Source organism: Genypterus blacodes, unplaced genomic scaffold, assembly GCF_046128005.1.
Source record: "Genypterus blacodes isolate CSIRO-AG114 ecotype Tasmania unplaced genomic scaffold, CSIRO-AGI_Gbla_v1 ptg000055l_1, whole genome shotgun sequence".
In the NCBI taxonomy this organism is placed as follows: Eukaryota; Metazoa; Chordata; class Actinopteri; order Ophidiiformes; family Ophidiidae; genus Genypterus; species Genypterus blacodes.
The window spans coordinates 2,667,797-2,739,885 of NW_027466867.1; the positions used below are offsets into that span (position 1 = coordinate 2,667,797).

At 48.3% G+C, this 72,089-nt stretch overlaps 1 protein-coding gene across 2 annotated transcripts; it reads right to left on the reverse strand.

Annotated features, from left to right (window-relative positions):
• Positions 1–3,947: 3,947 nt before the first annotated feature.
• Positions 3,948–52,402, reverse strand: bahcc1b (BAH domain and coiled-coil containing 1b). 2 transcript variants are annotated; one of them, XM_076151596.1, is made up of 28 exons: positions 52,137–52,402; positions 48,197–48,529; positions 31,854–32,012; positions 27,500–27,610; positions 25,315–27,324; positions 24,866–24,977; positions 24,029–24,222; positions 23,798–23,938; positions 22,686–22,873; positions 21,972–22,209; positions 19,739–20,650; positions 16,560–16,726; positions 16,122–16,258; positions 15,800–15,904; positions 14,030–14,108; positions 13,738–13,927; positions 13,492–13,635; positions 12,359–12,508; positions 11,974–12,215; positions 9,821–10,007; positions 9,571–9,688; positions 9,362–9,437; positions 9,163–9,271; positions 8,894–9,010; positions 8,654–8,794; positions 6,612–8,023; positions 6,055–6,291; positions 3,948–5,965 (listed from the first exon to the last, which is right to left on the reverse strand). In XM_076151596.1, the coding sequence occupies exons 2-28, from the start codon at positions 48,366–48,368 to the stop codon at positions 5,756–5,758; spliced, it is 8,058 nt and encodes a 2,685-aa protein (XP_076007711.1). In that variant the 5' UTR covers positions 48,369–48,529; positions 52,137–52,402; the 3' UTR covers positions 3,948–5,755. The 2 variants fall into 2 exon arrangements, with proteins under 2 accessions (XP_076007711.1, XP_076007710.1); XM_076151595.1 differs by having other exon boundaries at positions 21,972–22,347.
• Positions 52,403–72,089: the final 19,687 nt, after the last annotated feature.

The following is a 72,089-nucleotide window of genomic DNA, read 5'->3' on the forward strand; positions in this document are numbered from 1 at the left end:
TTTGGTTTTAGTCCGACAGCGACACAGCAAGCGGAAGTTAAAGGAGGAATCCACCTGTCTCAAGCTCAGAGTTACCAGGAATCAGAATCAGCTATTAGACACACACACACACACACACACACACACACACACACACACACACACAAAAACTCTAGCAGCAGCATCCAGATCGTATTCTAATCACACACATGCACACACACAATATAGGCTGTGTGGGAACGTGCGTGTGTGTGATTAGAATACGATCTGGATGGTGTGTGTGAGCGTGAGAGTGTGTGTGTGTCCACTAAGACTTTACAGGATGTCTGACCTATTCTGGCCGTCAGAGCAAATCCCAGCATCAGTGATAACCACCGGCTTTGTGTAATGTGTCTGTGCGCGTGTGTGTGTGTGTGTGTGCGTGTGTGTGTGGAGTCTGACCCGTCTGCATTAAAGCAGATGACATCATTGCTGTGGTTTTGTGGCGGTCTCATGTTAAACTCCTGTGGATTAGGGGGTTAGGAAAGGCAGGTTTGACCTCCAATGACCCCGTATCAGTGTGTGCTCTTTATTTCACTCCTCATCCTCCTCTTCCTCTATGCCCTGGTCCTCTTCATCCTCCTCTTCTCCTCCATCTTCTTCTTCCTCTTTCTAAGCACATTCACAGAGCACAAAGAGGTTAAACACATTTTGAATTCTAACATTAAAATATCCTATGATTGAATCTCCTGTAAAAGCTAAAACAGGAATAAAAATAAATGTTATTATTAATAAATAAATGTTATTAATTTATAGCTTTGAATTGGTGTATATGACACAATTAAAATGGAAAAGTTTGAATAAAAGTAGCAAATATTTAACCCTTCTGAATGCAAAATGCTCAGAGGTGAGAGTAGAAACAGCTGAAGCTCCGGTTACCTGAACACACCACGCATGTTAGAGAGACACAGCTCAAAAATGTCCCCTTTAATATTCTGTGTAATGGGCCAGAGAGAGAGAGAGAGAGAGAGAGAGAGAGAGAGAGAGAGAGAGAGAGAGAGAGAGAGAGAGAGAGAGAGAGAGAGAGAGAGAGAGAGAGAGAGGTTTGTTTCTATTGTAATGGAGGAGAACATGGACAGGACTTCCACTCTGCCAAAAATCCATGATTTATGTAGGCCTGCCATCTGTTGCCACAGAATACGTTGCACAACTACCAATGAGTCAGACGGACTGTACGGACATCTACAGTGTCACACACACGCACACACACGCACACACACACACGTAGGGATAGCGGGATGGATTTTGGAGGCGAGCTCATATGAACGATGGATGAGGTGATGCAGAGAGGCCCACTGATCTCCTTACTCCCACTCTGTGTGACCTGAATGCACCCCAACACACACACACACACACACACCCACACACACACACACACACACACACACACACACACACAGAGCTGTACACCCTACACACAGACCAAATGCACATACAGTATATATAGTTTATGCACACACACACAGATGCTCACACACACACACACACAGAAACACACACAGCATCCCCCTGCAGCTGACAGCCATTCATTCACTTCAGTGACATGCACAGGCTATATCTAAATGGAGAGCTTTCTCTGGATTGGAACCCAGCCACCCCCACCCCCACCCTCTTAACACACACACACACACACACACACTCCTTTTCAATCTACCAAACCACACCAGTTTCTCTGCTCGCCATCTCTCTTCTTTCCCCCTCTCTCTTCCATATCCATGAGATAAAGTAGAACAAAGACACACACACACACACACACACACACACACACACACACACGCCACCGTCCTCACCGTGATGGATCGCCTCTGGACTCCTCTGGGCTGGTGACATGCTTTAGATGTGGTCTCTTTGCTCCCTCCCTCCCCAAAAACACAGCCACACCTTCCTGTGAGACCCTGACCCTTCACACACACACACACACATTAGCTTGCGGCGTGTTTGCTCGTACGGCGTAAAAAGCCCTCTCTCATTAACCCAGAGGGCACCCCCAGCCTCCCCTATTGTACCTCTATCTCCTGCGGCATTCTGGGTAAAGTAGTTTAACAATGTCAAGCAGATAAGCTCAATGCAAACGCACTGATAAGGAGTCAAAGACTGCACTTAATGTCTGTGTGTTTTCAAGGCGTTGGTTGATTGAGGAGCCGACGACGAGGATGTAAAAGACCGGGCAGTGTGTGTGTGTGTTCGTGTGTGCGTGTGTGTGTATGCGGTCAGACTGGCGGGGACAGTTTCATATCTGTCTTTGCAAATCAAACTGCTGAAACGACTCCATGCTGCAGACAAAGGGAACACAAACACAGATATGCATGCACACACACACACACACACACACACAATGCTGGACAAATACTGCATGTGTGTGTGTGTGTGCGTGTGTGTGAGTGAGTGAGTGTGTGTGTAAGATTCTAAACTATGGCCAAGGCTCATTAGCAGAGTTATTCAGAAAAGAGGTGAGTCAACTTTTTCCTGTATTGACTCGTCAAACGGTGGCGAGATACGAGAGGGGGGGGAGAGAGAGCTGACATTGTAACAAAGCCTGAAGCCATAAAGTCAAAGTTTACGGTCGAGCGTCTTCTCACACACACCACGAGAGCGACCCGACTATAACTGAAGGTCAAAGGTTAGAATCCTCCTCCACGCAGCTTTTTAATGTCCTGCCGATAAAAAGGTGTGAAGATTTGGCAGGAAGTCTCAAATGAAACGCGGTAAATTTGGACACTGTGTCCTCCGAAACTCCACACCCTGCTAGGGATGCGCACACAGACACACACACAGACACACAGACACACAGACACACACACACACAGGGGTAAGCAGTTACACACACATAAGCGGAGGAATGCATGAATTGCACGGCTTTATGTGTGTATGCACAGGGCCAATGTGTGTGTGTGTGTGTGTTTGGGAGCTCCATTTCTGAACGAATGCACGCACACACACACACACACACAGAATCTGAAATCGGTGCATCTTGGCAGGAGAAAGTCGATCTCCCCTCTTTGTTCTCTTAATGGCTCTGTTCCGTTTTTTATTATTCCGAATACCTGACACACCTGTAGAGCCCGGGGAGCCTTCGCCCCGCCCGTCCCCTTCCATGGAACACCACCAGATTCAGTTTCCCTCCCTCCCTCCCTCCCTCTCTTTCTCTCTCTCTCTCCCATTCCATCAGGGCTTGGCTATACAGTTTCAAATTGCTTCTTCCCTCTGTTCCCTGTTTCCGCCCTTCATTCTTCCACGTTTCCATTTTCCTGCGGCGGACAAACCAAGATCTGCATTGACGAACACAAGGCCGCTGCGTTCAAACCGATCACACCCAGCAGGAAACAAAAGAGGAAGAGGAAGAGGAAGAAGAAGAAGAAACTCCAGAGAGTCAATTTAAAGAATGTTTTTGTTTTTTTAATGAAACACAAAAAGCAATAAAATTAAGATAAATAATTTTTCTTTTTATACAGGAGGAAATATTTAAGTCGTATTTCCAAAGAATGACTGAAATTACATCATCATATATTTAAGTCGGCTATCTCAACCATACAAAGCAGTTTTCCAGTGGGTCTCAAAACAAAAGGTGTTGCTTCTGTCAAAACATGATGGTTCCAACTGAATCCAGTGTTTCTTTAAAGAACATACAGCTTTTATAAAAACAAATTCAATTAAAGACCCAGAAAAAGTAATAATTGAAAATTGAGTTTCACATTAGATTCCTTTTAAAGCTTTTGCTTCGCAGTGTAACAGCAACGTCGTTGTCAAAAGTCAGTCAATGTCTGAAGAGAAAAGAAAAGAAAAGGCATTCACGTTCTCTCCTCCTGTACATATCCCCACACACACACACACACACACTCGTCACAGGCTTGCATAAACAGTAAAGACAAATGGCAAACAAGGAAAAACAAGCAAACGTAAAAACACACAGACGTTTTTTGGCAAAGCAGGAATAAAAGTGACAAGAAGCGATTTGTGATTTGATCCTGATCCTGTTTTCTTTTTCTTTCTTCTTATTTTTTGTCTCTCAACCTCATCCCATTGATTGGCTCTGATTGTCCTTCACAGTCATGTGATGCCATTCTGGTTGCCATAGAGACCTCAAGTGCATCAGCTGGGCGGCGTGCAGACAATGTTGCTGCATCGTCTGTGTGAGGCTGTCATAGCAACGCTGGAGGAACACAAGCAGACAACGAGAGGAAGTCGACTTCAAACGCCTCGGTGATTGCAGGGGTCCCGGATTTAGATTTTGATTGAACGTCTTTTTGTCTTTTTCATAACATTGAATTCTTCTAATGTGGCAAATCGTAAACTCAGAGGTGCTTTGGTATGTTTTTGAGGCCAGATAGGTATCTACATTTTATATAGAAATAGACTAAAATAGATACAGAAGAGCTAGAGATTCTTTAAGGATCAGAGACAGAAGAAACTCGGTTTCTTTTCCTGTATTTCTACAAAACAAGAGATTTGTAACCCCTACAGGAAACCAGAGTAAAGTCAAGAGGAGAAAAGGGGTTTGGACACGTTAAAAAGCGCCTTTTTCTCATTTCCTTATAAAAACAAACTTTCCCCCAACAACACGATTCAGCCGTCGCCTCTGGAGCACAAAGCTTCACATCAGTTATACAGTCTGACCCCAAATGAAGGAAGCCACGAAGCCCCCGTCTGTTTCAGTGCATGGAGAGAAGAGGGAGCTGACCCCTGACCCCCAACTGAGCCCCCACCTCCCCGACATTCCACCCCCTAAAAAAATCTAAATAAAATAATCTCTGCAAAAGAAAAACGACAAAAAAAGAACAAATATGTATGTATACTATTTACAACATAGGATATTTTATATATAATGCTGTACAAAGCGCACACACTCGCCCACACACACTTCCCCAAACACACACACACACACACACAGTTACGATACACAACCCATCTGCCTGTACATGCGTGTTTGCACCTGAACAGGAGGATGTGAGAGAGGTATTGACGTGTATGGCTTGACTGGAGAAATATCATTTTGGTTTCAGTCTCTGAGGCTGAAACCTGAACTTGGACAGATTCATATGCAGAAATCCACTGATGTGTGTGTGAGCGACATACCAAAAGTGTGTCACCGTGTCACCACACACACACACAGCGCAAACACACACACTCACACTTACACGCGCCAAAGCACTATTTACTTGGAGCTCATTAAATGCCAAACAGGGTCATTGCAGCCACCTTGCAAACCCACACACACATTCACACACAGAGTTCAAACTACAGTGTTTTTGGTCCTGCTGGGGATCTCCCGAGCTTGTTGTCGTCGTCAAACTACAGCGACCAGTATAAGACCATTAAAACCATCCCAACCAGTGTGGTTTACAGTAAGTCTCTCCTTACCATACAGCCTCTCTCCCCCTCCCTCCTCTTCTTCTTCTTCGTCTCTCGGAATCAGTCTTTGTTTCAGAGAGTCAAGTCTGCCGCCCTCCCTCTATTGTACTCCTCCGCTCCAAAGTGCTCGTGTCCTTGGTTCCCGTCCTTTGTTGTGGTAATCTGTCTTGGCCGCGAGCTCTCGCTGCAACGCGGAGCCTAGGCCGCCTTTAGGCGCCGCCGCCACCCCGGGGCGATATCCACCGGCCGAGCGCTTTGCTTTGACGAGAGATAGAATGAGACGCAGAGCCCAAAAACTCTTGCTCTTCATTTCCCTCTATCCCTCGGTTTGGTCAAAAACTCCACACAAGGGAGTCCAAAATTTTGTTTTCCCTCTTAGCTGCCGTCGCTAGGACACGATAGCCACGCCCTCCGCACTGACCAGCTGGCCCGTGGTCGGCTCATAGGTTCCGGCCAGGTAGAACAGGTCGTTGCCCGGGCTGCCGGGCTTGCGCTCGCGAATCAGGTGGTCGAACTCGGCCCTGCTGAGCACCTGGCAGCGATGGGAGATGGTCTGCACGTCGTTCTCGTCCTCGTGGCTAGACTGGTACAAGGCATTCTGGGGGAGGAGCAAGGTAAAAAATGAATAAGACAACCGAATGAATGTAAAACATCACGGGCCGCTACTCTGCACCGTCCGGTCTTTACCTTGCCGTCGCTGTGTCGCTTGCCCAGCCGCGTCTCCTCAGGGTGGTAGAACCACTTGACCCTGACCACCATGCTGGAGCTCCACGACTCCCAGAGGCTCTCCACCCTGCCCACGTAGGGCAGCTGGGGCCGGCCGGGCGACAGGAACACGGCGCAGTCCCCGACACGCACCGTCTCCTTGCCCCGGACGATGGCCTTGTAGAAGAGCTTGCGGGCTTTACCTTTCAGACCTCTCCTCTGTCAGGGGAAGAGGACAAATATAGAACTCTCAGTCCCTTTGTTCAAAGAGACGGGATTACCAGCACCGACACTGGTTACCTAGTAACCTATAGACAGCCGAGGCCGTTGCCAAAACATGCAAATGAAGCGTAAAGGTCAGCTTTTAGGTCAGGTCTGGTTTTGTTTAGCAAGCAACAAGGTCTAAGTCTGCACGTCTAAGTATGGAGGCAACCAGATACTAAGTAGTCTGAGATATCTGTCTAGAAATTCTGAGGTAGAAGAAGGAATGCCAGAAGGGGAACATGAATGAATGAATGAAACATCTTTTCGGTCGTTACCTGCGTTGGATTGCCGGACCATTTCCAGAGCTGACGTCCTGGCAGCAGTGGAGCCATGTTGGGCAGCGTCTCCGGTGAGGACATCCTCTGTCTCTTAGCTGAAGGCGCGTCCTTGGACATTGATTTAGGCTGCGGACTCACAGGACTGCTCTGGTGGTGGCTGTTAGGACCTCCATCTTTCCTCTTCAGGTGGCTTTTAGCTGTGCTGCTGTTCGCCACCATGCTTCCTTTGGATACATACTCTTTCCTGTCCTCTGTCTTCTCGGATCTCTTCTTTCCTGAAACTGCCATGGCGGCTTTAGCCACATAGCCGTGAGCAGACGGCGAGGAGTTGGAGGTGGTGGCGTCAGCGCTCAGAAGGTCAGAGGTCATGCTCTGCCTGTGCTTGTGCTTGTCCTGCTGGAGCAACGCCCGGCGAAGCAGCACAGACGAGGACTCCTCATCAGAAGAGTAGGAGGAATCGTTGTCGGAGGAGCAGAGTGACGAGGAGGAGATGGAGCCTGAGGAGGAAGAGGAAGAGGAGGATGAAGAGAAGCAGACGGAGAGGCGGGAGAGAAAACGTCCGCCACGGGGGATGGCGACAGCTGCGGTCCTTCCTCGAGCTTCAGTATTTCGACCTTCGTCTTCGTCATCCTCGTCCAGTTCAGAGTAGGAGCTGGGGCAGTCGCTCGGGTAGTCCAGACTGTAATCTCCTCCTTTGACCCCGAGACCTGGAGACACATGGTCCTTTCTCAAAGACGGCGTCCCCTTCAGAAGGACCTCAGATTGAGCCCCAGCACTTTCTCTCTTCCCTCCACCCTTCTTGCCGTCCTTCACCAGCAGGGCGGGGTGGATGTACCGCAGCGGCGCCCCTGCAGAGGCCAGGCTCTTGCCTCCCAGACGAAGCAGAGCCTTGCTATTCTTTGTTTTTGGAGAGGTCACGCCTTCGTGGTCGAGCTTCACCAGGAACTGCTTCCTGTCACGTTCGCTCACCGACTTCCTGTTCCCTGCTGCCATTGGCATGCTGACAGCCGAAGAGCTAGGAGAAGAGGAGGAGTCCCGGAGTCCCAAGGGAGCGACTGAGGTAACTGGTCGCCCAGCTCCAGAGCTTCCACCACTGCTAAAGGCAGCGAAGCCGTTAGCTATGCTGCTGAAGGAGTCGACCTCAAAGGGGGAGCCAAAGATTCCTTTAATGGGTGCAGGGGGAGCCAGATGGTTGGAGGTGGGCCGATGGAACGCCCCCAAGTCCCGCTCTTTGATCCTCTTCTGGGTTTTACGGGACGTCCCATTGAAGAGAAAGAAGTCGACCGGGGGCCTCTTCCTGGGAGCGGACCAGCTCAGCGAGGAAGTGTTGCCATTGGTTACAGTGTCCAGCGCTGATGTCGGTACGCTGACGGTCTTGGGGGCTGCGTGGATTTTCTTGGGTCTGCCAACTGGAAAAGGAAAGTGACAGAGTGGAGGTACAATCAATATGAGGCCAGAGAGATTATGGAGCTGAGAGCTTCACAGAAACCAAATCTCTCCTCATCTTCACCTGGACAGGTACGTTTCCACAGATCCATTACTCCAAACAACAAACCCGGTGAACCTGTCTCTCTCCCCCGGGCTCGGTGTCACCCTGAGGTAGAGGCGAGTTAAGTGAATGTTGCTTAACTATGTCAAACGCAGCGATGAGACTCATAAAGAGGTGATTAATGTGCTCACACTTAAGGGCAACCGACACACACTCGGTAATTTACGAGTGTTTTTGGTTTCTGTTTGAGCTCTTCAGAGACTCGCAGGCGTTTCATAATTGACTGTTGGAGAAATGAACTTCTGTAAATGAACTCCTGTTTGGGGGATTTTGGTTTGGCCTGAAGGGTTGAGTGTGTGTGTGTGTGTGTGTGTGTGTGTGTGTGTGTGTGTGTTATCTGGTTCAACCAGTAATTCTTAGACAATAAGAGGCTACAGACTGAAGGAAGAAGCTTGAGTCTGATAAAACACAGACACGCACATGCACACACACACACACACACACCCGCTCTCTGACTAACTGTAAAATCTTTCTCATCTTGTTCCTCTACCTGGTCTCTTCTCCTGTGGCCTCATTGCTGCTGACTCCTCATTGGATGCCTTCTCTGTGGGCGTGTCTTTCCTCTCCTGGGTGGAGCTTCGGCGAGCGCGGCGACCGGGTGAGATCAGAAGAGCTGGAGAAGGTTCAGCACCTGAACAGAGGAGATAGTTTAGAGGAGGCACTTCAATGATGTCATTTGTTTTCTTTCTTTCTTCTTCTCCTCTTCCTCTCCATCCCTCGTCACACTCACAGTGGATCTGGTATCCTGGCGGCAGCAGTCTGATGTTGGCGAGGGTGATCCTTCCTCTGTCTCCATCATCAAACTCCACCATCACACTGCCCTCCTTCTCCTCCTCACCTGGACCTCCTAACAGGAAACACACAGGAGGGAGGACACGCGTGATGAGCTGGACATGCATGTGTGTGTGTGTGTGTGTGTGTGTGTGTGTGTGTGTGTGTGTGTGTGTGTGTGTGTGTGTGTGAGTGTGTGTGTGTGTGTGTATGTTTGTGTCTCATTACCTCGCTGGACGTATCCAGGGTAAAGGCAGCGAGAGCGTTCACTCCAGTAGGCACACACTCGCGTCCCGGCACTTAAGATGGCTTCAGTCTGTGGCCGCACGTCCAGCACCTGGCAAGAGAACATACACACACACTCAGATATGGATTTAAAGCAGCAGAATGTATCGGGTGCCGTCAAGTTTCGGCAGCTGAAACTTACAGCTTCCTGCAATAGCTGCTCCAGCGAGTAAATCCTGGGGCGATTCCCTCTCTCTCCTTCAATGACCACGCTGAAACTGAAGAGGAAACACAGAACACGGTCAAGCACAGACGATACCAGGAAACATGTTGGAATTTAAAGCAATTTTAAAGCGGAATGATGTTGAAATAAAGTTAAGATTTTCATGGTGGGAGGGTTGAAGCGCTCACATGTCGGGCAGGTCCAGAGTTTGGACGCAGGCGGCGTAGAGCAGCTCGTCCTCCTTGGAGATCAAGATCTTCAGCCCGTCCACCAACATCTCCTTACTCAGCACGCAGTTAGGCAGGGCTGGGAGGGGAGGGAGAGACGGGAAAGACGGGGGGAATGAATGACGAGTGGGTGTGAGGCAAACGGGAGGGATAGAAGGAGTATGCGTGTGTGTGTGTGTGTTTGTGTGTGTGTGTCGCAGTTTCGTCATACCAGGGATTCTGCAAGGCATGTTGGGAGGAAGATGCATCAAATTCTCCTCATCCTCCTCCTCCTCCTCTTCTTCTTCTTCCTCTTGCTCCTCCTCCTCCTCTTCCCCCTCGGAGAAGCTGCTGTCCTCGTCCAATTGGAACCCATCATCTGCCGCAAAGCTCTCCAGCAGCCGGCTCACTGCGTGACCCTGAGCCGACAGGAAACGGGAAGTGATGTCAGTGTGTGAAGCAAGCATGCAAGCATGCAAGCATGCACACACGCACACACGCACACACGCACACAGAAACTAATACCGGTTAAGGCTGGTCTGTCTAAATAGGAGTGAGGAGTGATGACAGAGGAGTATAGTGGAGGGCTCGTCCGACAGGTTTCTGCATGTATTTCGGCTTTTCGTTGAAAACACCATAATGCGTGCGTGTGTGTGTGTGTGTTGTCTCAGGGAGTTTTCCACATCAAGCGACCATATATTTTAGTGACAGGCCGAAGTTTTGTCACCAGAAGGCATGGATGTCATTTTCCTTTCGTGGCAGTGTGTGTGTGTGTGTGTGTGTGTGTGTGTGTGTGTATGTGTGTGTATGCGTGTGTGTGTGTGTAGGCATGCATGGGTGTGTGTGGGGTTATGACCGGTTAATATCTTAACACGTCTTTATGTGAATTTGGAAGTAATGTGGTTTTGGACATTCCCTTGATGTGACTCAGAGCACATAAGCGACCTCGGGGCATTTCTCATCAAACACATCAGTAAACACACACACACGAACCGTAACGCACCAGCTACGGTTAGGCAACGATGGCGGTAACCAGGACAGGGAGTGTCTCACTTCAGCCGGGAAGGAGCGACCTCGGGGTGAACGCGTCTCCGTCACTCCCTTTTGACTGAAGGGAGTGATGTCTGCCTGTTCCCCGGCTGAACTTCACCCCCTCTGCTGACCGACGTCCGGTTCATTACACAAAAAGCAGGATGTTTCTCTTTGCTAACTCATTTCAAACTTAATGTAATTACCCAACCTGCAGCAGAGCGACAGCAGTCATTTATTACGCCGCTCATTATGTACTTTCCGTTACAACGCTAAAATTGGCAATCGCGTCTCGTCTTTCCTTACTCGGCTGCCTCGCCTGTGCACTTTTGTGTAAATGATCAGGGGGAACTGAATATCACACACACACACACACACACACTTTCTGTCCCATAAGAGATGTTGAACTTTGGTAGAACCTTCACTTGTACAGCTTCATGGATCCAACTCCAAACAGTTTAATCGCGTTGAATCGTAAAAGGGGGAAAAGTTTTTGGAATCAGACGTCAGAATCACAAAGCAGTGATTAACAAAGACGAACGAGGCTTATTTTGTAATTCTTCCCTCATTTTTACAGTCTTACTGAATTTAAATCTCCGCTCCATATTCGTACAAAACAGAGAATCATGTACGTTCAGACGTCACGTGATGCCAGTTGACCAATCACATCCCTTTTCTCAGAATATGGGCGGGGCTTGTCCGTGTTAAGCGTTACAGCCTCAGGGCCGACTCTCCCTCTTCTGCACACACGCTGGTTCACAAATCTTCTTTCCATATTCATGAGGCCAAAACTCAAACTTCAGACGTCATGAGGGCCACAGGTTTGACTTTAAGGAGACGGGTGTGCGACACGGAATATGATGATGTGATGTATGGATCAAATATAATATAAATAATATAAACAAACCTAAAAGACGCCTAGACTGAAAACAAAAGGCTTTGGTTCATCAAAGGCCGATAGAAACTCGGCACTGCTACGCGATTCTGTTCCACTGATCATTCACACACACAAGGTGAGGAAACCGAGGAGGGGAAGACGAGACGCAATTACTACTTTTCAGGGTGTAACTGAAAGGTTATCAAGCGCTGTAATAAATTACGGCTGTCAGGGAGCTTTTCACTTTGTTAACAATAACCCACACTTGTGTAATATTGTCTCGCTGTAAGGTTACACCCGACACATCCTGAGTGCCCCGAACAGACGCGTCCCTCTTTCAGCGGGCGGGGCCTTCGCTTTGCTTCGCTTCTCCACGTATAATCTCAACAAAAACAACCTCAATCCGCCGCAGTGTCGTGTGTCCTGGTGGTAAAACAACACGGCTTATTAAAGAATGAACACAGACCCATCTGCCTCACCTTTCCCAGAATGCTTTGCGCCGCCGAGCTCCTCCTCAGCGCCTCCTTGCCGCTCCGGTTCGTGTCGGCGCGGTGAGTCGCCCTGCTCTCGCCGAAGCCGCAGCCCATCGCCGAGGCGCCCCAGCTGGGCAGGGATGCTCTTTTAGCGGCTCCCTGGTGGTCCGGACGCCCCCTTTCCGAGCTTGCCAGGCTGGGCCTCCCGGGCGCTCGCCTGTGATCCGCGCTGGGCACGCTCGCCGCATCTGAGGATGAAGGCGTTCAGATATTAGAGCTGGCAGAGACGCGGCGTCCTTTAATTTACCGCCAGATGGAAGAGCAGAAACGTTGACATGACAGCAACGTTTACTCAGATGTGTCAGTATAAAGATGGAGGTCGGTCTCTTACTGCGGACTCTCTGGTTGGCCTGCAGCTTGGAGGCGTGAGAGGTAAACGACCCGATCCCAGCAGGGTGAGGAGGCGTCTCCTTAGAGGACGAGCTCACCCGGACGCCAACGCTTCCATCTTCACTGTCGTAGCTGCAATCTTCCTCTTCCTCTGTGGAGATCAGAACATCAGCGTGATCAGTCAGGACATCAGGCTCAGAACATGTGACACGTGTTGATCAGCCCTCAGGTGTCAGCTTATAGCTTATAGACGCCTATAGATCACAAAGAGTTAAACTTTGCTCATCTTAAATGCAAACACTGGATGAACAATTAGGTCGTCACTTTTACGAGCTCAGCGCTGAAGAGCAAACCAATGTGTTCCTTTACTGCAGCAACGGGAACCAAATGTTGACACGCACACTCACACACACACACACACACACACACACACACACACACACACACACACACACACACACACACACACACACACACACACACACACACACACACACACACACACACACACACACACACACACACACACACACACACACACACACACACAGATTGCTATTGGCAGCTGCGTGTTGCTGACTGCGGGGGTCGTGTCAGGTGTCGACACATCTCTGACACACTTGTCACTTACACAGCGTTCTAGTCAACACTCTGTCTGGGTCTTTCTCTCCCTCACACACACACACAGACACACACACACGCACACATATACGCGCTACAATGCCGTCGTATTGCAGCTAGTCTCAAAGTCGGCCTGTATTTCTCGTTGGCTCCTTCCTGTGAGTGAGTGTCGCTGCGTCTCCTGGACTGGAGCCTTGGCGGGCGGCGGGCCGTTGTCACCGGGGTCCCCGGGGTGAAGAGGAGCGAGGCGGACAGGGGTGCCACATTTTGACCGAGGCCAGGGGGGCTCACGTTACTGTGAGGGGGGTCAAGGGGGAGCGGGCGCGTCGCATGCTTGCGGCGAGTCGTTAACGGTTTTAACGGCGTGACAGATGAGCTGGGAAGTGTGAGGACGCCCAGATGAACGACATCTCACTCCCATACACACACAAACAAACACACACACACACACGCACTCACGCACGCGTCCACGCACACGGCGAGGAAAGAGACAGAGCTCTGCATGTGACTGACCGCGCTCTGAGCTCTCGCTGTCACTCTTCTCCTCTTTGGCTTCCTGTTTGTGAGCTCTGATCGGGTCGACGCCCATCAGAACCTTCGGCTTCCGGCCCCTCTTCTTCCTCGCCGTCTGACTGGTGATCCACTCCTGCTGTGCGTCTGGTGGATCGAAGGAGATAGAGTATGAGTACTTATGCAGAGAGAGAGTGTGTGTGTTTCTGTGTGTGTGTGTTTTTGTGTGTGTGTGTTCTGCCACCCCACCTTTCCCGCCTTGTCTGCAGTGACTCTTGGGGGTCCCTCCAGTTCCAGGGGCCCCTCCTCTGCAGTGGATCATCCCTGCTGACGAGGCGCCGCACTGAGCCGCCGCCTTCTGCTTGAGCTGGGTCACCCGGCGGGCGAGCCTGGAGCTCAGGGTGCTGGGGCGACCTCTGCGTTTACAGCGAGCTTTCATCTGAGGGAGCAGAGGGGACGGCCACACGTTACTCACACGGCCATGTTGACTTCATTGAAATATGCAGGAAGAAGCACATTAGCAGCAGGAAGTGAGGCGGACCTGCGCGGCGTTCAGGCTGCTGAAGCTGTGATTGGACAGTTTCTTCCTGGCCTTCTCTTCCAACAGGTTAAGCCCCGCCCTGAAAACATGGAGGAACAGAGGAGCATAAATACAAACAAGGAAGATGAATTTCACTTCAATAGATTTGATCTTACTCATATTTTCACAATCTCTCCCCTCCCTCTCTCCCTCTCTCCCTCTCTCTCTCTCTCCCTCTTTCCCTCTCTCTCTCTCCCCCTTCCCTCTTAAGTCTCTACACACACAGAAATATTCAGCTGCTGTGAGAATATGAAAGGAATTTGAGTGAGAGTGGTTGGGGGGTACGAGAGACACAAGCAGCAAGAAAGAGAGAGAGAGAGAGAGAGAGAGAGAGAAAGAGAGAGAGAGAGAAAGAAAGAGAGAGAGAGAGAGATGAAGCAGTCTCGGGGGAGTCTGTCCGTTGACCGGAGCTCCAGGGCTCAATCGATAAACACTAACCTCTATTGAACACTACTCCTCCCTTCCCCTCTCTCTCTCTCTCTCTCTCTCTCCCTCTCTCTCTACATTGTATGCATGCTCTCTCACACCAATGGCTGCGAGCGCGCGCACACACACACACACACTCTCACACACACACACACACACACACACACACAGTTAGTAGCTGGTGTCTGAGGCAGGTGAATCCTATATTCCCACAGAGATGCTGGTTTGGCTCTCAGCATCTCCATCCCCAAGAGAGGAGAGGAGAGGAGGAGAGAGGAGGAGAGGAGGAAAAGAGAGGAGATACACTATCCATCCAGTCTCCCTCTCTCCCTCTCCCTCTCACGCTCTCTCTCTCCCAACAGTCACGAGAAGATGAGAGCGAAAAACAAATAATACATTGCTTGTTAATAATAACAACAGGAACGTAGCGACCGGCTCTACTAATTAAACAGATTCAGCGATGTGTGTGTGAATGTGTGAATGTGTGTGTGTGTGCGTGTGTGTGTGCGCGTCGACACATGTGAAGCCTTTGGTTGTCGTTTTCATTAGCTGTTTGTAATCATGGTAACCGTGACAAACCTGGAGTTTCACTAATCATTTTATCAAGGCGACGCTAACAGAGGTGGAGCACAAAACACATTCATCTTTGTAAGTCCTGCCTCTGTGTGTGTGTGTGTGTGTGTGTGTGTGTGTGTGTGTGTGTGTGTGTGTGTGTGTGCATGAAAATGTGCAAATATGAGGTACAGTTAACGTGTGTGTGTGTGTCTGTGTGTGTGTGTGTGTGTGTGTGTGTGTGTGTGTGTGCGTGTGTGTGCGTGTGTGTGAGTTGCAGAAGGTGTGGTGGAGTCGTTTATCAGCGTGATAACTGTACATCAGGAGTTTGTCCGGCTGTATTAATGTATGCTGCAGGCTCACAGGGAGCCAGAGGAGAATCAATGCAAGTGATAAATATGATTAAAAGTGATTAATGATGATTAATGAATGCCTCCATTACAGTCAGCCATTTACAATCACGCCCAGCTTACAGCAAGTCACACAACACATGGTGTGTACGCATGTGTGTGTGTGTGTGTGTGTGCCGGAGAGAGAGGGAGAGGGAGGGAGGGATGGAGAGGGAGAGGGAGGGAGAGAGAGAGAGAGAGACGCTCTGTGCCCAATCAAGTAAATCATCAGCTATAGAGCTTCTGAATCAATTCAGCTGAAGAACTTCTTGAAAATCAACGGCTCCTTTCAGCAGAAACACAAACAGAAATCAGGATGAACGAGTCGTTTTGCCAATCAGGCTGATTATCATCACACACTGACCGCAGCCTCTTGGAGCTCTCTGACGAGACCGGGCCGGGGGTGGACTTGCGCTTGCGGGGACGACCGGGTCCCCGGCGGGCAGGGCTACGAGACGTTTCCTCTTTCCTGCGAAGAGGAGGAAGAGGGGGAGGAGGAAGAGGAGGAGAGAGCAAAGATGCAGTCAGGACAGCAGGAGGAATCAGGAAGAAACATGTGTGGGCCACAGGTCAAACTGCATTAGGTATGAGCAGGCAGCAAGTCCTGATAAATCACAAGGATGCAGGGAGAGTGAATTGGAATGTGCAGCGTGTGTATGTTCGTGTGTGTGTGTGTGTGTGCTCACTGGTGGTCGTGTTTCCTCTGTAGCTTGGCCAGCTCCCTCTGTTTCTCTTTGTAGCGGCGCTGTAGCTCAGCCAGCTGGACACGCATGGCCAGCTCCTCCCCGCCCATCGTCTCCATGGAGCCCTTCACTGGGCACACCTGACACACACACACACACGCACACACACATGCAACGGACATGCATACATGCACACAGAAGCAGGGGAATTTAGCTGCTGCAGACAAACTGAGTTCAACATTCATTGGATGTGTGCCGCCCGCATTTTGTGTTTGGCCCACTGAGCGTCTGCAGGGACGTGTGTGTGTGTGTGTGTGTGTGTGTGTGTGTGTGTGTGTGTGTGTGTGTGTGTGTGTGTGTGTGTGTGTGAGCCAGGAGCCATGTGAACTTAAACGGGAATATTTTTCTGAACTCAACCCTCTGATATGTAAAGAACCTCACCGGCTCGTGACGCGGCGTCCAGCTGCACTTCCTGCGCAGGTTGAGCCTCTTCCTGATTGGACACTGCTGCTCGGCTCCCTCGCCCACCGGCTCGCCCCCCATCTCCAGGGCACGGGCAGCCGCCAGCGTGGCCAGACTGTGGAGGTCGAAGGTCAGCATGTCCTCACCTGCGCAGGGAGAGAGAGTGAGTGAGTGAGTGTGTGTGTGTGTTTGTGTGTGTGTGTTCTGCATTTGAGCAGATTTATTAATGGAAGGATGAGACCATACATGGGAAAGTGGTGATATTTACGATATTAGATGTGTAGTTTATTTGATGTATGCTGGCGCGCCTCCTTAATCTTACACACACAAACAACACACACACACGCACACACAGAGGCGCACACACACACGCACGGGCGCACCGAGGGGAGCACTGGAGAACAATCTCTACATCTATCACTGTCATTAACTCTGTCATTGTCACAGCGCCAGCAGATGAGACAGAATATTCATGAGAGGGTGCACACACACACACACACACACACACACACACACACACACACACACACACACACTTATGCAAATAAAGCACGCACATCCTGCAAAGACACGCGTGCACCTACAGAATTTTGCTGAGCTGCGCAGACGCCTGTAAACTGAACATGTGTGTGTGTGTGTGTGTGTGTGTGAGTGAGGGAGAGAGAGGGAGAGAGAGCGACGGGCAACGCATTGAGAGGAAGGGAGGGAGGGAACGGGGGAGTAAAGGGGAGGAGAAGCAATAAGAGGCAAAGTGTTTATTGAGCTATCTATTTATTCTCCTACATCTCCTCATTATGGACATGGACACAATCCAATTCCCCCTATTGGGGGAGAGAGAGAAAGAGAGAGAGAGAAGAGAGAGAGAGAAGAGAGGAAGAGAAGAGAAGAGAAAAGAAGAACTCAGTTTGAACTACTAGATCATAGGAAGGAGAGAAAGAGAAAGAGAGAGAGAGAGAGAGAGTTTTGGAGTGTGTGTCTGCAGCGCCAGTAGTAGTCAGAGTCTAGGTTTACTGGATCACTCACAGGCTGCACTGACATTATTAAAACTGGTGTGTGTGTGTGTGTGTGTGTGTGTGTGGGTGTGTGTGTGTGTGTGTGTGAAATGCGGTAAACAGAGAGAAACGAGAGGAGGGGAGGAGGCCTCTTCGTATATGAGGAGAGGGGGAACGAAAGGACGTGCGAATGTGAGAACGACAGGTAACTCCTCAGAGAGAGAGACAGAGAGAGAGAGAGAGACAGACAGAGAGAGAGAGACAGAGAGAGAGAGAGAGAGAGTGTGTGTGTGTGTGAGACAGAGAGATGCAGCTTTGTCCCCTGTCCCAGCTCGCAGAGGTCAATGCCATCTCATCTGTCAGACCTCTGAGCCAATGGGACGCTCCGATTACCCTGACAGGATGACATCACCGCTGACATCACCACGCCTAGTTTAGTATCCTGGAGGATGGCCGCAATCGATAAGATACCTTCCGCCCACAATACACACACACACACACACACAGTAATAACAGTGCAGTGTGTCTCTGAGGACGGGTGTGTGTGTGAGAGGGGGTAATAAGAGGCGGCGTGAGGGATTTGAAGAGGAGAAATAAAGAAACAACAGAGGAAAATTAAAGGAAGCTTACAGCTGATTTGGGCCTCGTCAACATGGAGGCAATTTAGAAGTTTACTGAGGGGAAGATCTATCAGGGATGTGAACCCGTGAGGCAGCCAAACACGTGCCGGTGTTCATCCAGGGCTGTGTATCCCCTTGATCCCCTAATCTGGAATTGCGATCTGCAGATTTCCGTCCACGTTGGGCGGCGGCGGCGTAAACGCATCACGTCTGGGAATCTGTTTCATCTCCCCGACGCATTCACGTATTAATGACGTTCCTGCCGCTGCAATCTGAGCGAGCGGCTTCCACGCCACGACACGACTTATTGATTTCACACCTATTACACATGCTAAACACACACACACACACAACCCCCTCCCCCCCCCCCCCCCCCCCACACACACACACACACACACACACAAATAGAACACACTCGCACACAGCTGCAGCGCCGCTCCTGTGATTTCTGTGATTTTTTTTTAACACTTATTAATTCCGTCAACAAGGCGTGCACGGGCAGGATTTACACAGCAGATTACACTGGGTCTTCATCAGGAGAGGAAGAGGAAGAGGGGAAAAAAAAGGAAAAACGGAGAAGAAGAGGAGGAAGAGGAAGGAGAAGTGGGCGAAGGAGGGGCGGGTAACAAAGAGAGGGGGGGCTGGTGGAGACACACACACACACACACACACACACACACTCACACTCACACTCTGACGGAGGAGAGCAGGGATTCATCTGGGATTACTTAACAGCTTACACACACACAAATACACCAGCGTACTCAAAACACACACACACACACACACACACACACATACACACACAGATGCTGGCATAAATAAAAACACACTCTCTCAGAGGGATGAGGGGAAAATAGGGGCGCTTACAGAAGTGTTTTAAAGGAAAGGGTCTAATTAGCAAAGCAAGACGCCAGAGCCTGGGGGACGCTGCGTGTGTGTGTGTGTGCGCGTGTGTGTGTCCTGAATCGGAACCTTTGCTTGTTTTGTCCATCTCTCTCCATGTGTGTGCGCGTCTAAATACTGTAGTAACACTCTGCCTCTCTTCCTCCTCCTGCTGCTCTTTCTTTCTTCCCCATGTCCACACGCACACACACACACACGCTCCAAGTACACACACTTACACACACACACGTGTTGCAATAGAGAACGGGCAAGAACAGAGGGTCCAGGCAAAGGGAGGAAGCTGAATGGTGAGGAGTTATTTCTGTGTGTGTGTGTGTGTGTGTGTGTGTGTGTGTGTGTGTGTGTGTGTGTGTGTGTGTGTGTGTGTGTTTGACAGTCCTCACACACGTCTTTCAGCGCCTTTTCTTAATGTACTCTGCGCGTGTGTCCATTTTCTGGATGCATTATGTCAGTGTGTGTGGTGTCGACATGTAGTTTGTTATTCTCTCATCGAAAACCAGAAGAAGCAAAGATGGAACAAATCTTTGGCGAATAAACAGACAAGGACAGAAGTTTGACTTATGGTTCATGAGCGTTTGATGCCCTTCATCAGTCAGACTCAGACTCAGGCTCAGGCTCAGGCTCAGGCTCAGACTCTCACCTTCTGTCTCTTTGTCCTTGGCCTCCCTGCTCCTCTGCTGGATCTCCAGCTCGGCCAGTTCTCCCAGTAGCTCCATGCCATGGTGGGGCGGGGGGGCGGGGCTGGGGGCGGGGACGCTGGGCGCCGGTGGATACAAGGCGTCTCTGGTGGCGCACAGGGCCGCGGCGATCAGGAGCTCCAGACTCCACATGTAGGCCCCCTGCAGCTGCACCGCCGTGCTGGCGGCGGGAGGGACGACGGCTTCGGAGGACGGAGAGAGAGGAGGAGGAGGAGGAGAGACCAGTGGGAGGTCCATCGTGTCCCCGTCTGGACTCACTTCACTCTGCTCCTCTTCCTCGTCATCAACCACCTCTACGTTCTCTGCTTCTTTGTCGTCCTCCTCCTCCTCATCGACTTTGACAACGAGCTCAACAGGCACAGAGGCGCTACATTCCGTCGCCTTGGACTCCACCTTATCTCCTTCCTCCTCCTCCTCCATGTCCCTTTCATCCTGCCTCTCTTTGTATATCTGGGTCTCCTCCAGGCCGGCCGTCTGGCCCGGGCAGCCCAGGAGCAGCTCTGCTTGTAGGGCCTTGCCTGCGGCCTGATCTGGGACGGGAGCTGGGTCCTGACATGGCGGGACTCCAGCAGGCTCAGAGCGTCCTTTCCTCTCCTCCCTCTCTCCCTGCGCTCCTACACTCAGGGTTTCTACCACCACACAGTCTATCCCTTCCTCCTCCTCTTCCCTTTCCTCCTCTTCTTCTTCTTCGGGCAGAGGCTGGATGCGGCGAGGATGAGGCAGGGACTTGGAATCCGGCGGCTCGGCCGGTTCCACCTCCACCGTTGCTTGTTCGGCCAATCGGGCTTCGGGCGGCGAGGGACTGGCTTTGTAACCGATGGTGATGGAAGGATACGTGTAGACGGGCGGCAGATCTGCACGGAAAGACGGGAAAATTGAGACTAAATAAGCTGAAACACACACAGTAACATACACACATATTTAAATGACAAACATCTGCACTAAACAGGATTTCCTCATTCTTCCTTCATAGCCTTCAGCCTTTTTAAACTCCAGTTCATTGCCATTCTGTTCAGGCAGACAGGATGAAGCACATGATTACAGTTGGCATAATACACTGACAGCAGGGTGCAAAAACATCAGAAGTGTGTGTGTGTGTGTGTGTGTGTGTGTGTAGCAGCATGAGTGAGTGTATAGATCTATGTGGGATATTGATGACACCCTGCCGTTTCCCTGTGATTGCAGCTCCGGCCCTGTCACCCCTGCGCTCTTATTATTGATGGTATCCCTCCGCCCCCCTGACAATGCAGCCAGATGAATGCGTATCCTTCCGCCTGCTTCTTCTCAAGGACCCCTGAAGGATAAGGAGGGTCTGTCTGTCTGAAGATTTCACTGACCTTCTGCTTCTGACACAGACACACACACACACACAAGAGCGCTCACAGGTCACACACACATACACGCTGAGCATCCATAAGCTTTCTCTGACCTTAATGGCCGACCTGCCCACTGTTCCTCTTTCACTTGCAGAGAAAACACACACACACACACACACACACACACACACACACACACACACACACACACACACACACACACACACACACACACACACACACACACACACACACACACACACACACACTCAAGGACACATAGACCATGGGAGCATCCATGCTTCAAACACTTTCTCCAAAATCAAAGAATAACACGCTTCAAAGAGTGGCACTGATACATTTCTACAGCCTCTCTTTCTATCCCCCTCTCTCTCTCTCTCTCTCTCTCTCTCTCTCTCTTGCTCTCTCCCTCTCTCTCCTCGTCTCTCCTGACTGTCTCTCGCCCTGTGTGTCCTTTTCCTTATCAGACCCATCTCACTGCTTAATGACAACTGGTACGCGTCCGCACCAAAACCATGATAATCAACGACTATCTTCATACGATCTAGCCGGGCTGATACAAAAAGAAAAGGACCTGCTTCCTGTTTGGTTTCTTCCTCCTTTGGGGCGTGGAAGGCATCCAGTTTGTGCGACAGGAGTGTGAAAACCAGGACTGAATCTGCACATACGGGCTCGGAAAAAGAACGAACACCCACTAGGCACCAAATGTTGTTGAATTTATCTTTGGTAAGCGAATCAATAAGCACCACCTGCTGTACCGCCCGTTGTGTTTGCACGGATTCCTTTAGAATTTCATTCTTTTCCTGCTTCTAAGACATTCAAGCTTCTCCGCACTCACCTGGCTCTAAGGATTGTGGGTAGTCCTGAGGTGGCTGTCCCTCTCCCCTGTCGCTGCCTCTCTCCAAGCCTTTGGAGAGGTGCGAGGGGGCGGGGCTCAGCGCCGGGGAGCGGGGTGCCGCCGCCGCCGGGCTGGGCGCCGGGGTCAGAGGGTTGGGCGGGTGCTGGCGGCGTGACGGCGAGTGGTAGCACGGCGACTGGCGGCTGCTGGGACACACTCCCGGGGACGGCGTGGACGTCTTGGGTGGAGGAGGCGTGTGAGAGAAGGGTTTAGCCACGTGGGAGGAGGATGAAGAAGAAGAAGAGGAGAGAGTTTTAGATGCTGGAGATTGGTGCGGAGAGTCTTCTATTGTGATGGGATGCTCCTCGTGTTTCCTCTGCGAAAGAAGGCAGGAAGAGGAAGAGAACTAAGAAGAAGAAGGAGAAGAGGAGCCATTTTCATGCACGTAGAAACGTTTCCTCCGTTGCTAACACAGATCATAGATATAGAGCGGTTAGAAAAACAACTTCTGATATCTGAGGGAGAAGATGTCACAGTTTTGGCCACGCTGCTCGATTGCCAAGTGATCTGGCAAAGCGAGAGTGCAGAGACACCACAGCGACGAGAACACCAGTGCCAGAACGAGAAGAGGGACACGGCACACTGACTATTGCTGAATCTAATCTCAAAAGTTCCTGTGGCAGCATTTTCTGAGTGATGAAGATGAAGATGTACCTGTCCTAAGGAGTGCCGCTGCATGTGCTCCATGGCCCGCTGCTGCTGGTGGTGCTGATGCTGCAGGGCGTACAGCTCCTGTTGCCGTAGGAACGAGGAGCGGGAGTAGACGGGGTGATGCTGCAGGTGAGGAGGGGGTCCGCGGCCGCCATAGACGGGAGGCCACAACCCCGACTGCTCCAGGACGTCTAGAGAGGGAGACACAGGGACGGACAGAGGGACAAAGCTCAGCACACTCACACTCTCTCTCTTTCTCTTTCTCCATTTCTGAAGGTGTTCTTTCTATGCTGGGAATTCTTTCTTCAAAGATCCAACCTTGGCACGTAGGATTTCACACACACACACACACACACATCTCCTTGGCTGCCTTGTCGCTGGGAACCTTTGTTCTGTGAGATTAGCCTGAGTGGGCTAATGTTTCCCAGGGGAAGGGTTCAGTGGATGCACTTCCCCTCTCTGTAGGAACTCCCACGGAGCAAGGCAAGGGAGGCAGGAGATAATTAAATTTCACAGCCTGTTTGCAAAGCAGCGTTCACACACACACATTCACGCACACACACTCACACACGCGTACGCACACGCACTTTCCTGCTGGCAGCGGCTGAGATGTTCAACACAACCCCTTACATTGAGGCAAGCCTCTTATTATTCCAGAAGCAAAGACAAGAACGCAACTTACAACTAACTTCAGATGTACAACACACAGACACACACAAGTCCAGCCCAAACACACTAGTGTGCCACTGCAGGAGGAGATGAGCGCCAGTTAAATGGTTTGTGTAACGCTGGGCACTCGCAGGAGGGGGTGATGGAAACGCTACTGCCATTAACAAAGCTATAAAACACAGTACCACTGACAGAGAGACTTAGTTGAGCATTATATTATGATTAGCAATGATACTAAAACTCTGGGAGAGAGACGACAATGTCTCTGATGGCACAAATGCTCTCCGTCTCCGGCATCAGCAGGAGGAAGAGAGAATAGAGAGAAGAAGAGAGAGCGAGAGAGAAAGAGAGAGAGGCCGCCAGGGAACAAAACACAGGCAGGCAACAGTGAATATGGCCCTGCTGCTTCTGTGTGTGTGTGTGTCCATGTGTGCGTTAATCCTTACCGAGGTGGTGATGTGGTCCAGGCTCCGTAGGAAGAACCACTAGCTGGGAGTTGGGGTCTTGGCTGAGCGACCCTATGACAGGCTGCAGAGGGCTGGGTAGACCTGCTGGGAACCCGGGGCTCATCCCCACATGGCCCAGACCTGAGACACACAACATGCCCACACATGATGGAGGAAGCTGCATATTTGTACCCCGGCATTTCTTCCCATCATCATGGAGTAAAGACTCACTGTATGAATGCCCCATCCAGAGGGAGGGACTTCCTGTCCTTTGCAGCCAATGGGGGTGCGCCGGGTGAGCGTGCGCAGCAGGGTCTGCACCTAACTGGCTGGCTCCACCGGGGACCAAGAGGTGAGAGGTCAAGTCACCGTGGCAACTACTAGAAGGGTGTATCCGGGCGAACTCTACGCGCTCCTTGTTTTCCCTATGGTGACGGTAGGCAGGAGAAGAGAAGGGGGGGATGGGGGTGTTGTTATTATCTTTATTATCCCTCTTGTTGTTATCACCATCATTATGATCATTATCTTCATCCTTGTCATCTTCATTACCACTGCTGCCATTATAATCATCAAGAAAAGGAAATGTGACAGCAACAGGAGCAGCCATCATCCTCAGCCTAGCCTGTGAGCTCTCATTATATGTTTTCTCCCCTTAATATGACTACATAATAAGAGCCCCATACTTCAGAGACATCCGTATTAGTCCCTGTAACATTAATGCACCACATCTCATCTCTGAGAGAAAGAGAAAGAGAGAGAGAGAAAGAGAGGGAGAGGGGGTAAGAAAGCGAGAGGAGGAGGAGGAGGAGGTGGGGGTGCAGAAATATCACATCAAAGGGTGAGAAGAGTAAATGGAGTGAGGGGTTGAGAGAGGAGAGGAGAGGAGCAGAGCCTCAGAGGGGTAGAGTGAAGCCCGGAGAATAAAAGAGCTGGAGCTTATCAGATGAGAGAGGAGCTGAATGGATGTGTGAGTGTGTGTATGGATGTGTGAGTGTGTGTGTGTGTGTGTGTGTGTGTGTGTGTGTGTGTGTGGGAGTGTGTGAGTCTGTACGCGTTCGCCGGTCGTACCTGATGATCATTTCTCGATCTCGGTCCAGGTGATGAAGGCTGATCTGCTCCTCCGTCATCCTCTTCCTCTCCTCAGCCTCGCGGCCCAGCGGGTACACAGAACGAGACAAACCTGCAATGGAAGGAGGCCCAGCATGAGGATCTGAGGATCTGTACATTACAGAGCTGGATCTGACTGAAATACTGCACAACAATTCACAATTATTATCAGAAACACGCCCCCACATTCTAAACTCCTCCTCCTTTACTCTTAAACTCCATTAAATCACTGGACTACAATTGTTTACATCACATTACATCATATCAGAGTTGTGTCTAATACTATCCGAGTAGCTGGAAAACCTTTACAAACTCCATTCACAGACCAAAGGGAAGTAAATTAAGAATGCCGAGCACAATATGTCAGCTCTAGGCGGCTCAGAGCCCAGAGAGCATGCAGGCTTCCTGACCTTTCATGCTGGGCAGCACTCGGCCCTGTCTGCCGTGTCCAGGCGGGTTATCTGGGGAGCGGTGAGGCGGCCGGGCCACTGCCACGGCGATGCCCACCGGAGGCTGCCGCACCTCCCCCTCTCCCGCCTCCCCCGGCTCCTTCCCCCCTCTCTCCCCCTTCTCCCCCTCGTTAGTGGATCCTCGGCGGGGAGGCAGCGGCTGCTTGGGGGGGTCTTGCGGGGAGGAGCTGCTCTTGCCTCCGCCCCTCTCCCCCTTCTCTGATCTCTCTCCACCCTGCTTCAGGCAGCCGAGGCCTCCGAATGGGCTCCTCTGGGGGAGCAGCAAAGGCTGCTGGGAGCTGTAGTTCATGAGATTCTTCATGGCGCTGCCCTCGCTCTCAGACGAGTGTGGGGTCAGAGGGGGAGGGTGGCTGTTGTGGCCGTTTGCAGCCCTGTTGCTGATGTCTCTTGCGTCAGCGCTTCCAGTGGGTGTGTGATGGGAGCCTTTCCTCTGCTCCTCTTGGTGGCCCCCCCTGGCCCCCCAGGAGGAGGACACCGTCTGACCGCCATCCTTCCCCTTCTCTTCTGTAATTGCTCCATGGCTGCTGTGTTGCTGGTGCCGTATCCTAGCAACTTTCTGCCCCTCCCTGTGACCCACCGCCCCTGACCCCACCCTCCCGTCAGGATGAGGACCTGAGTGCGAACAGTCCCTGAAGGGAGGGGTGCTGGTGTCGGGGCCGTTCTTGGATGAGCCCTGTCCGGGCCCAGTGTGTGTCCCCTGTGCGTCTGGAGGGAGCGGCGGCCGGTAAACGTCATCCACAACCTCCACGTCTCTGAAGGATGAAGACGTCTCCTGGCTGCAGGACCGCAGCTCAGACTGAGGACTTGGGTTGGGACTGATTTTTTGGAAGTGCTGCTGCTGGCTGTGGCTCCAGTCAGGAGGTCTGTCCGCTTTGCCAAAGCCCAGCTGCTGCTGCTGGTGCGGCTGGGATCTGTCCTTCTTCTGGCAGCTACTGAGTCTGCTGAGGTGGTGAGACAGACTTTCGTACGATCCTTCTCCACTCTTGTCGTCCCCTTTCCTCCCACCTCCTCCTGCACCGCGGCACTCGGGGGCTGCCAGGTCTCCCAGCGGCCCCACCGAGGGGACGTAAGTTGGGCCGATGACTTTGGCCTCCCTGCCAGAGCCTCCAGTGGTGGATGCCGGATCTTTGGCAGGGGCCAGAGTAAGAGGGGCCGGGGGGCAGTAAAACTCGGGGTGGGGGTGGTGATGCGGGTGGTGCAGCCACCCACCTGCCACTGTGGAACCCATGTGCAAGGGGTGAGGGGGTGGCGGCGGAGGAGGAGGCATGGAGTAGGAAGCCACGGAGTGAGGAGCTGGAGGTGCCAAGATGGCCGTCGCTGCAGCTGCCCCTCTCCTTATACATTCAGAAGAGGAAGTTGAAGAGTCACTGATCCTCATTTCCCCGCTCACAGACGCCTCCTTGGCGCATCGCCTCCCGCCTCCAGATGGCGGCCGACCTAACCCGCCGCCGCTGCAGCTGCTCAGCGCTGCCCCCTTCGCCCCAGAGCCTACATCTGCACCCAAACCACCCGACAGTTTACAGGCACTCATATGTTTTGTCCCCTGAACACCAGAGTCTCCGTCTCTGTAGTCTTTGTGCCGCTCCAGGGAGTGTCTGTGCTCCTCCTCCCGGCCCTGGGGGGTGAGGTGAGGGGGGAGGGCGTAGTGAGGGTGGTGGTGGCCGGGTAGAGTGGTGGAGCCGCTGGTCTGATGAGGATGGTAATGATGAAGCTGATGGTGTTTGTCTCTGCTCTCCTGGTGGCGCTCCTTGCTGCTGGATCGCTCCTTCTCCTTCGACAAGGACGAAAGCCCTTTCTCCGCCGGGTCCTTGCCGCTCTTCCCGCTGCCCGTGTCCGTCTCTCGGCTGCAGGAGCCCAGGGGGTGGCCGGGGGCGGTCCTGGACAGCGGGGGAAGGCTGTGATTGGTGGTGAGCAAGGGCTGGGAGGGAAGGCCTCTCAGGTAGAAGTGATCTGAGGAGGTGTGAAGACAAAGAACCGCAGTTATTAAAATGTCTCCATCACGTTCTTAATATATTGTGTGTATATATAATCAATCATAAATGGAGGAAACGCATAACGGTGATTGTTTACCAGCTGATTAAATCGCTCTGTAAAGCTATTTTTACACTTTTACAGTTGCACCTACCTTTCTGCGTGTCGTAGAAGCGGTGCTGTCCATAGAGACTGTTGCTATGGTGATCCAGGGGACTCATGGGGAGAAAAGGAGACGCCAGACTTCCTGAATAGCCGGGATACCCTGACAAGAGGCAGAGAGGAGGTAAGAACCCGTGATTTCGCCACGGCGCCGACATTCATGGGGCCGTTTATAAACAAACAGTTTATCTCGACAATCCATCGTGAAATGGGGCCATTTTTGCAAAACGCAGAGAAAATGTGGGCAGTTAGCGCGACCTTTATAATAAATGCACTTTAGTACAAACATGTCACACCGCTTGACATTATTTACAGTGGACAAAGTGGTGACAGAAACCACAGACCAGTGTGTGCAGCGCGGAACTCAATGGAATTTGTTCTTCTGCAAAACAAATTTTTTCCTAAACACACGGCAAATAGAATCACACACACACACACACACACACACACACACACACACACACACACACACACACACACACACACACACACACACACACACACACACACACACACACACACACACACACACACACACACACACACACTTCCCAGGAGGTCACTGGGAGGTAAATGTTTATTCCACTCTGTTCCTCATCTTCAAGGACGTTTGCGCTGAATCCTGGGAAAGAGGAGGCGGCGGTTGTGTGGGGAAGGGGGAGGCAGGGTGTGCGGATGGGGTGAGGGTCGCCGCGTGCTCGTGTGTGCGTGTTTGTATGTAGCCTGTGCGGTTGTCATGGCGGTGCTGACGGTGAGGGTTATTTGAGGGGGAAAAAAAGCAAAATCTCCAACGGACATGTACACAAAACATATGTGAAGCTCTCCAACACACACACGCACACACACCTCGCAGAAGGGACACATAAGGCCTGGATTGTGTGTGTGTGTGTGTGTGTGTGTGTGTGTGTCCTCCAGCAGCTGGTTTCATGCCCCACAGAGTGTCCTTGCCGGCCCGTTAATTGGCAGCCGTTAAAAGTTTAACGGTGGTGGCCAAAGTAAACAGCACTCCATAAAAACTCATCCTACGCATTCCACAGTCGCTCTGCTAAACCACCAACACCCCCTCACTGCTCCCAGCATGTGTGTGTGTGTGTGTGTGTGTGTGTGTGTGTGTGTGTGTGTGTGTGTGTGTGTTGATCTGTGTATTTGTAGTTAGGTATGACTGTGTGTGTGGAACTAAGCTCGCCTGTGTGTGTGTGCTGTAAATGAATGAGTGTGTGTGTGTGTGTGTGTGTGTGCTTGTTGTGTGTGTGTGATTACTCTGACTGGTTAACAACCAGTGAATCTAAATGGCGACAATTAGCCAAAAGGCTCTATCAGCCATCTAAAGCCAATCCCCCGAGTAATGATGAGCGTTAAAGCTTGGAAGGAGGGAGGGGAGGAAGAGAGGAGGAAGAGGAAGGGAGGGAGGGGAGGACAGGAGGAGGAGGAGAGTTAGTGACTGAATGAACGACAGAAACAGTGGAAAGGAGGATAAGACCAGAAGATCTGTGCTGTCAATATGAGAAGCCCTCAGTCTGGTGATGTGTGTGTGGTATTGAGGGGGTTCTGGGGGAGCAGGGAGAGTGTGTGTGTGTGTGTGTGCATGTGTGTGCGTGTGTGTGTGATGGTGGGAGTGGTGTGTAAAGGGTGGAAGATAAAGGAGGAAGTGAAAGGGAAGTGGAGAGCTTTGAGATGGCCGAGATGAGAGAGAGGACCAGAGAGAGAGGAGACAAAAAAACTGGAACAGGTGTGGAAGAAGGAGGGCGAGCGAGGAAGTACGTGTGTGTGTGTGTGTGTGTGTGTGTGTGGGTGTATGAGGGAGAGGGAGAGAGTGTGTTTCTGTGTGTGTATGTGCATGTAAGGGAATATGTGGTTTTGGGGGAAAAACTGTGCATTTCTTCCTGAACGTTTCATCTGTGACTGTGTATGTGCGTGTCGGCAGTGTGTGTGTGTGTGTGTGTGTGTGTTTGTGTATGTGTGTGTGTGTGTAGCAGCCAGGTTTCTTCGCTCGGCGCTGGCTACGCTCCACTCTCTGGACCGCGGCCAGCTGGCAGACCGCCTACAGGAGCTCCCTGGCTGGAATTCTTAAAAACAATCATTTGTAGTGTGTGTGCGCGTGCGAGCGGGCGAGAGTGTGTGAGCACGCACGTGTGTATGTGTGTGTTCAGACATCAAAGCTGAGCCACACAAACACAAAATCTGTCTGATAGGCACACATATTCTCCCTCCACACACACACACACACACACACACACACACTCTCTCTCTCTCGCTGCCTCGCTCTCCCGACTCTTTCTATGAATCTGATTTCAGGCGTTCGCTCGTTCGCTCTCTCTCTCTCTCTCTCTCGCTGGCGGCCACGTTAGCGCTGCACTGAGTCGCTCATTCTCAGGGCTTAACTGCTGATATTTAGCGCCTGACGAGTTACAAATGAGGCCGTCGTAAAAAAAGGGAAAAAACAGGAAATTCATGTAAGCTTGTTTCAGATGCATTCAGAAAAAAAATGTGTAAAAATAGACGATGGCGCTCTGTACTGGAAGAGACGTGAGAGGAAATCAGGAAACTACAAGGCAGAGTTGTCACGATGCACTTGTGCGATCGTTACCTTTTGCGATAAAGAAGAAGACAAAGCACCTTGAGGACGTTGGTGGAGACATTTTTGTCCCAATTTGGAAAGTACAGGTTTTTCCTACATGCCACCTCCGCCTGCTCACCCGCAGTTCCCTCGTCTAACCAATAGGAGTCACTGCTGCGGCAAAAGGGACCGGATCGCTCGTACAAACCAACAACAGGGAAGCAAACCGGGACCTTCGTCATCGAATTCAGAGAAAGAATTTACAAATCGATTATTTGGCAAATGAAACTATGGCAACCGACTCTTATTCCGTTTTTATGATTGCGTTTTGGAATTGAATGAGGAATCGTGCAACTCTCTCTTTCGCCACTTCTCCTCATTTAGTCCACAACACTGGATCGCGTCTTAAACTGGTCCATGCTGGTCTAAGGAGGTCTACTGGTCTCAGGCTTCTGCTGCAAATGTGGACGTTTGATATCCGCCTGTCACTTAGTCCGACGCCTGCAGGGAGGCGTTTATTTGACGAGGCGTTTAACGTTGAGATACCTGCCAGGCGCTCGTGTTTAATCGATAGTCAAGGGAAATCGGAATTAAAGTACAGATGTCGGCGCCGGTTTAATTGCACGTGTTTTAAGAGCTTTCGACGGCGACGGCAGCTATCAAAGGCTTCCTGAAGGTGGGCTGAGACGTGACATCCTGACCGTTTTCAGTTGGTTGAGAAACAGACCCTGTGGCGGAAGCGTTTCTTTCTTCTGCAGATTATCTCTTTGGGCTCATCGCGCTGTCAAAGAGAAATACGACTGCGTGCGCGCTCCTACCTGAGAGGGACAGATAACTGAGGCCAGTTTGCTGTCTCACCACAAACGGTTAACAGTCACAGAAAGAGGACGCCGCGCACGTGGATGCGCACAGTCGCATGTGTGCGTGTGTGTGTGTGATCAGGAAGGGGGCCGTTGGAGGTCGGTTGGCCCAAAAGGGGCCCCGGGGGCGGGGCTGCGGTCAGAGGAGGAGGGGCTGTGAGAGAGGAGAGGACGGTGGAAACTGGGGTAAGTTTCAGGGTGTGTGTGTGTGTCTGTGTGTGTTTGTGTGTGTGTGTGTTTGTACAGTTGGGGGTGCTGTAATTTAAGACTCACCCCAAGAAGAGCCTGGGGGGTGTGTGTGTGTGTGGGGGGGGTGACAGAGAGAAAGGAGGAGAGAAAAGGGAGGAGGAAAGAGGAGCACAAAGATTGTTTTGGTCAATTACTGATGATTTCATTGACTCTCTCTGTGTGTGTGTGTGTGTGTGTGTGTGTAAAGGTCAAAGGGAGAGGAAGAGGAAGGTTTCAGTTGTGCGCTACTTTTGAGAACGTTGCTTCGCTCAAGAACGGAACTACTGACAGACACACACACACACACACACACACACACACACACACACACACACACACACACACACAGACACACACACAATGCAGAGCCAGAACGGAGCGATGTGTTTGTGTCATGCATCCATTTACCACTTATGTACGTCTGTGCATGCATTAAATGTGTGTGTGTGTGTGTCTATAAGTAGCATCCTCTGAGGCGTCGCTGCTGCGCGTGTTTGGCCTCAGCTCAGCGATGGTTAAACCACTTAATGGCTCCGTCTCTATCTAATCCCAAACCAAGACCCTGGATTAACCACAGACCCAGGCACTCTGGGCTGCCTCGTGTGTGTGTGTGTGTGTGTGTGTGTGTGTGTGTGTGTGTGTGTGTGTGTGTGTGTGTGAGAGAGAGAGAGTGTGTGTGTGTGTGTGTTTGTGTGTGTTACCTTCATGTGAGTGGGGGAACCAGATGGGGGAGGCGCTCGAATGTGGCCCTCCCCTGTAGGACGGGGAGGAGGGCGAGGCAGCAGGTCCCGAGGGGTGAGCCGGGTGGGAGGGTGGCGACCCCAAACTGCTGGCCAGGAAGGAACCCATGAAGGAAGCACCTGAGACACACACACACAGACAGGGAGAAGGGGGTCAGGCGGCGGATGAGAAGGCTACCGACGGGCCCTTGAGCAAGAGCCACAACTGCACAACTTTAAAAGCTCCAGCTCTTGTCAACAAACAAATCTGAAAACCTTCATTAAGTCGACTGTTTGGATAGGGAAATGTGACCGAATGCGTCGCTCGTAGCGATGAGAGCTCGGCCGAGCTTTGCGTCTCAACATGAGCCGTGTTCCTGTCACAAGCAAGAGCATAGTACACAGGCAAAGCAGGCCGGTGAAGATAAAAAAGACTTTCTCCGAGCTATTCAAAGCTATTCAAACTCTAAATTGGGTCTCAATCATTCATTATTATGTTTTAGTGGTAATTCTGCAAATTATAACTCTTGAAAACTCCTTTAGAGTATTTCCCCTGTCAACTCAGTACGTTTAAACTCTAATTACACACGTATTTAGGTCATAACTGCATCTTTTAAACATCAGCATAAATCGAGTAACAAACATGGGTTAAGCTCCCAGAAATCGATGAGTTAAGGCACCTGAACGTCACATTTGCCACAATTTGTGCCTTTGTGACTTGGAGCTGCTGAGGACAAATCTGTGCCCGTCTCCTCCAGCAGGATGGCAGAGAGACGCAGCAGAGGACAGACAGACAGACAGACAGACAGACAGACAGACAGACAGACAGACAGACAGACAGACAGACACAAACCCTTTTGCAAGCTTGTTTTGGGGGGAAATCCTCCACTCAGTCGAACGATTTCAATAAGTGTTTTGAACAAATTATGAAAGGCTGTGGCGTAAACCCCAGACCGAGACGGGACTAAGAGTGGGATTAGGCGCTCGTGCGTTCTGATCTGCACGCTGTCAGAAAGGCAAACAGGCGCCGGTCGGTTTGCTTCGGTTTTGAATGAATTCTCCATTTATCAGCCTGCTCTCATTTAGGGGAACAACCCGAACAGTTGTAGGGGGGAAGGAGGAAACAAATCCACGGGGAATCAGGTAATTAGTGAGAGGATGGAGAGAGAGAGGGGGAGAGAGAGAGAGAGAGAGAGAGAGAGAGGGAGAGAGCGAGGTGGCGGGTTGTGTCGTTACCCATAAACGTTGCCTCGCATCAGAGACAATTACCACAACCACAACAGTCCTCATCCGCGTCGGCTCACAAACACACACACACACACATGCACACACATACGTGTGTACAGTATGCACACCTCAACCATGACCCGCCGCCCTAACAACCACAACCACAAGTGCCTTCGACTGTCTGCCAATCTGTCTCTCTCTCTCTATCTCACTCTCTCTCGCTATCATCTCTGCCTCAGCACTCTCCCTCGCTCTGACACACACACACACAAGGCAGGCAGAGAGAGAGAGAGGGGGGGGGGGGGAGAGAGAGAGAGAGAGAGAGAGAGAGAGAGAGAGAGAGAGTGGTTTGGATTAAGAGACGAATCAGAAAGAGGGTGTGTATCTGTGTGTGTAGTGAAGGGGGTCTATTTTTACAGCTGGATCCCATCAAAGCACACTCACTCACACTCACACACACTCACACACACACACACACACACACACACACACACACACACACACACACACACACACACACACACACACACACACACACACACACACACACACACACACACACACACACACACACACACACACACACACTCTCCAGACGATTTAAAAGTAGAATTCCCTGTTTTCTCTACTCTATATTTTCACTCTGTAGCCATAATAAATTCTAAGCAAGCCAAAAAAAGAGAGAGAAGCTTTTCAGGAATCTCAGCCAAATCTTTGCCCTCCTATACATTCATCCATTCTCTCTCTTTCTCTCTCCCCCGTTTTTCTTCTTCTTCTTTATATACCTCCAAATCCACTCCCGTACAACGGTAGATCAGCAGCCTTTTCAGCCCGTCATCATAAAACACAGCCCATAGAAGACACACACACACACACACACACACACACAAACAAACACAAACAGAGAAAGAGAGAGAGAGAGAGAGAGAGAGGGACCCTCTTTGCAGCTGGGCGAGCCACGCATTTGGAGAAACCGCACGGATGTCCGTAGCAGCCGTATTGATTGGTGTGTTTTGGTGAATACTTTGCATTCCTTATTGAGTTTCTTCCCACAGCCTCTCTTTAATCTCCTCACCCCCTCAGATCTCCCCCCATCTTTTTTCCATTTACTCATCTTACTCTCCTTCTCTCCATCTTCTCCTCCCCTCCCCCTCATGCTCCCTCTTTCCTGTCACCCCCCCCCCCCCCCTCCCTCCCTCTCTGTCTGTCTTCTGTCGGCGAGTTGAGGAGAAAATCATATTTGCCCGTCGCTCCCTCTGGCCTGCTGATATGGAAAATCATCTCAGGGGCCCAGCCGCTAACGTAAACCTTATTTTCGGGGGCCCCGTGTTTTGTTTTTTCTTCTTTTTCTCTTCCTGCCCTCTGTTTCCGCTTTTGTTTTATCCCGATCTGCACATTCCCTTTCCATCTGTCGCCGCTGCATCCTCTCTTCAGTGTCCTGCAGCTCTCAAACGCCCCGCCTGGACGCTGAAAAGTTGGATTAACGCGTGACGTCTACTCTTCCCTGTCTTTGATTGACCTATTTCCCTTAAAAAAAAAAGCATGACATCATCACAAAAGCAAGAATCTGACGCTGGGATCTTCCAAAAACGCTGCAGATGTCGACTAACCAAAGAAATAAAAGCAAGACTATCGTTTCTCTTCACACAAGAGAGAAAATCTGCCGCAGTTTGTTTGTGATTGACTGTAATGCGATTTGCTGAGAGGAAAATCCACTCAACAACACGCTTTATAAAGAAGCTACTGGAAACGTGCCTCGCTTTTCTGGGCGAATTTGCTGCTTGGCACATCCTCGGTGTTCTCATGGATAAACGGCCAAATGTGAGTGATGCGATGTGGATGTGTCTCCTGCGCCGCCACTACAGAGTTTGATAGCCGCAAAAATGTTTAAGCCGCCTGCGTCTGAGTCGGGATTTAGTATGGAAACGGGCCCGGTGTGTTTCATACAACCAAGCAGAGAGGAACCTGCTGCATGACGTCATCACACACTTACTGAGGTTAGAGATGTGGAGTTCGAGGTTCAAAGAGTTCTTGGAAAATATTCATGTTAAGCGCTGAAGCCAGAGCAGGCCGTTGATCCGTATGAACCGATTATGAAAGGGGACTTCCAGGTTGCCAAAGAAACAGAGACCACAACAAAAAACCGTTGCATTTATGTTTGTTTAGCTGTTTACTGAAAGTCTCTTAAGTAAAGTTTGAGGGATTAATGAACAGGTTTTGTTTTACATCTTTGGAAGAATGTTTCCACCCTAGGACTTGAAACTTGACACTTGAAACTTGAAACTAGGAGACGATTTGAATACTTTATTAGATTTTTGAGGGGATTCTTGTCTTCCTTGTCACTGCTTGGTTCCCTGGAGGTTCTGCCGTTGAAGAAAGGTGGAGGGTTTCAACCCTGTGCCACACATGCACCACCAAGAGACCCAATCTTACCCAGATGAAAGAGGAAAATGATCTACAAGAGGCAGAAAATAGCCACAAACCAGAACGTGAAGATATTTTGGCATCGGAACTCGACTGTGCTACACTGCCTGGAAAAGAAAAATGTCACGCGTTTGGTTGAATGTGAGCACGCTCGCCGTTTCACACCTTTAAGGCATAGTTTGACAGTTTTAATTAAGGGGGGATCAATCAGGAATGCTCAGAATGCTTGAAAGGCACGTTTAAGTGGAAACGGCTTTACAAATCCAAAGAAAAGTGACAAAATGAAGATAAAGCACCAAACTAAACCCCCAAAAATGTCAAGGTTATTTTTTTCATTTCAACATTCAAACGGATCCGGACCTGCCTTGGTCAACCAGCTGATCCGTAGAGTGTGGGTGTGTGTGTGTGTGTGTGTGTGTGTGTGTGTGTGTGTGTGTGTGTGTGTGTGTGTGTGAGAGAGAGAGAGAGAAAAACAACCCTGCATCGTCTTTTATGTGCTGAAAGAATGCTGGGCGAAATCTACAGTGAGACAAAAAAGCGAGACAACAGATAACAGACCAGACTGTCCCAAGGTTTTTCACCATTCTAAAGAGAGAAAGAAGGGAGGAGGAGGAGGCAAGCTGAAGAGGAGAAAGGGAAGACGCCAAAGGGAGGGAGGGGTGTTGGTGGAGACGCTAGAGGACTGGAAGGGGGAAGCAATGTCACCAGAAGAAAGAAGCAAACACAGATAAAGTAATGGAGTGATATTCCTTCACTGCAGCTCTCTGTTGTCTGAATGGACTGCAGCTGATCAATACACGCACACACACACTCTCTCTCTCTCACTCTCTCTCTCACACACACACACACTCTCTCACACACACACCTGGAGGGATGGCGAGTTGGTAGACAAAATCGATATCCATCCGATTGAAGATCAATATTCTCTCGTGTTCTATTGTCACTTTTGCCAATTAACAAAAGCCTCTGTCCACACTCTGATATACTTAACTCTCTCTCACACACACACACACACACACACACACACACACACACACACACACACACACACACACACACACACACACACACACACACACACGCACGCACGCACGCACGCACGCACGCACGCACGCACACACGCACACACGCACTCACACACCTCTCCCCTCCTCTGTTCTTCAGACTGGTGGTGACTATTGAGAGAGCATGAGTGTGACAGTATGTACCAGCGTGCGTGCGTGTGTGTGTGTGTTTGTGTGTGTCAGAGGTTCTGACTCTCATTAGCTTGGCTGTTACGCTTATTGCCGTACACTTGGCAACCTCTCGTCAGTCCGACCCTTTCACAAGCCTCCAACCACCAAGATCCCTGGCACTGAGCCTTTTCGATGTCTGTTTGTGCGCACGTGTGTGAGTGTGTGTGTGTGTTTTAGGGGCAGGAGTCAAGCCAGACCTTTCTGATCTGTTTTGACACCACGGAATTGCAGAAGTGACAGGGCCACTCAAACAAGGCGGTTGTGGAAAGAGCTTAGACACACACACACACACACACACACACACACACACACACACACATACGTACACACACACACAAAAAGGTCCATAAAAGCATTATGGCACCGGGGACACAAACACATTCAATGTGTGTGTAAGCGGCCAAGCTGTGCTTACAAAGAATACGTTCAGGGGGAAGAAGGAGTTCTTTTGCTCTCCTAGATCCAGATAGCTTTTTCCTTCTGCTCCATCTTATTATTCACCAATTCCTCTTGACTCATTCATGTTAGAGCTAGCAAGCGAGAGAGAGAGAGAGAGAGAGAGAGAGGGGAGTGTGTGAGCAAAGCATGGCATGTCGCCTGGGACAAGCGGCTGTACTGAATCACATTACCACGGGAAGAGAGAGGACCAAGAAAAAGGAGAGAGAGAGAGAGAGAGAGAGAGGTGAGGGGAAAATGAGATGAAAAAGCTACAAATGAGAGATTTCCCTGTGAGACGCATAAATCAGCAAAGTATGAACAAGAATGAGAGGGTGTGTGTGTGAGAGAGAGTGAGAGAGAGAGAAAGAAAGAGAGAGAGAGGAAGAGAGAGAGAGTCACCAAATCCTCACACACACTCTGTCTTTCTCTGTGCACGGGAGCGCAGTGGCAGCGGCGGCGGCCTGATCTCATTGTGCGCGCACACACACACACACACACACACACACACACACACACACACACACACACACACACACACACACACACACACACACACACACACACACACACACACACACACACACACACACACACACACACACGCCATCAAAAGCCACAGAGAATGTTAACAAGCGTGTCGTCTGCCGGCTGTAACTCCACTCAGACGATGGGAATCAAAAAAATATTTTTAAAAATGAGGAGAAAACGTGCAGAGCGGCACCTCGTGTCAGCGCAGAGCGGCACGGCAGCAGCCAGAGCAGAATCCCAGTCCTGCAGCCCAGCTTTCCCAAAGCAGAGCGGCAACTCAGAGGCCCACAAAACGCTCCAGTAAACTCTGAGCGAGGAGGAAAATGTTTCTGCTTTTGACCACAGACTTCTTGGACGCCGCCCCCCCGCCCTGCCTGACAACCCACCCTCCCAATGGAGGAAAGGCCATATATGGTCGCGAGGAGCAGGAACACGCGGGACATGAAGGGATATGGGAAGCAGGAAAGAGAGGAGGGGGGTGTCAGTAAGTTTTTCCATGTTTCACCAAAGAAGCAGGGGAATTTGGGGAATAGGGGTCATACGAGACCACTTCTGCTGCACCAGTCAGGATGACACACAAATGGTACGTCAGGGCGCACACACACACACACATGCACACACACACAGACTAATGAAAAGCATAAGGTTGCTGATATTTCAGGAAAGCCTGCGGTGAAAGTCAATAATGCAATTGCTTCTTCTTGCATGTGTGTTCGTTCAAGTGTGTGTGCACGCGCGTGTGTGTGTGTGTGTGTGTGTGTGTGTGTGTGTGTGTGTGTGTGTGTGTGTGTGTGTGTGTGTGTGTGCGCATGTGCATGTGCGTGTGTGCCTTCAGCATTGCAGCCACGGTAAACAGTGAGGGAGCTTGTTGTTCTGGGAGTCCTGGTCGTCCTCCACTCAGACATGCCCGGACCGCGCCCCTGCGGTCGGTCCATTCAGTCCGCACACACACACACAGACAGCACACACTCACACACACACACACACAGACTGCAATGATTTGATGTTGGCTCCTGGATAAAATACACCTGGGGGGTCAAGACGGCAGCAGCAGCACACAGTGAGTCAGAAACGACGTCACCGCCAGCAGAGAGCGACATGGAGAGAGAGGCGACATGGCAGCCACACGTGTGTTCCTTTCATGTGTCACATGACCAGCCAGGTTCAACACTTATCAACGCTTACGACTTTCTGGTTACTTATTACAACGTAAGGCGCATTAGCACACAACCCAAATTAAACACATGTCCTTTATGCGGCTCTGTTACTTATTAACGCCGATTCCCGATTACAATTATGGTCCAACACCATGGAAGTGGACATTATCACCGTGACGAGACGCAGTGGCGCAATGGTTCAATATTTGGCCGGAACCTAATGTGAGGTTGGGCTCCAACGTCTCGCATAAACAGCAGAGGATGTTAGAGGAAATAAACAGGAGTACGTTTAGACATCAGACTAAAATATAAATATCAGCAATACAATTCAAACAACTTTACAAATAAAAGTTTTGTCAGATTCTGAGACAGCTATGATGAAGTGTAAACAGACAGCAGATTGTAGCGTAGACATAGAAATAAAATATAACATAAATAATTATAATTGTGACCATAAAGCCACTGATTCTAGAAATGAATATAACAGACAATTAAATTAGTTTCACAGATGAAATTAAGCTGAATTGATTTTTGGCAACTTCCTTCTTCTGCTTGTTTTGCTGCCAGTTTGGTCGCTGGCTAAGATAAGCAACGATGTGTTCAACGTAGAAAGTGACCCAAAGCGTGTACATTAATGCAGTAAATGTGAATATAGAAAATAAATCATTTCTAGACCTTTAATGGGGTATTAACTGCTGCAAATATAGATTAACCCTTTATATGCTGCTACTGTCACTGCTGGACTCCACCTGCATAAATGCAGTTATACTGAGCTCATTCTGCCACTCAGCATCAAATATAATACATACTGTGTATAAATATTTATACAGGATTTTATCTTGTGTTTGATTTGTGTTCAATCTTGCAAATTTGCCGAAAAAAGTCACAAAGTTCAGACATTATTGTAAGTAAAATACACAAATGGGTAAATACAGCTTAAAATGAGATAAACCTATTTTTAGTCATCTAGTAGTTGCTATGCTGATGACCTTACCATTAACATTAACACAAACGTGCCACACTATAGTTTCTCTTTCATGGTTTGTAATTGGAGCCAGACTCAGGACGCTGCACTTGGCCTGAAGTTTGCTTAAACTTCTGTGGAAACAGGAACACCTACACAGCCCCGTGGAGCAGCAGGGCGGCCAAGCCGACACGCAACAACCAGTACGCCCAGATTCAACCGTATCCATATCAACAAGGATCCACCCTGCTGAAGTGTCCTGGAGCAAAACACCAAACCCTTCTGGTGAAATTTCCCTACAGAGATCAAATATCACCTTATTATAACAGTTACTACTTATAAAACATCTACTTCCTTCAATCCCACACCATCGAGAGTCATAGCTGTATCGCTGGAGCAGGATGTGTGTGTGTGTGTGTGTGTGTGTCTGCTGAATGTGTGTGTGTTCAACCACGCCGCACCGGATCAACCTCCATCATTGTGAGTAGAGGGGTTGTGGTTCCTAGAGAAGCACTTTACTTAAATTAGACCCTCAACGGCTCGACATGCAGGTGTCAGCGTGTGTGTCTGCGTGTGTGCGTGTGTGTGCGTGCGTGCGTGCCAGTGTGTGTGTGTGTGTGGGCGTCAGACAGTCAGTGTGAGCCAGAGTGAGGGGGAAGAGACTGAACAAGAGAGAAGAGCGGGATCAGCAGACAGTGAACATGAGAGAGAGAGGCGACAAGGGAGCGAGCGAGAGGAAGGGCGAGGGAAGGAGGGATGAGGGCGCAAGTGAGAGAGGGAGAGAGGGAGAGGGAGAGAGAGAGGGAGATGAAGAGAATAACCCGGTCTGACCTTTTTTTCAGTGTGGCTTTCCCTTCCTTTATATTCCTTCATTGCTGTAATATTTACACAGGAATAAAAGATTATTGAAGAGATCCACGGAGAAGGAATAAAGAGGAAAGGACGGAGGAGAAAGAAAATAAACAAAAGAGTGGAGGAGACGAATGCTGATGAATTGGGAAAATGGACCGGATTAAATCCACAGTGAGGAAGAGGAGGAGATAAATCCAAAAGCGCAATAAACAGAAAAAGTGAGGGGCCGATGAAATAAGAAGGCGGAAGATGAGAGATTCTAATGAAGCGAGACGCACTGGCACACACACGCACATACAGTATATAGGCATAACTAGGGAGAAATCACGCACACACACCCTTATATTATGCATGCGTGTGAGCGTTGGTAGGTTGCAAAAACACATATCAGACACGAGGCAATAGACAGAAGACGGCTATTAAAGAGAGACAAGAGAAGAAAATGGAGAAGGAGAAGAGACACTTTACTGGCAATCAAAAGACGTATAGAAAGAGAGAGGGCGAGAAAGAGAGAGAGAGAGAGAGAGAGAGAGAGAAAGAGAGGGAGAGAGAGGGGGGGGGTGCTTCTAATCAGGCTGGATCCAAAATTTAGACAGGCACTCACAGAGGCACCAGCAATCCCAGTAGGATTAGGACCGAGGCAGTGTGTGTGTGTGTTTGAGAGTGTGTGTGTGTGTGCGCGTGTGTGGTAAGCACATCCCACGAGACTGATTAGCCATGAATGACTGATGACGGATCTTTGTTGTTGTTTTTTTTTAGGTTTTTCTTGTTTTCTCCCTCTCTCTGCTCTCAGCTCAGGCAAGAGCATGGGAGGGGGATTCACACACACACACACACACACACACACACACACCCAAGGTGCACACACAGCTCCATGTATATTCAACGAAGGCTCCTGAATATACTTAATGCTTTCATGTGTGTCACTGTGTAACGATCCATGCTGTTCCACACAGCTGCTTCTCGCTCTCTTTTTCTTTCTCTCTCTCTCCGTCACACACACACACACACACACACACACACACACACACACACACACACACACACACACATACAGTTCTAAGTCCTATTTCCGACTTAAGTGTACATTTACACCAAATATTTAATCCGCCTGATGTGTACAACAGCAGCCGTGCGAGTGAGAGAGCGCTGGTTGGTCGCTCTGCCTTCTTTAACCTCACCTCCAGATGAACCTGCGGCCCCCTGCATCCATCTAAGCCCCTGACAGCAAAACAAACTGGACATAGACCCCCGTGAATGGAGCCCATTACAATATGAATGAGCCAAACACAGCTGAAATGAATCGAGCAGAGAAGCGAAACACAGCAGCCGCGGAAAAAAAGGGCCCCGGCTGAGTCAAAGGAGCCGGCTCGGGTGGCGATGAGTCAGGCGTAAACGTGACCCCCCGAGCGAAGGAAGCTCGGGGCCGACGACGCTCAGGTGTCTGTGTCGCCCAGCGTTGCCGTGGCGGCCGTACGAGGGGTGTGCGTTTTCAGAGGTTCCCGGCGAGACCGTGACATCATGTCTGTGGTCGGTAAGTGATGTCAGGCCTCGGTCGCGTAGCGCTAACGGGGGATTGTCTTGACCCCCTGTGAAGAGGAGGGAGGAAAGCCATAAAAGCAGGAACACACACACACACACACCTTTGTGTGGGGAAAGTTTGATGAGCAGAAACTCACTTGGCTATCAAGTAACAAATACGTTACAATCTCAACCGCAGACCTTCAACTTAACAAGAAGTTGACTTCGGAGTGGGCTTTTCCTAGTTAGCTAGCTAGATAGCTTGCAATCAAAGAAAATACCAAAACAACACGCTAGTTAGCAAGTTGTTGCTTCCAAGCTGTGCCGTTCCTTTTGCAATGCTAAAGGAACGTTAACTTGGGTTAGCGCTTATGACGCGTTCAAACTGTCCTCCATCTTTCCCCCCACACACTACACGTTGTGTGTGTGTGTGTGTGTGTGTGTGTGTGTGTGCAGTGGGACTGATGTGTTCGCAGCTCGATTTGGGCTCTGGCGTAGCTACAACAAAACATGTGAAGGTAGCGTTAAGCGTTCATTCATATCACAAATAGCAGCCGCAGCACAGCCACGTATTCCCAATGCACACCTTGCACTGAATTTGAAGAACACACACACACAGATGCACACACACACACACAGAGAGCGAGAAAGCGCTCCTCTCCTCCTGTACAGAGTAAGAAGCTGTTTTAGCCCCGTGTTTTGCGGGCTGTTTAAAATGTCATTTTTCTCTCGTTTCTCTGACTTCAAAAGCATCGCACTGAGCTCTTACTCCTCTTGCCAAATCCTCCAATCGTTTCTGATTTAGTGTGTTGGCCATGGGCCGAGTAGCACCGGGACAGGCCCGTTAACAACGGGGCCGAGCGGATGGGGAAAAGGAGGGAGGGAGCGGGGGAAACAAATGAGGCAATGTGGAAAAGGAGAGGAAGCAGGCTGAAATTGAGACAGAAATAGGAGGAGCGCTGAGAGAAGCCGGGCTGCTAACAACGAAGGCGATGGGTGTGTGGGGAGTTAGAAAGAGATGGGAGCTGGATGTAAGAGGTGGGGGGGATCGATCAAAAAGAGAGGAGGGAGCACAGGGAAGAGAGAGGAGGAGGAGGAGGAGGAAGAAGAAGGAGAGAAGGGCTGTGAAGGACCACTCGAAGCGCAGAGTGAAGAGGAAGTGAGAGTGGAAAGCAGAAGGAGAGGAGGAAGAGGGGAGGGCGAGCATGTGGTAAAAGAGGAGAGACAAGACAGGAACGGGCGGAGGGAGGGAGGGAGGTCTGGACAGCGAGGGGACGGAGGAGAAAAGGGGGAAGAGGAGAGAGAGGAGAGTGCACGGACACAGGAAGTCTGGCGCTTTCCATTCACATGCCAAGTCATCAGATGGTGGTGTGTGTTCACACCCCAGAGATGTCGCAAACCAAACCCACCCCACTCCCTTCAAATCACCGCTACCGACAGTAAGCAGCTGTTCACGTGTTGGATGAGAGCTGGAGATGAGACAAAAGTCTGCCGTCACCGTAACAAACCTGCACTTCATCAAAAACTATTTCATTTATTAATTCTTCCACATTTGTTGTTTTCCCATTAATGGAACAATTTTAGACGCCTGGAACGTCGTCCCATTATCACTCTGGGATTAATTAAAGCAGGGAAACATTCAGATAGCTGGAATTTTTCACGTTTGCTTGAAATATTAGTCTAATTTGTAATGGAAATGCTTTTAATGACTTTACTGGCTTTGCTTGATGACTTGATGCCTTTAATGTGTCAACAATATTCAGACAGTCAGACGCATTTCCGCGATTTCTGCCCTGTAAAGTGAAGATAAGCCAGGCTCTGATGTGACGTGGGCTGACAAAAATGTATGGGAAATGTGATTAAGTGTAGTGTGTGTGTGTGTGTGTGTGTGTGTGTGTGTGTGTGTATACAGAGTGTGTGTTTAATGTCTGCTGGCGGATGTAAGTGTGTAGGAATTGGATTGTATTGAGTTGCTGGTCTCCCGTGCGTCCGCATGCAGCTGGACGGGCTGAAGCCTCCACCAGCTGTCTCCTCACAGCAGGGGGTCGTCTTGCACGCTGCACCCAGGATGCGCCCCTCGTGCCGTGGGTAGTGCTGGCGAGGGATTGGGGGGAGGGGGCGAGGGGGGGGGGGGGGGCGCCATGTCTGAGAGTGATCCACTGCTGACTCACCTCACACACACTCACACACACATATGTACTGTACATGCTCAGGCAGTGGTCTCTCTCTCACTCGCTCGCTCGCAGCAGAGGCAGCGGGCGGAGGAGTCGGGGGATGATGGCCGCTGGGTGCCGTCAGGCGGCGGTAATCTGACTGGATTACCAACCAGGTGGAAACATTCAGTCTCTGAAGTCCCTCTCCTCCTCATCCTCCTCTCCCTCTGATCTGTGCATTTTTCATTAACATTCTCAAATTCTACCTCTCTCTCTCTCTCTCTCTCTCTCTCTCTCCCTCTCTCCCTCTCTCTCTCTCTCTATCTATGTGGGACAGCAGTAGGCATAATGATTAGCCTAAACACACATACATGCACATGTGTGTCTCAACCATACAGCCCTATCTCTGTCATCACCCACACACACACACCTCTCTTTCCACATCTTGTGAGCTGTTTTCAGTGTGAAGGTGTGTGTAGGTAGGAGGGTAAAGGGGCGTGGCTCCGTTGTCTGGCGATGGAGATCAAAGCCAAAGCTGAAAAACTTCCAGGACAGGAGAGTTATTACTGACAGAGTCATGATTAATGGCAGAGGGGCTTCATGTGCCGTCTATGCACACCGAACACAAACACACACACATACACACTCATACCAACTGAGGATGTAACACCTCACTAACAACACTGAACATGGCGAGAAGAGCGATGGAGAATCTGTGATTAAGATAACATGGAGTAAGTGTAATTCCAAATTTAAGCTCTCTCTTTCTGTGTGGCTGTCTTACTTTGTCCCCCCCCCCCCACACACACACACACAGTCATGTAAACAAAAACCGTCTGCTGTCTGGGAAGTAACACACCTGTTCAATGACAAGCTCTGCCACGCCCTCCATAATACTGCACACCTGTGCCACTGCAGGCTAAACCTCACCTTACACACACACACATACAGACACTCACTCACTCACACACACTCACGCTTGCACAATTACTGCCCAGGGGCTAACATGAGAGAAAAGGGGAAGAAAGACAGAGACCCAGAGACAGGCTGGAGCGAGGCAGACAGACAAACAGACAGACAGAGGGAGAAGACAAAGGCTTCCCCACCGCTCCTATCAGTAATCTAAACGTCTGTGTAATATCATTGTGGGGTTTTATCAAATGGGGGCCGGGTCTTATGGCGTTGGTATGCGCCTGTCATTCCATCACCTTGTCAAGCGCGACCATATTCAAGCAGACACCATGCTGATCTAAATAAGAGGCTTCGGCAAATTGATGGATTGCAGGTTTTCTGGGATATGAAGAAACGGGGGGCTGGGGGGGGGCACGAGCTTTTTCACTTTGAATTTCTGTAAGTGATACCCTCGGCTCGGGCCTGTGAGAAGGTAAAAAATGTTTGCGCGTCTGTGTGTCTCTGTGTGTGTGTGTGTGTGTGTGTGTATGCGTTTCCAGGGATCTGAAACAAACCCCCTGCCGTAACCCCCTTCCTGCCCTGGCATGGCCAACCCCACATCATATCTACCCCCTGCGCTGAGGCCTAGGGCCAGGCATACAGCTTTCTGAATCTCTAAGGGGGGCAAGCACAAAGGTAACCCCCTTCCTAACCTCCCACCAAACACACACACACACGCACACACACACACAAACCCCAACCCCCATCCCAAAACAACAATCCTCTGCGCCCATCATGTCAGTCAAAACCCCATCAGGGACATGCATGGAGAGTCTGGATATCTGGAATCTCAATACAGTGTCATGCACCTTGAGACCCAGTGAGAGGCCCTCTTGAATATATTTCAATAGCATTATCGCCATGCATTACTACGCCTCTTCCCTTCAACATTACACAGTCACTTTAAATTGAAGTATTACACACATAGACGAGCAGTAACATCAGCCAAAGTGGAGTAATCTGTTTAAATCGTTACGCAGCAAACATGCAGTCTGTAGATGCATCTGGGTCAAAATACGCCGCCTTTACTTTGAGCTATAGATTATAAAATGACGAGAGGTTATTTTTAGTAAAACCATTTCAACCAAATCCACATGAAATATATTAAATATTTTATCAATATAAATGATTCAAAGTGCATTTATTATTGAATGATAAATTTAAATGTGTAATAATGTGACACCACAATTATGTAAATTACTTAATAAATATTATATCACACTACATACAAATACTGTCAAATAATAATAACACTAATACATTTTGGAGCAATTATTCATTTATGATCAAATATGACAAACACGTGTGAAATAGAATTTACAATGTACTATTTGTGACGTAATAAATATCCATTTCGAAGTCATGTTGTTTGTGATTTGTAAAACAAGAGAATCATGTTTTAAATTTAGATGTTTACAAAGTGGAGGAGAACATTTCTGCAGATGATTGAAAAATATTCCTGATTGTGGCTTTAAGTCCGGCTGCCTCCGCGTGCCGCAGCACAGACGCAGATCCTCAGCCACGACAAACCGCTCACACACACACACACACACACACGCACCGGGGCTAGAGCTGCAAATCTACACCAACTCTTATCTGCTCTATTCAAAATTTCAAGAGTTTAAAATGAATTGACGTCCGCGTCGGTTTTTACTGTTGTGTAAAACTAATGAATATGCAAATAAGCGGAGACAGAGGATGTGTGGATCCCGCACAACAGAGCAGATCATTCATACAAGCTGCTGCAGCCTCGGCCTCCATTTAAAGCGCACTTGCAAATGATAATTAATGTGATTTCTCATCGGGCACGTTTACGTTCATCCAGTTAGTCCACTATTATAGACACTGTATGATTTAGAGCACAGCCTCTCTCCCTCTGCCTCTCTCTCTCTCTACACACACACACACTCGCACACACACCTTCCCATCCCCCCTCCTCCCCTATTGAGACAGGATACCAAAGCTACTTGTTAAATCTAATGCATGCACTGTCAACCCATTCGCACCCCGTCACGTCCCCGCTCAATATAGAAACCGGATTTTCTGGTATTACCCGCACCTCTATTAGCCAGAGCTCCCATCCACTCCCCACCAACAACGCTGCGACCCCCAGTTTAAGAACCAGTACGCGTCCACTTCGACCCCCCCCCCCCCCCCCCCCCCCCCCCCTACCCCACCCGAACCCATGTCAGAAACCCGTCATCACCCAGGAACCACAGAGCCAGGCAGCAAACATGAGCAAGAATCTGGGGAAATATATGGGGACGTGCGCGGTTAATAGCTTTAATTTATTGTTTAATGGGAAATATAAGCACTGGAATTACCCGATTCTAATTAATTACGTCAAATGACAATGATTAGTACTTTACTAATTGATGAAAGCATATAAATCTATGACAAGATTATATACTGGAAACGCCTAATAATCCCTGTCACGATAACGGCGAATAATCCCTGAATGTGGCTTTAAATTCATATGAGGTTTAAAGTCCTGAGCTAAATAAGGAAAGTATACCGTAAATACAAAAGAAGTCAAGTTACTCTTCATGTGTAATTTCCCCACCTTGTTACTCAAATACCAAACTGGACGAATACATTTTTCCATATATTCAAGACAGCAAGCAGCAACGCCATAAACAGTTCATTAACTGAAGCAAAACATAAAACTCTTTAATACGCCTGGGCCTTACTGCTAATTTCCAAATGCCCACATAGTCTGAGCAATTTCCTCTCCCAGTAAATTCTTCGTGCGTCCCAAGCTTTCACAAGTTTGCAATATGGAGAACACATGCGTCAAAGAAAAGGAGTCAAATCTGTTTTTAAAGACACGCTCTGCCCGTTGTGGTGTAAAGGAGAAAGAGGTGCGTTCACTGACCTGAGTGCGGAGCCATGGAGAGGTGGGACGGGTAGTATTTCCCGGGCTGGAAGTGAGCGGGGTGCTGCACGGAGCCGTGGCCGCCCGACGCCATCCGAGAAGCGGCGCTGTGCACCAACGCGCTCCGCTCGGTCAGGAGGTGGTGCGGAGGAGCGAAATCTCGGCTTTCCATCCCGGTGAGAAGCGATAAATCCCAAATCCAAAGTAAAATCCGGAGGAGCTGAAGGTCTCAGGCTACCCAGATGCAAATAATCCCTTTTATGAACTTCGGGCTCCCCTTGCATTGAGCGCAGTTTTGGCTTTGTAGGCGAGAAACTGAGTCCCCGTCATGTCCTACAAAAGAGAGAGCAGGAGACGCGTCAAAGCGCTGACAATAATGAGCCAAGCGGGGATGTAGCGCTGCAGAAAAGACTCCGCTGACAGACAGTCGCTGCTCGTGTTTAGGCAAACAAGCTGCATTCACAAAAAAACAACTCGAATTTCAACCAAAGAACGCTTTCAAACGACACATGTTTGCGTTATTTCCACCACTTTGCCCGCTGCTCACCGCGCTGCCCGGAGGTCTGTGTCGCTCCAAACAGCGACAAAACTCGATTGTACAAATAAAAGAAAAGAGTTTGTGTCAAATTGGGAGGAAGCTAACCCTCCGCTCTGCTCGGGCTGCGGCCAAAATGCGCAAAAACAAGCGCACACATGAGCGTGGTGGATCTGCGCAAAGAGTGGCGAGTGAATAGAGAAATTTTGGCTCAGGTAGAAAAACAAATGATGCATAAAGTACAAGAGTTCACGTCAGCAGAACGCCTCTCTCGGTGAGGGACGACCTGTCGAGTCTTTGGACCCGGTGAGGGCTCGTAACAGACCGGGCTGGACCTCCGGGGCTCCTCGCACCCAAATATGGAGGAAATCATCTGCACGCTTTTCATATTTTCTTCACGTTAAAATCAAACTAAATGCGTTATACGAACCCGGAATTGTGGCTATTAAATTAGATTCACAAACCTTCCAGCGCCCAAAGGTCCACACAGACACGCACACACACGATCACTCACACACATATGCGTTTCTGCTTTGGATCAGTGATCGCTGGTTATGTAAATTAAATTTGATTTCTTTGCATACCTCTAACACCAGCCTGTCCAACTCGACAGGACATTCTTATTTTCTGCACGTTACCAAAAATATATAGGCTTCATATAGCAAGTATAGGTCCAGCAGCAACACACACACGCACACACACCCCATTGCTGCTTTGGATCAATAATGTTTATGTAGGACTTTGACCTTTGTGGATTAAATCAGACTTTATTGCTCTGCTTTTACCAAACTTGGCCACATATTTACATTAAATGTCATCTTCTTGTTTCGCCACGATGACCTAGATATTTTTGGCATTGTTTATTAGAAGAAAAGCACGATTCCTTTCAGCTATACGATGAAGTCAGCGTGTAGTGACTCTCAGCTCCATCCATACATCCATCCATACACTGTGTACAGGCTAGACTGTAATCACAAACACAAATCAAATCACCTTTATGCACCAGCAGCAGGGACCCGGGCAATAAACATTGAAATAGACTAGGAAATCATCGCCTTTATATGTATGCCTTGTAGCCCAGGTCGTTTACTTAAATAGGGCTCCCTGTGACGCGCAGATATGAGGAGCCTGGGTGCCTGCGTTCTCCACACACACTCTCTCTCACACACACACACACACACACACACCTCAGCGGTCCATCTATTAGGCCTTTCAATGCATGGCACGTTCATCTATAGCGCTGTGTAGATGCTGATAGCACCTCACAGGAATCAACGATAAAGGAACAAAGAAAATATCAAATGCTCGGGTAGACCATGGGGCCTGTGAAGTGCGTGAGGGGATAGAGAGAGAGGGGGGGGGGGGGGAGAGGGGGGGGGGGGGATATAGGTGAGCTCGGAGATCCGGGTCCTTCTACGCACACGAACGCAGCACAGGGTGTCGAACTTTGAGGAATTGTGTTCAGGGGGGAAAACAGTGGATCTCCAAAGTTTCTCTCTCTCTCCTCTCTCTGTGTATGTGTGTGTGTCCAAACAATCCCATCAACACAGATATGCTTATTCCAAATGCCCCCCCCCCCTTAGCTGTCCCCCCAAAAACAACAAGAAATAACAGGAACGTGCAACAGCTACAACTAAATAATCTAATTTATTGTTTATCAAACCACGTTTTCACTTTTAACCACATGGAAGCAACAAGAGGAAAAATGGAATACTGTACAAAAAAAAAAAAAAAAAAAAAAAGGAGAGAGAGAGAAACGCAGGCTGAAAGCAAAGAGCACTAGGGGAAGCAAAATGGACTCTCTCTCTCTCTCTCTCTCTCTCTCTCTCTCTCTCTCTCTCTCTCTCTCTCTCTCTCTCTCTCTCTCTCTCTCTCTCTCTCTCTCTCTCTCTCTCTCTCTCTCTCTCTGCTGTCCCCTGGGCTGTGAGAAACAATGGCCTTTCTCTACGGGACATCAATCATAAACCACTCTGCCCTGACATTTGTCTATACATTTTTAAATTTTCGGGCCGTAAACACACGTCTTCGGTGTTTACATTCCACGTCAGGAGAGAGCCACTCAGGATGCATTTAACAACCTGGATCTAAATCCCCGTGTTATCGCACCGCCACGCAAACACAACGACGTGAGCGAGATCGCGCGTAACAGTTTGCGAATAATGATCATTTGAATCTGCTGGTGTGTGTGTGTGTGTGAGAGAGAGAGTGTGTGTATCTACGTGGAATGGTTTCAGACTTCCTTCCACTCCAAGCAGACTCCACACACACACACACACACACACACACACACACACACACACACACACACACACACACACACACACACACACACACACTACCTCCACCTTCGCTCCCGTGGAAAGGGTCAAACTATCAACAAACCCCCCATTCAAAAGTCGGCCAAAATGACAGGATGTGAACTCAGCACAAAAGGAGACAAATCCGTGAAGAATATCAATTTTAAATCCCACTCACCTACAGTTTACAACAAAAACTACGCCCTTCCTGTTGTTTTAATGTAAATGTATAAATCCTACACGCGTGGGCCCTTGGAAAAAAAACAGAAAGGGGAATAAAAATGTGTTTCCATGGGACGTGAGCCGGGTTCATTCAGGCCATACAAGCGGCTTCATTTAGACAATTTTGCTGTATAAAGTTCAATCGCGGCGCATAAACGGGGGGGACAGTGGGTCAGGACTGTCCAGAGGCAGAGGGGGGACAAGCGGAGCCGAGCCGAGGACAAGCCCGGCGTCTGCGAGCTCTCACACCGCGGGGGGAAGCGAGGAGAGAGCGCCGCAGCTTCTCCCTCCTACACACACACACACACACACCACACACACACACAGAGAGAGAACAGAAACAAAGCAATCTACCACAATTCCTTAAAAACTATACAGAAATGATTAAGCGATGTTTGAACTAAAATGTCTTTTGAGTAAAACAGAAAGACAAAGTAAGGAAGCAACGATCAGAGGTCAAATCAAAAAAGTGACACACACACACACCAAGACAGAAAGCACCAGAGATTCTACAGTAAAATCCTTTCAAATACAGCAGGATTCCCCCACAAATGATCTCCGTTATGACGCTCCAATGCATACGCTGTTTTAATAATAATACTAATAATAATGACAGTTTATGATGAATATCTTTGCTTTTCTGTGAGGCAGCAGCGTCAGTCATGCTTTTCACTTTGTATTTACCGATTTACTTTCCTGATCGCGTGTGACAGCGGGAGCGTTTTGGAAATTAAAGCATCTCGGTGTGAGGAAAACTACACATTTTAAAAACCGTGTTGCGATGCGAGCAACACTTTAACGTCAAACCTCCCTCCTCCCTCTCCCCGCATATGCTCGCGTTTAATTCATATAAAACGCGGCTTCAAAAATAAACTGGGCTACTTACTGGTTAAGTTATATTCCGTGCACGACGAGCGAAAATGAGTGAAAAATGGTACCAAAAAAAATGATTCAAAGTGAAAATCCCCGAGTCGCAGAGATGAAACATGTGGGATTGATTACATCCTATATGCGGCTGCAGATTGTGCAGTGCAGCCAGTGGAGGTATGGAAGAGACGCAGCGGAGAAGTTCAGGCTTGTAGTGAATCGAGGCTCGTTCATGCAGCAGGAGACTCAGACACGCCGGGGAAGGAGGAGGAGGAGGGTGGAGGGGTGTGTGTGTGTGTGTGTGTGTGTGTGTGTGTGTGTGTGTGTGTGAGAGAGAGAGAGGGGAGGGGGTGAACGCGCACGCCTATTGGTTTGAGAACGACAATGTGAAAGCGTGCCCGTGAGGCGCGCCTCCACCACCGTCGCCCCCCTTCCTCCACCCCTCCTCCTCCTCTTCCCCCCCATCCGACGATAAACACACGCCGCCATTGGCCGCCGCGCCGAGCCAATGAGGAAGTCGCCGGATCAGCGGAGCGAAACGGCGGGCGTTTGATTTGCAGCCCTCGGCGCCCCTGCGTAGCTCGGGCAGAATGCGAGGAGACAGCGCGGCGGCGGCGGCGCAGCTCCCCGGCTCCGCGGAGCGCGCAGGCGGGGGAGCAGCGCGGAGCCACGCGGCGCTGCCTGGAGAGCAGACAGCCGCATTCCGTGTGATCCCACCGCAGCTCCGCTTCAAATGCTACGTGTGCTCGCTGTAGATTTTGCTGTTTTGCTCCATGACAGCAACGATGTGAAAGTTTTATTGATGCTCCTTTAGGGAAATCCACTTTTTCACTCGCTGCACTGAGCAGTTTTGCTTAACAGGCTGTTATAATCTGTTCTGTTGGACAAGCAGAGTTTATTTAGGTTTCTCTCACATACACAGGCTCAGATAGAACTAGATCTATAGTAAATAGAATGTGTGTAAATATATAATAGACTGTACACTGTGCTTAATATACAACTCTCTGTAATGGGCACTTCTGATTGGTCAATTGCAGAATTCAATGGTCCATTATTTTCTTAATAATGGCTGCTGGACTTGATAACAATCTGGTCATGAGGTCAATTAGAGAGTTCCCTTCTGTTTCCCACAGCCCAGCTACTTTGTATCCATGCCAACGGTTGCCAAACATCTCAGAGGATAATTTCTGACCTGCAATCCCAGAATGTTAATACATTTAGGGTTATGAAACCTGAAGTTACAACTATACAGCCATATTCTTACAAAGTGACATCATAGCTGACTGCAGATCGTAAATGTCCTTATGAACTACTGTTGTTGCTACAAATGGCATTGCATCGTTGTCTTCACCCATCATGAAAACGTGTCAGGTTTTCAAAATGAAAAGCAACAAGACTCAAAATGTTGATAGATGTCACATTCACTGTCACATTATGAAATGAACAGAAATGTGCAATTTAAATTTCATATCCACCGCTACTTTGTGGCTAGCTAGGAGCGACTCTGCTATCAACGCTGATGCTAGGTTAGTACAGATAAATGGCATTGGCACTATTTTTTCCTCATTTAAGCTTTAAATCAATAACAAATTCATTCAAAATAAAGGTGAAATTATTGATTAATTTTATGTAGCTGTAGAATAAGCAGGGTGCTGTCTTGATGATGATGTAATAAACCCAGACAAAGGCAACGTCCAGTCACAGTTCTGCCCTGTGTTTGTTGTTTGTTTTGTTTGCCTGTGGGTTATGACCTTTTAACCTTATCTAAGCACTACAGGGAACAAGATAAAGCACCAAGGCACATTCCTTATATTCACATCCTTGGCAAATGACTTCTGATTCTGATATAAATGAGATTTAGTCATCAGCAGGTTAATCACACACACTGAACCCGAATCCCCCCTGTATCATCTCAACTAATCCTTCAAACATGTCGAATCTGTAAGTGTAAAGAATCATTTGACACAAGAAACGACACGTGGGATCCAATAAGACTGGGGAAAGAGACAAGTCTGTGTATTTTTCAGAGCTTTTGAGAGTTTATAGACCCATTCTAAACAGGCTGCACACACATTTACCTGTCTCTGTTTCTGTCCTCACACACACACACAGGCACAAATTGAATCATGCGTAATTTGAAAGCATTACTGTCCTCAGGGTTAGTCTTGCACATGGTTCACTAATTTAGCCAATTAAAAGTGGAAGGATATGGGCCTGTTTGTTTCTATGTGGAGGTATATGTGCTGCTATGGACTACAGGCTAATATCCACGTCCTGCTTTGTTTATAGGTGGAGGCAAAGGGTTAAAACTTCGAGGCTTCGTCCTTTCGAGGCTCCCGATTGGCTGGCGACGTGCCAGTGTGCTGTCAATCACCGAGTGTAAACAAGGCTCTGATTGGCTGCTGGCCAGTCCGCACTGGGCTGCCTGAAAAAAGCAATTACTGGCCCTGCGGTTTCAAGGCGGCCCGGCGCTGAACGATGAAAGGAGATAAGGAGGGGCGGTTTCAAGGCGCCCCCCATGGCGAACCCCGTTGGCCCCAGAGCAAAAGGAGAGTCAAGAGTGACTAAATCAAAGGGAATACGGTAAAAGGGGAAATTACACGTTGTATTAAATGTAGGGGCTAGATTCGCGGATTAATACGGTGCAATAACAACTTTGTGTTAAGAAAATGGAGGAGATCGCGCTAACAAGAACCGGAAAACAACTATTGAGTTGCAGTAAGGGACGCACTTTTTCAGCAGCAACAACACCGGGAGCGAACTTTTTGTCCACAAAGGACACGGCCGAGGGATGTGTGTGTGCGTGTATGTGTGAGTGAGTGTGTGTGTGTGTTTAGAGAAATAGTGGCCGTGCGCGATTTTAGTTTAATTTTAAAGTGGCTTACAGCCCGAGTTTATTCCTCTGCTGCTTTTGCTGCTGCGGACATTTGACTAAAAGTTTTTAATACCAGCTGGTCGATGTGTGGACGTTTATTTGATTCGGCTGTTACGCAATAGTCAAAGCGGTAGGTCAGCTCTTGCTTTAGAAATTCCTATATATTTTTACAAATACTTTTTCAGGCATAGCACCATTTTGTTTAAAATGTTTGCAATTTGCAGCAATTGTTTATTTTATTCCCTTTTTTTTATTTTTAGATTTTGTGCCATTATATTTATTTTTACAACACAGTATTGCCATTTCTTTTTTTATTTATAATATATATAATATCCACATTTGTACTTTTAAATAAATTGTAGTTATATGTTAGGCAATAATAATAAAAACATATTAACAATAGTTCTTCCCTGTGTTTTAATCAATAAAATACAGAATCCCTCAGAAACACAGAAATCTCACCAAAAGCAGACAAGACAAGTAAGGACAAAGCATGCAGGTTATGTTTTTGTTTTTTTACATAAGTTGAGCTATAGTGAACCTACCTGAAGCCACTACATGCACACACACTCTTAGGTCCGGCCCCAGAGAAACACACTGGACAAAGGAAACCCAAGCTGGTCTGCAGCAGATAGATAGCTTATAAAGTGACTGCATGAAGGAAAATCATGCTTTCATCTGTACAGTGGAAATAATTGATACATATATAATTCAAATCAAATAAGGCCAAAGCGAGCAGACTTATCACGTTTGTAATTAGATAATCGTTACCCCCTTCCCCATTTACATAGCTGCCTGCATTCCAAAGCCCTGTCTGTGCTCTCCAATGGGCTTCAGCCACCACGTGTCCACGCACACACACTCACACACACACAAGTCACACAAAAGCCTAAAATCTGGTCATGTTTATTCTGCAGACAGGCTCCTGCCATTCTTCAAAGTGGATATTTTAATGTGTAGCCTGAATGTGCCCTGGACACCCGTGAATCATCATTTCTGCATTAGTGTCAATTAAGATGATAAAAATAAACCTAAAGGAGATGTGAAGTGTAGTCGTAGCTGCGTAAGACACAGCAACACACACACACACCAGCAGAGCCTATAGGACATAGCATGACAGGATGGTGGCTGCCTGCAGATGAAGAAACTTTCAAAAAGGCAACTTCTAAGTCCACCTTAAATGCAGACCACATTGACTCAACAAGGTAGGAAACCAGAGGGAAATTCACAACCTTCTATTTTACTAAAATAATTGAAGCTTAACTGAACCAAGAGGAAATCGAGAGCTGTTACATAAATAACAAGACAGTAAATCGCTGTGTGACATTTAAAATGGGAAACTGCCAATATTTGGAATTTATTTAGAATAGCTTTACATATTTTTATATTGAAATGACTTGGTCTCGCTCGTCGCTTCCCCAACTGTGTTGTCCTTAACACTAATGACAGAGGGACAATAAAAGATCCTGTTCCGCAGCTCACAAAAGGGGTCCGGCACTTAAAACAGAAATCTGCATTTAATTTATTTAGTGACAAGGAAAAGCCTTTTATGGCTTGATTTTTATTGGTTCTTTTTCACTTAAAAGGTGGGGGTTGGGTGTGTGTGTGTGTTGTGCTTTCACTCCCTGCACACACACACACTCACACAGACACACACACTCACACGGCCTCTTCTGGTCCGTGTGCCAGAGTGAGCTACCCTACGGTGGGGGACGCGCGGATAATTAATGCGGATTGACTGATTGCTCTTGAAACAGACCGGTCCTGCGCACGGATTGTCCCCGAGCAACCAAGCGTTCCTGACTGACACGTTCCCACCTTCCCTTCCTCCCTTCATTCTTGCCTTCCCTCTTCCCCTGCATTTCTCCCAGTCTGTCCTATAAGTGGAGAGCCTGACCTGAAGTCCTCCTACGTGGCCCCAGCAGTGGCATCTTTGACTGGACTGTTTTTTTTCCTGCATGGGAAGCGCAACCGGGAAAGCCCCGAGCCTGCCTGACCGGCCAAGGAGCCTGAGGTGGCTAAATAAATTACTCTTAAAATAAATAAATCATGCAGAAATGAATAAAACTTGGCAGGTTTGCTCACGAACAAAGAGAACATGAACCGTTTGTATTTTCTGCTCTGGTCGCCGTTGTTTCCTGTTAGTTTTGTGTCACAACAGTCACATCACCGTGTCAACATAAAGAGGCAAATGTTCTACTATAAAAACGGTCTGTAGTAAGTTTGCTGTAGCGTGAACTTGGCTGTAACTGAATGAATGTAAGTAAGAAGGCCCACATTAAAAAAGGCATAATTCACAGTCAACAGGAAACACATTGGCCAAGCTGCTTCTAAACGAGGTCCAAATGGAGAGCCGTCTCTGCGGGAGGCCGTCCACGCAGGGCAGCCGTCCCTATTCTCACCACATATCTCTGATGGACCTTTAATGATGAGAATTTCCAAACAGGGAGACGGGACCGCTCTCTAAAGGTGCTACACCCCCCCACATGAAAGCAGGAAAGCGTGCGTAATGCAGCTCTGCCAAGCTTTGGACTAACAGATGCGTACAGCAGCAGCAGCAGCAGCAGCAGCAGCAGCAGCAGCGTCTGACGTCCTCTGGGCTTTTGTAACAGGGCTGATGTGAGCATTCAGAGGAAGAAACAACATTCTTGGGGGTGGCCACCATTCTGCACAGCTACTTAAATATCGACCGAAACGCTCGGGGAAGAAAAAGACAAACAGGGACGTCCAGAAGAAGACACGATGAAGACAGAAGTTGACTGGACACAAAAACAACATGACCTTTTCTTCTCTGTGTGCGCAGGACAGATGCTGCTATTTGTGATTATCCTGACAGATAGGAGGAGGAGAGCAGCTCGCGCCTCACGACGGGTCACGAACAAACAACAAGAAGAAGGCCTTAAATTAGGAGTGGAGATGGAGCGAAACAGTCCTGTCATGCCAGTGTAATAAGTATAAGAGCGTCTTCCATCATTGCTGCTTCAGTCGCCTATAGATCAAGGGTGATGTAGATGAAGATGGCCATGACGATGATGAAGGAACATGAAATGAGTCTCTGCAGTCAAACAGCCGCAGCACAGAACCAGAACCTCTGACTGGGCCGGATGTGAGATGAAGGCAAACATCATCCAGCAGAACTCTTAAAAACAAAGTGTCCTCTGGCTGGCTTGACCCACGTGTCCTCCGTTTGCACAGTGAGTTTATACAGAGGAGAAGATTCACACATTCAGGAAGTTGAAACACGTGTGAGCAGCCAGTAAACTGAAGGCAAATGTTGATATTATAGAAGCAAATAATGGGATTAAATATCCTGTGTCTGACGCGTGATGTGCCACCTCTGAGTCAACAAGGATCCTCTGAGCCTGCAGGAGGGATGGGTGGGGGGTAGTTTTATGTATGTGTGTGTGTGTGTGTGTGTGTGTGTGTTGTGTGGCCTTCTGGAAAGATTTCACATTTTCACAAAACTTACATTATTTCCTCCAAGGCTGTAAGCAAGCAAACACACACACACACACACAATTGACTTTGCATCATTCCTCTCAGATTGTAAAGTTTTAATTTCTGATTTGTGGCGCTTAAAGTGTGACAAAAGTTTGAACCTAAAATTTAAAAATGTTATCACTTTTGTGCTCTGTCACTGCTGTAAATTCTAATATTGCTCCAATTATTGTTGTTTAAACGACTTTGCAGAAGAAAGTAAAAGAGTCTTTGCCGTGTCCCTTGTTACCTTATCGACTAGCTGTGATATAAGACTCCCTGCACCGATATATAGGAGGAGGATCGATATCTGTCAGCCGAGCCAGACTGCTGCCACTTTATGAAGCAAATACAAAGTCAGAAGTCAGTCAGATGTGAAACACGTGTCTCAACAATACAGTCAAGCCGATGAACGTGTGTGTGTGTGTGTGACATTTTGACAGAAGCAGCTTGGTGTCTTGATATTACCACGTCAGGTAATATAACAGAAGTATAGCTCGTAAAATAAAACACTCAACTATGGAGCCAATCAACTGAAGCCGAATCAGTGTGTGTGTGCGTGAGAGGGAGAGAGAGAGAGGGTGTGTGTGTGTCGCTATATTGGCACACATGCTCCCTAGTGTCTCCTATATGACTGATAAACACTCTCACACCAGATGCAAAGATCCATATATATATAAATGTGTGTGTGTGTGTGTGTGTGTGTGTGTGTGTGTGTGGTTATATTCACACACTGACCGTAACAATACGTAGATATACAAAACGTGTCACCTACCTACAACACGACGCTCCACGCTACACAAAACTGTATTAATGGAGTCAATGTATAATCAACAAAAACAAAACGCTTCTCTCTTCCTCCTTAAACGTGACAACTGAATACGAGAGAGAGAGAAAAACCCCTACAAGTCTTCATCCAAACTAGCATGCGTTTCAAATGTATGGATTTAAATAGCGCCTCTCCTCTTCCTCCTCCTCCTCTTCCTCCTGCAGCTGAATTTATCCACCGGGGGGTTTCCCGTCTGAAACCGCCGGATTGTGTCGATGCATGAAGCTGGAGACTGACAAATAAACTGTACGTCTCTCTCTCTCTCTCTCTCCCTCCCTCTCTCTCTCTCTCTCTCTCTCTCTCTCTCTCTCTCTCTCTCTCTCTCTCCCACAATGGAGCGCTGACATTAAACAGAAAATTGATGGAGAAACCCAAGGCAGATCTCTCTCTCTCTCTCTCTCTCTAAACAGGGGAGGGGGGCAAAGGAAGGCACAGGAACACACCCACCCTTAACACAACACACACACTCGCTGGCCGTTGTTTTGGTTTGCAATACAGCTGATAGAAGAGAGAGAGGCCTGTCTCTCCTTCTCTTCCTCAGTCTCTGCTGCTCTGTTCATAAAGCTGAATTATGAGGCGCAAACACGCAGCCACAAGTTGAGCCCGTCACTCCTCACTCCTCTGTCCGCCCTGTGCGCGTTTGAGTCCCGGTGTGTGGTGGAAGGACCGCCACCTCTCCAGCCTGGAGATGAAAAGAAGCGCAACCCAACTCCTCCTTGGAAATATAAATGATATTTGTTTACAGTGGCGGCATAATTATCTCCATTATTACCCATATTTTTTGAATGTTTGCCATACAAATAAAACTGCTATAGACGCTCTCTCTCTCTCTCTCTCTCTCTCTCTCTCTCTCTTTCTCACACACACACACACACACCCAGCTCTGTAACCATGGAGCGTTTCAGAGTCCTCACGGTTCTTTGCCCCGCAGGCTTCGCTCAAGTCCAAACGCTCCTGACAAGTTTGTGCGTAGAAAGTGCGTAAAGAAGCTTTGATCGCCTCCTCGTTCTCGCCTGCGCTGCGTTTTGTCGCATAGAAACAAAGACATTATTGCAAACACAGCGACAACAACAACACGCACACACTTTCCGTTGCACCGCACGGGGAGAATAAGCGGATACCTGCGCGTAAAACCAGCGAACCCCCAAATTGGAGATGAAGGCGGAAGAAGCGGAGTGCAGCCGGGAAACCGCAGAGCAAACACGGCTGCTCCTCTCCCCAAACAGGACCTCAGCCCCGCCAGGCTCTCCGCTCTCCTCCCCTCCCCGCACCCCGCAGCCCCCCCACAGGCTGCCCCCATAGGTCACCGCTTCAGGAGCACCACGTCACCACGTTAACCCTTGCATCCCCGTGTTCAGGGTTAAGAGAGCGGATAGGAGGGAGGGGGAGGAGGAGGGGAGGGGGGGTTTCCTCAATTTTGGGGTGCGGGGACCTCCGGGGGCCCTGGAGGGCGGATACCAAAGGGGGTCTCCAGCAAAATGAGGAACAGGTTTCTCTCAATTTAATTTAATTCGCTGGAAATTTGGTCCAGTATGGCTCGACTTAGACTGGACGATGTGATTAGCCTGTAGGGTTCATGCTCACACACACTATACAGCTGTGCAGGTAGATGGCATGTGCTGTAATTGATTACATCAAACACACACACACACAGACACACACATCATCTATATAATCATATAACCATGACAACAACAGTCTTTCATGCATATTAAAGGTGTACTTTGCCTCCTAAACCTCTTCATGAAATCTATTCATTTTGCTTTATGTGCTGCTGTTTAGTGTGTGACAGCATGTAAGCACTGCTGGTATATGGTTGTGTGTGTGTGTGTGTGTGTGTGTGTGTGTATCAGGTCCCATACGTTGATGGTTTGTGTTTGCCCAAATGTGTGAGAGTAGCAGAAGCAGTAGTAGAAAGGATTGGTCTCATAATGTGATTACGGTTGAATCGACTTCTGCCTTTTAATCGCAGTAAGCACAAACACTACTGAGTACTGAGTGTGCGCAAATGTACTAACTGATTCCGGCCACTTTAAACAAAACCACTAAGTTCAACAGTAAATCATATTTCTGTTATATTCTTTTCCAAATCATAGCCGTCCTCTCCCAAACATCACAGCGTTGCAAAATAGAATCTATTCTCAAAGTCCAAAAGCAACAATACCAACATAAATCCTCCCCAGTATGGTTTTGGCGTTGGCTTTGAAAGGATTTATGGGTAAAGGAAGTGGGAGGGTCGAGGCAGGCCACACCCATGTGACCTTTATTTGTCTCCTACTGTTGCAATGTGGCTTTATTCCGTAGTTATATATAGATAATCTCTATCAGATTTCCAGCTATTCAAATATATCTTTTAATATATTTTTGCACTAAAATCTCATCCCACTTACAGGAAAACACTGTGTTTAGTTACTTAACTTGAGGCTAAAAACAAACAGGAATCAATTACACCATGACAGAGTCTTGACCAACGGCAACCTCACCATCACGTAAAACCCTGAAACTTCATAACTTTCATTTCTGAGCGTTTCCTCCCCGTAAACATACATCACAGTGGCGGCCAAGGAGCTGGAAGTTATTAATGTTGGAGAGCGTGACAGTGTGTGTGTAGTGTTAGTGTGTGTAAGTGTGTGTTATACCTGACCCTGATGCTTAATCTCAACAAGAAAGACGATCACTCCTCGTATCGTAGCAGTGATAAGGTTCAATATGCTCGCACGCAGGGCCGGGCTCTGGCATTTTGGGGGCCTGAAACAAACATCAAACTATTACAAACTTTAAAAACAAATCTAAACTGTTATGACAAACGTATTCATCGCTTAAACTCTTACTATCCATTATGAAGTGTTGACTAGTGAGGCATGTTGACGTTGTCACAGCATCACAAGCTTGTTGTCAGCCTCAATTATCGATTATGCATTGATTATTGCAGGAATGTGTGTGTGTGTGTAATCAGAGCAGAATAACACTTCAGCTATCTTCCTCTTCATTCTGTGCATCTATACGTCTTACTTGCATTGTTGCCATGATAACAGTAGAGGCAGAAGACGTGAGTACAGGGTTGGTGTGGACGTAATGAGTGACTCTTCACCCTGCTGACCTCAGCTGACAGCTACGTTCACATTGCTGTCAAACCAACGCCTGCAAACCTGCAATTCAATCCTCCTCCCCTCCTCCGTGGAACCATCCCAGGTCACCACTAAACCAGCTAAACCCCTGACCAGCACACACTCACACTCACATACACACACACACACACCCTCTCTACGCCTCACTCTCAGCCCGTGTTTGGTAAACACAGCTCAGTGAGACGCTATGAGAGCTGTCAGGAGGTTCAACTCCCAAGATTCCTTCACATAGTGTGGATTATATATGTAGCACCTGTTGGAACAAAGACAAGGCTGGTGGCTTTATTATATATGTTTCCTTGCGTGTTGCGCAGCGTGTTCTCTTTGCTTTGGTGAAACATCCGTGAGTCGTCTCGGCATTGTGATTGTCGCCAGATGTCATATATACGTTCACAGTCAGTCCAGTCATGAGGTGGCAAACAAATATAGACAGGAAAACAGCTGGAACGTGAATTGCGAAACACTGCAGCTGCAAATATAGAAGAACAATGGTGCTGAAACACTTTACAGCAAGGATAACCTCACCAACAAGCAACATATGGAAGAGGAATAACCCCCCCCCCTCCACGCTTCAGGTACCACAGTTTGAGAACCACTGCTACAGCACATTTGGCTTGTGTGTTTCCACGTTAAAGGCGATCAGGATGTAACTTGTAGACATATGGAGATATTGATAAATGGGGCCAAATGTTGTTGATTTACCGTCTCGATGTGATGCTTCTCGTTTGTTGCGGTGTAACACAGTTGCTGATTCTTAACCTTGTTCGGTGGGACTGCTTGTGGGTACACACACACCGGCCAGTGATATGTGTGTGTGTGTGTAAGTCACAGCTGCGATAGGTTAAGAATCAGATGCTAAACCTGTCTCTGGTTCTAATTTGAGGCCAGCTCCTCTTTGGTAAATGGAAAACACTTCAAGGTGCCACTGGACCAAAAGATGGTGCCGCTTTCTGCAACAGGCCAGTTTACACGGTCATGTGATTTTTGGGGAATGGAGGTTGTATGCCCTAGAGGCAAGTGCACATACACGCACACACACACGTACACACAGGAGTGCACAGAAGCACACACGCACACACACGCACACGCACACACACGTCAATGCACTCCTCTAAGTATATAGAGGCCCAGTGACCCCATAGGTGAGCATAGCTGCATAACTAAGACAGCAACAAAGGACTGAGCGAGGAGAGAAATGCATCCTGGGAAGTGACTTCTCTCTGCCCAAGCACAAAATTCTTTCATCTTCGCGTTCCCATTCATATTGTAATGCATATGAGCCATTAAAGCCCGATACATTACTGGACACACAGTGGCGCCTCTGTGTGTAATCTATACTGTAGGTCTTCATCTCTCTGTAATGAATGACTTATGCAGTGTGTGCATATTTCACAGAGCAGCATTAAAACACAGCGCAGTAAAGTGGCAAACAGAGACATCTCATAAACGTCGTGCCAGGACATTCGCCCCTCATGCCATCGTCCATCCATCCTTTTCTCTCCAAGCTTTTTTATATCGCAGCTGCTAATGCAGGAGCCAGGACAGAGACAAAGCCCGCATTGTGACCCCCCCTCCCTTCCCTCTCGCGGCTGTCTGCTGACGCGTTCGCTTGTTCCGCGTGTCACCCCCGCTAGCCCTTGTTCCTCTTCCAATCATTTCCCAAAAAACTTCTTTTCTTCTTTTTATAATTCCCCCCACCCCCTTCTCCTCACATCTGCAGCAGCATCACGCGGCCCCCGGAGAGTCACGTGACCCTCACAGAGGCTGGCTGCCCCGGGAGGAGAAGGAGAAAAAGGGAAGTGTGTGTCGGAACCCGTCTAAGGCCCAGCTGTGAGGTCAGAGGTCAACTCAATGCTGATCCAATCAGTTGGACCTACAAAAGTCGACTCGCTTTTCCTCTAAAGCTATCTCCTCTTTCTTCTTTGCTTTCTGGCCTCTGGTTTCACCCACATTAGGCCCGTCCAGGCCTGGGGCAGATTGCGTTGGGAGATGAGCAGATAGGGTTATGAGAGCTCAACATCAAGCTCTGGTCATTTACTCTTTAAGGAATAAGCTCGGCACTCTGTGAACACTTAGCTTTTGTTGATTTCAAAATACGCCCACTCGCAAAGTTTCTTGCCTCGGAAGGATAGAAAAACCGAAACCCACCCACAGAATTGATTTCCTATAAAGATCTCGACATCTCCAGATGCTGAAAACCGAGCGGTTGAATATGGATTGGGAGCTTTAGTGTGGATTCATTGTTGCTGCCATGAAAAATGCTTAAGATCACGCAGAAGAAATCCTACATTTGGATTGCTGTCAAATTCCAATCAACTCCGGACGGTTTTTCCAAAGAATCATTCAGCCACCTTGAAAAAAAGTCAACATCTTCATCACATTAAGTTCACACACATAGCATAAGATCACTTTGTGGCTTGTGGATTTGTTTGTGGATCTGTTGATCATGGGACTGATTTTGGGCCGAGACCAAAGGGTGAACAAAGATAGCATAACATTTTGGTTTTGGTTTATGTGTGAGGAAAATGGAATGGAAAACATGAGTGACCAGATTTCTGAAAACTGGGGGCATTTGAAGGTCAATATATCATTAAAATATACAATTTAAGTATTGATGAAATTCAAAAAAGAGGGGTAGTTTCTGCTGTAGAGAATTTTGGCCCAAGGTCCAAAGTAATTGACAAAATGTTGTAGTGCCCCCATTAGGTGGTTGATGTTTTCACTACTGCATAGTGAGGGGTAACATTAGACTGATTCATTCATGAGATATAGCGCTTTTTGTTGAATGAGCCACGCCCACTCACAGATGAAATTTTTGTTTAGCTTGGTCAGACAAAAATGTTTTGGAGAGATTTCACAAAGGTGGACGATTTAGTAAAACGCAATGGGTGTGGCCTTTCATCAGTTTGTAACTTTTCGAGATATCCTGCTGTGACACAGATGGGCGAGCAAACCAACACAGGCGGAAACATGTGAGTGTCCCGCAACAATGGAGACGTGTCTTCACCCAAGTTTACTGACAGATTGAAGTGAGCAAAATTCCTTAAAACTTGTTAGTTTTAACATCAACAAATCATCATTCATGTTTGGCTTCACCAGTAGTTGATTTATCCTGTCTATGGCCTGTATCCCTGCACACATACACACAAACACACACACACACACACACACACACACGTTTCATCACTTTCCTCCTCTGGTATGTTGTCCGTAAAGACAGATATGTTCATGTGGCATTTTGTGGGGGACTTTTACATAGAGCGGACACATTAAAGCATCCATCTCACTTGATTGCACCTCTGCCCCTCCTCTCTCTCTCTCTCTCTCTCTCTCTCTGTCTCTCTGTCTTTCTCTCCTTCCTCGGCAGCAGACCCTCATCATCCCCAGCAACAAGTGGCCTCTTCCGCAGATGAATTTTAACATCCGCCCTGACGCGACGCACAAAGGGGTTATTTCATCGATTGTGCACGAGGGCGACAGGAGAGAGTAACTTTACGGTGCACAGGAACATGGCACAAACACACACTCACATACACTTTCCACCTCTTTCCTTTTATCTCCTCGATCTTGCCAGGTTGCTAAAATAAAATTTTAGTGCCTCTGTAATGTCGCGGCGGCTAATGGCGGGATCGTATCTACACACACACACACACACACACACCCAGCTCCAAGTTATACAGCAGTGTGTGTCATCATCTTATAGGGCTCGGGACAGAAAGTTCAAATGTCTGCACATAAAACGACAAAAGACGTAGAACAATGTGATATTTCTGTGACAGAGAGGAAGAGTCAGAGGCCGCCAGCACGTTTGTTCCTCCTCTGGTTGGTGGCAGCGTTTCGAAGAAAGAAACAAAAACAGGACTTTGGTAATTAATGCTGATGAATGTAGGAATGAAGCAAATGAGGGAGATTTTGTGCCGCGTTCCTGTGGCAGAGTATGGTAATTAGTCACCAATGTGCAGAGATGCATTGTGTAAAACCCTACGTGTCTAAATGTTTGATCAAACCAGAGGTGTTGGGCCGGTGAAAGTGTGTGAGCGGAGCATTATTAGGCCTTTCTGGGGAGTTATCCATTAATTCGGGGTTAAAGTCCATTTGCATCCAGACAAAAGGGACATGGGCCATCCATCTCCACGCTGAGAAGAGGGGGTGGGGGTGCATGTGTGTGTGAGAGTGCATATATGTGTGTGTGTGTGTGAGGTGAACAGTCCTCTTGCAGATAAATCTGTTGCCCTCAGGGGTGCGTTTACATAGGTGAGGACTGACTGTTCTGCAAGCCGAGAGTGATTTATCTGAAAATACCACCAGTGCCGCCCCCCACCAGCCCCCCCACACACACACACACACTTCGTGAAATCAATTGCAACACTATGGATGGATCAGTCAAATTGCATTTACAGTGTGTGTGTGTGTGTAGCTGCTTACAGGCAGAAATGTGCATGCAAACACTGAGGAACACAACTATTGTTTCCCGCAGACGCACACGTGGAACTAATCCATACAGTGAACACGACACAGCAAATACATCCAGATCCATACGTGACTGAGGATCAGAAGGAGCCTTTGGTTTCCAGATGATTTTATTTCTTATTTTTTTTACTGCAGCTGCCTCCTTGTCCTGCGTGTAGATCCTCCCTCTCTCTCTCACACACACACACACAACAGCAGAAAGGATTTCCTAGCAACGATTACAATGCACACACACATACACACACAAACTCATTGCGCTGGGGCTCCCTCCAGCTATCAGCGTGGGCTTCCCCCTCCTCCTCCTCCTCTTCTTCTCCGTCTCTGTGGAGGAAAGGGAAGGAGAGAGAGAGAGAGAGAGAGAGAGAGAGAGAGAGAGAGAGAGAGAGAGAGAGAGAGAGAGAGAGAGAGAGAGAGAGAGAGAGAGAGAGAGAGAGAGTGAGAGAGAGAGAGAGAGAGAGAGAGATCCCCTTTTCGCAACTCTCCCCTGGAAGTCCCAGCTGCTGGCTAGACTGCACCGTTTACACGGGCTGCCTGCCTGCCGAAGCACCAGAGTGGCGGTCTGCGGACGTTGGAGACGGCTTCGGTGGCGCCATAAAAACGACCGTGGAACGAAGGAGGAGAAATGGAGAAACGGAGAGTGTGCGTGCGCGCTAGGTTGTTTTTTTTAACGGAGAAAATCGCAGGAGAAACGGGAGATTGCCGTGCGGTTTCATAGCGAAGGGAAGGGGGGATGGGGGCGCAGGAGAGCCGCCAATGCCGGGAGAAGAGTGCGTTTACTCGGCGCCGCTTCCCGGAGGTCGCGCCGTCCCTGCATGAAGGTGGTGGGGGGCTCGACGTGTGAGGCTACCGGCGGATACCGGGGACGGTTTATATAAGCAGAGACAACAACCGACACGGGAACGCGAGGCTACGGCTCCGGTGCGCGCGACACGACACTCAAGGCACGCCCCTCCCCCTCCCCTCCTCTTCTTCGCTGATAGGGGGGCGTTTGCTGCAGGGCGCCATTTTCAAAAGCTCTCCGCGCGTTCGAGATTTATTCGCTGCAGGAGGACCGCAGCCGTCCCGCCGTCTCATGTTACACACGAGCCGCCGGACGGAGAAGCGAGGAGCCGAGGAAGAGGACGGCGACGATGCGAGCTACACACTCGTCTTCTGTGCTTTTCTGTCGCGCAGGTGAGGAATGTTTAGGATCTTTTTTTGGCGAATTTTATTTGGATAAAAAACTCACACAGATGTAAGTTAATCCCTCTAACTCTGTTGCATATTCAATAATATAGTAAGTAAAATCAAAAATTCTAAATATTTTATTATGCATTTATAAGCAATTGTAGCCCATAATTATGGAATTTATTGAACAAACATAAATCAGTTAAAAGGTTAGAAATATAATTTTAGCTTGACCGGTGCTCGTTATTATCTACGTTTATCATTTTAAATATTAAAATTAATTTATCAATTGCAAAATCTTTCATCTGCAGCAGATAGGCTCCTTTTAATTTTTTTATACACAAGTCGTTTAATTAATTTCTCCAAATAATTATTTTTTTTCGGACACTAAACACCACAAGATATTTAACTATCAATGTTTTTCTGCGATTTTCACATTTATTAAAATATGTTTCGAGCCGTTAACGAGCACGTTCAGAGTGTGAAAAGACAAAACCAATAAAACCTGAAATCGATCAAACAGGCAGAGTGGGTGAGAGTGTATGTGCGTGTGTGTATGTTGTCTGTGTGTGTGTGTGTGTGTGTCCAGAACGTTTTTATTTTTATGTTTAGCTTAGTTTTTTAATAAAGCGGAAATCATGAGTGAAATGAAATACATTTTAAACATTTAAGTGAATTTAAATATAATAAAATAAAATAGTATCACGTTCCAGCTGAATAAAATTCTTACACAGCGTTTGCAAATGTGCAACTTTTGTGAGAAATAAATTAATTTACACATTTTCATTCAATTTAATCTAAGGAGTTTTAAAGAATCCCGTATAGTTTTATTCTTTGCTTCCTCTCCTGTTGCTCGCTGTCCGGCTCTTGTCCCTTTTAATCTAAACGTTGTGGCCTGAGCTATATTTCCCATAAATAGATTTCGCTTTGAGCTCTAACATCCCAGCGCGTGCAGTCTAGCTCAATGTAACGTAAATATGTGATCTTTATTATCTTATTTGCCGTTTTTATTACCTATTTTTTGCATATTTTTCTCATCACATGAACATTATTCTAACTCCGTCTGTCCCTTTGTGTCCTCGTCTTTACTTCCGCTGTCTGAAGTGAATTCTTGAACGATTTAATGAATACAACCGTGCACGTACGTATTTGTTTTAGCTGAAAGTTGCGCTGAAAAGTGTGTGTAGCTGCTGGAGTGGGAGGAAGAGGAGGAGGAGGAAGAGGGCTGAAGCTACTCCAGCAGGAGGGATCGTATAGGACACAAATATACAGAAAGAATTAACAATATTCCCACCTTAGCTTTAGAGATCATTATTTTAATCTTAACACATAAATAAAAACTGTAATTGAGGAGAACTGCTGCTGCTTTTAAGTAAATTGTGGAGTTTTAAATGGTTGGTTTGTGATTTTGATGAACAGATTCGTATAATGCAGTTATAAAGCTACAGGAATTGACATTATATTTGAAATAAATTCATTAATAAAGTCGTGAACAGCAAATTAGTTATAATTCTCGTCTATTAACCTCTAAGAGCCTTGAGCTGCAGCAGCTGAGCGTGTTAGTAAATAAATAAATAAATACACTCATGAGAAAAAATACTCTTCACTGATAATTCGAATAATTCTGTTTTTTTATGACTACAGAAAATTACCTTGAATTGTAAATAAATTGATTGAAGCAAAATAACGGACTGCTTGATGTCTGAATGTTTACGCTGCTGTCTCTCTCTGTCTGTGATGTTCTGTTACGTCATGTGAAGATGTTCAATCAGCATTTGACTTGTTGAATTGTATAGATTCTAAACGGAAAGACTTCATGTTGTCCGATTCATTCCCTGTAGTAAAGTATAATTAAATAAACCAATAAATAATAAAACAACAAGATTTGTGTCTATTATTAATTCGTTGCATCATCAGGATATAAGTTGATGAGCGAGTATGCATGGACCTGTTTGTGTGTGTGTGTATGTGTGTTTAATTGCCTACCTGCTATTATTCTAAAATTTGCAAGACAAACAACCAAGCTCTCTCTCCCTCCCTCTCCCTTTTTGTGTGTGTGTGTTGGCGTGTGTGTAAAATCTATGCAAACCACAGAGAGATGCTGCAGCGCCGTATAGCCTCCACATCTCAACCTCCGAGTATAAATATAAATATATTTAATTAAGAGAGCCAAATCGAGTCTGTCAGTGGAAACCTCTCTCTCTCTCTCCATCCCCCCCCCCCCCCCCCCCCCCCCCCCCCCCCCGGTGCATGCTGGGATTTGTCGGCTGCGAACTGATTTCCACAGACAAAAGACTGAAGTTTTTCGGTGGAGTGGGAGCAGCCCCCCCTCCACACACACACACACACACACCCTTCCTCCCTCTCTCGCCCCCCCTCTGCCTCTCCCGGGCTGTCAGGGTTCTGATTTAGCGGCCCTGTCTGCAGCTCCGGCGCGTCATGCAGTCCATCCATATCTCCATAATTGCTGCAGAGACAATTAGGACACAAATTAACAAAGTGGCCGGACTATGAAGTGGAATCTAAGCGAGTCAGATGTGCAGTGTGTCCGCGATCATTCACACAGATTCCACACATTTATCATCACTGATCCAGCCTAGATAGAACTTACGTTCACACACTTTCCCTTTGGATAAAGCGGGAAGGCCTGTGTGTGTGTATGTGTGTGTGTACCTCCATTCTATTTTTAAGTCTTTGGGGGAAGTAAACATAAACATCTGATGTAAAAAGATGAAACTTTCAGGCTGACGAAAATGACTTTACACTGAGAAGTTGGTGTTTTCCCCCTTGTTAATTGGCGTCTTGTGGCAGCCAATTAGAGGCCAGGTTTGTTTATCCATCTTTCAGATGACGTCATCAACAATAGACCCCGTGTGTGTATTTATATAATAATGACAAAAACAAAATCCACCCGGAATGAAGGCGCAGATGAAAGCTTTCAGTTTCCACTACCAGTTGATTGTTTGGTAAGACAGGGGCGGAGCTGGGGAGGGTGTGTGTGTGTGTGTGTGTGTGTGTGTGTGTGTGTGTGAGGGGGGGGGGACTTTACTCTCACCCCCACACCTCCCCACCCCCCATTGGCCTGGAATGGCCAGAGAGAGAGAGAGAATCCCCCACCCCACAGCAAGAAGGCACCCAGCTAAGAAATACAATACAAACTCAATTAAATGCAGTCTCCGCTGCGATTTACCGCAATGAATGATAAATTGGTCATCGTTCTCACTCTGTAGGATCTCTGAAATTGCAATAATAGGCAGAAACGTTCTGTAAAATATGCATGGGCCCGCGTTTTACCCAGTCCGGTCCAGGAGGGGCAGCGGGACGGGAGCCTTTGTTACAGGGAATTCCTCCTCCAATAACCAGGTGTGTGTCTCCGCGTGTGTTTAAGGTCAAACTGCTACATTGGCTAAATTGGCCCGTTGTTACCCGAGAGAGGAGCAGCAGCGACTCTCACATATCAGCAGAGAGAGAGATGAATAATTTTGTGGCTGTCTAGCGTGAAATTAGTACATGGAGGAAGATGGTTTAGCAGTAAACAGTGTAAACAATAATTACAGGGGGGAAGGGGGGGGGGGGGGGGTTACCTGCAAGGGGGGCACCTGACGTCATCTCAGCCATTATTTTATACATGTTAAGCAGAGTTTTTCTTGCAGGCATTTATTGTAAATGTGTCATAAATAATGTGAGTTTCTTAAAAATTATAGTAAATCAGAATTATATTTTTAGATTTTATTGTATTATTATATATGTATGTATGCGTTATTCTTATTAAAGGCTATTATTCTTAAATATTTTTAAGATTTTTGATTTTTTTTTAAACATTCAGGATGCAATTTAAACAACTGCTTTAAGATGTTGATCTACATCTGCTTTTACTAAAAGTGTGTATAATATAATTGCTATTCTATATGAATCCATTGGAGCCATTTCTCCACAGCAAATTAAAGAAGGAAGTTCTCTTATACCTTAAGTGCTGTTATGATTCATAGGTAAAAGCTCATAATTAGATTTGCTAAAGGATTTCAT

Coding starts and splice junctions, on each gene's coding strand:
- bahcc1b (XM_076151595.1), bottom strand. CDS start 48,368: ATGGAAAGCCGAGATTTCGCTCCTCCGCACCACCTCCTGACCGAGCGG. Junction 12,509..13,491: donor CAGCGAGAGCTCAGAGCGCG/GTCAGTCACATG, acceptor TGATCTCCACAG/AGGAAGAGGAAGATTGCAGC. Junction 9,011..9,162: donor CCCTGGATACGTCCAGCGAG/GTAATGAGACAC, acceptor GTTTCCTGTTAG/GAGGTCCAGGTGAGGAGGAG.